This window comes from Stegastes partitus, unplaced genomic scaffold (assembly GCF_000690725.1).
Source record: "Stegastes partitus isolate 25-593 unplaced genomic scaffold, Stegastes_partitus-1.0.2 Scaffold473, whole genome shotgun sequence".
NCBI lineage: Eukaryota > Metazoa > Chordata > Actinopteri > Pomacentridae > Stegastes > Stegastes partitus.
The window spans coordinates 333,308-405,166 of record NW_007578204.1 but is presented as its reverse complement, the minus strand read 5'-3'; the positions used below and the strand labels follow the sequence as shown (position 1 = coordinate 405,166).

The window sequence follows — 71,859 nt, the reverse complement described above, 5'->3', positions numbered from 1 at the left end:
CTCAGTTCATACACCAAACTGTATGTCCTTAGTGCAGGTTTGCATTAAAAAAAAAATGAATGTTTCAGCTTGGCTGGGCTGATGCAGTTTCTCTTCTCAGTTATTGTCTGCCCTGTTTTTGAGAAGACTCTCTCAGAGGGAACAGATGTTGTCTCTCCTCCATCACCTTCACCAGGTGGGGAAGACTGAGGCCTTGGCCTGCCACCAGCTCAGTGGCTCTTCTGCTCTTTGGATGAGGGGCTCCTCAAGATAGCATCACATCTCCATTATAACATCAGCTGTGGTACTAAATCCTCACGTGATTGGCCACAAGGCTGGCATGCTGCCAATCAAAACAAAGTTCTGCCGTGAGCTGAGCTGAACCACTGAGCAGTGAAAAAAAAAAGTCGGGAGCCGGCTCTCACTCGATGGGAATTGGCTCTTCTGATTTACTGTAAAGCATCGCCTTTAACAGCGCATGACACATCACTAGAGCCCATGTCTATTAGTTATGATGAATATAATCCAAAAAGCAAATTCACAACTGACAGTCCTTGAAACGTGGCACAGTGACTGATGAGGTACAGGTACACAGGCAGGTGGTGGAATCAGGTGACTGGCAGAGTGGGAAACTGGCTGAAGGCAGCTGGACTGGAGATGGCAATCCCCTTCGCCATCTGATGTTTCATTGTCTGGCAAGTCAAGTGAACAATGAAAACCACAGGCATGGACAGAAGATTATGAGGCCCTGGACACACACTTGATGTAGTTTCAGTAGGCTTTAGGTGTCTCTAGTTGTTTAGAATTGTTTTCTCTCGATGTAGTTGTCTTGTGTCTATTTGTAATTGTTCTGTTTGTCTGTAATCATCTTGTGTCTTTTACTGCTTTTTGTCTCTTTCAATTAGTTGTCTCTGTAATTGTTCTGTCTATTTTAATTGTTTTGTGTTTCTCTGTAGTCGTCTTTCTGCTTTAAATATTTTGTGTCTCTTTCTTTTTATTGTGTCTTTAGAATTGTTTCCTGTGTCATTGTAGTTTTCTTGTATCTCTTTGCAATTGCTTTGTGTCTCTTTGTAGTTTTCTTATGACTCATTGATATCATCTTATGACTGTAGTTGCTCGGTGTATATGTTTGTAGTTGTCTAATCTCTTTAATTGTTTTGTCTCGCTCTTTAATTGTTTCATGTGTCTTTGTAGTTGTGTTGTTTTGTAGTTATTCTGTGTCTCTTTGTAGCCGTCTTGTGTCTGTAAATGTCACTTTCTAATTGTTTTGTCTGTGTTTGCATTTGCCTTAAGTCTCGTTCTAATAGTTTTGTGTTTCTTTGTAGTCCTGTGTGTAACTGATTTGTGTCTTTCAAATAATTTTGTGCTTCTTTGTAGTCATTTTGTATCTCTTAAAAGTTGTTTCTCTTTGTAATTGTTGTGTCACTTTGTGGTTGTTTGGTGTCTCTTTCTGATGGCTCTAAGTTTCCTTGTAGTTTTCTTGTGTCTTTAATTGTTTTATCTCTTTGTGGTTGTTTTGTGTCTCTTTGTAGGTGTTGAATTTACGTCAGTCACCCGTCACTTGACACTGACCGTCCTGTCTGATAGTTTTCAGTGCGTCTACTCACTTCACGTCCTCTGCTCCCCCTCCCCATCCCTTCGCTCTGCAGCGGCGTGACGTATGTGGCTACGTAAGTGCAGAGCAGAAATGAACGGGGGGGATGTCAAATGATTACTGAAACACACCACGCCTCTTCTACGTAGGAGAACTGGAAATAGATTTAAACAGAGGAGGGGGGGAGCAGGGTACGGAGGAGAGGAGGATGTCACAGCTGTCATAAGTGACTGGATAAAAGAAAATCAAGTTAGTGCCCTACAGGTCTGTTTACTTTCTTTTGAGCTGGTTAATTCAAAGTAAATGTTTGCAACTCACCACCAAAAAGGAAACCTGCGGGGCTGAACGTGATTAACACTCCCAAGGGGTTTTCCTATGCAAAGGGCAACGGCTTTGAAGAATATTAAGAACAATTTTTCTGTGTACATTATTCAGTTTCAATCAGCATCTTCCATTCAGCGTAATGAGTGTCGTTATCTCCCTCACACAGACTTATACCGTGTACACATTATAGGCTGGAGGTCAGAGGTGATCAGGGAGAAGCACCCTGGAAGTGAACACATGGAACACTTAAAGGATAATTGCAGTTTATTAAAACTTGATGTTTCGTTTGGTAATGATCAAATTTTGCTCATTAAAGTTATTGTAAAGTAACACTGCAGAGCAAAAAACACAATGGATAGCTGTTTAGACAGGCTTTAAACAGGTTGATAAGGTGAAGTTTAAATTTAGGGGAAAAAAAAGAAGTCAAAATTCACAGCATGTTGTGTATTTATCAGTCCCCTTTGTTCTGTCTTCCAAATAAATTTGAGTAATCTGGGATTTGGGCTGAAACAGTCTGGTACAATTTTAATTTTCCATCTTTGGTGTGTCAGCATGCCAACCACTGACTGTACATAAGGACAGATGAACCCACTGTGACGTCTCCTGTAGGTTTCAAAAGTTAGTGTAGTGACTACAACTGTCACCATCTTCAAGAAAAGACCAGAGAGGTGGAGAATGAGTGAAGCTGTAAATATCTCTGTCCTGTGATGCTAACACACATTTCTTAAAGACACTCAGGACAAACTACAGCTCAGACCGATGGGAATGAAAACTTTGTGATGGCACTAGTTGGAAAGAAGAAGAACCTATAATGTTGTTACCCATTATGCTGAGGAGAGATATAAAAGTCTGAGCCAGATTTCACAAAAAATAAATAAATGTCAGCTTCATGCTAAACAAGTGTACCAGATGATTGACAGGCCATCATCGAAACGATTCATCTTGACTGTATGGATATCTATTCAAACTTTCATGGCAATCCTTCCAACAGATTTTGACAAATACAGTCTGGACCAGAGCAGTTAACTGAGTGGGATAATGTTTCAGCTACCCCGAGGACTTGATTCATCCAGTGAAAGTAAATTACGAGCGGTGTTATTACATCGGTACCTCTTTTTACGTTGAGCGACCGTGCAGGTGGGGCGTTGTCCAGTTCTGGTTTTATTTCTAGCTGTAGTTCTCTGTGATGAAATTGCCTGACGTTTTTATTTATGCATTCAAATGTAGTGTGAAAGTGATGGTGGACATCTGTGGGAAATGGAGCTTTCTCCCACTCTGTGTTTCTTTGGCTTTGTGTCAGTGTGTTTTTGTGTCCTGGGCGTACGTGATTGTGGTGATGTCAGTGATAAGGGGGGAGGGGAAGATCTTTGCTCTTATCTGTTTCTTTGTTAAGATGACACGATTACAGTAATTGTTCCGGCCACTAATCAGACCAATGTGGGACATGCTGTGTGTGTGGATGTGAATAAGTTTGCTTTGTGTTTGATGATTTGCTGAAAGATTCCTAACAGCTTGCTCCAAACCTTGGGTTGCACAACAGGTAACAATATTTGAGCAACCTGATTGGTCACAGCTGATTTCCAATTGCATGCACAAGTTTTGTATTTTTTTGTGTATTTGTGTGTAAAATCACACTTGAACAGTTGTTAATCCATTCTTACAAATGCATAGATTTGACCCACCTCTTCTTATTAAAAGCAAAAAGTACATGCTTTTTTTTTTTTTTTTTACCACCTTTTAGTATTTATGTTAAAAAGCAGAACATTTTCGGTATTGCTCATCAGCATGGTGACGGTGCAAAGAGACACATTCTTTCTCCCTGTGCAGGACGGGATAATGTGATACATTAAATGGTCCACACACTGTGACATTAAGCAGTTTTTGTTGTTTCCTGGTCTGTCTGCAGCAGACAGTCAGAATAGGTTACAGGAGCCAGCTGGTGATTGGAGTGCTGCTCGCTTGAATTCCCAAAAGACCCACCGAAATCCAGGTGGGATGGAGACATCATTGAGTGATGCTACCCTCCAGCAGTGTGCTACACACACACACACACACAGAAAATGATGTCTCACACTCACACAAAACTCCTTTGTAGTTGTTAGTCCCCTACTTATAGCTTCACCCTCTTTACCCTCAATCAAGAGCAAACACAAGGCAGTGTGACATCCTAGCTGTGTCTGTAATCACTCCGTATAGATGAACTACATTTCATGTCTGCCATTTTATTTCAGTGTCATGAATAAATTTGTCTTAAAAATTCCCTCAACGTACCAAATTAGTTTTCTACTCTCTACAAATGTTCTCACAATTCATACAGCTGTCAGTGAAGATGAATAATGATGATCACTATGTGAAACTTCTCAACTTATTTCCAGTCAACTTTTTTTCAGTGTGTCTTATGTAGGGAGAAGTGAACTGGCTGAAAAAAAAGGATTTTGGATATGGCTATATACGCCGATTTCTGCTAACAACCCAGAATGCAATGCAAACACATTTTCTCAACAGCTGTCAATGATGTTGATTGTCTGAAGTGTCTGAAATCTCAGTTAACTGCTCAGTATTGAGTGAGCTATTGAGTGTCAGCTATATGGAGAGCAGTGAATGAGTGAACAAGTAGGTGATTCCACAGCCTTTAAGAATTGTCTGAAACACTATTAATTTGTAAGACACATATCACTTTTGTCTGAACAGCATTCAGTAACATTTAACATCTGGACATGACTTGAAATTAGTCCACACAAGTACACAGTCTGACCTGAGCTATGTGATGTCAATTACAATAGGTAAAGTGATGCATCAAACCTCCCTCGTCTCCCAAACCTGAACCAAAAAGCCAACCAAACTCTAATGGGATCTCAAATGGTTGCTTAATATAATTGTCTTTATTGCCTATTGGCTCTGTGGAGGGCATGGTGGGGGTGAGGGCTGCAGTTAGTGCTGGGTGTGCACTGGGGGAGTGGGTGGAGGTATGAAGCTAAAAGCCGAGCCCTGGTCAGGAGACAGTGGAGATTGCTCTTTATGGCCTTGGTGGCGGAGGTCCATGCCAGAATATGGCCGTCCATTACAGTGAGCTCTATTAGGTTAATGACTTTAGCAGCTTTATGGGCATGAGCTCATTACTTAGACAGGCCAATCTAATCACCAACCGCACCAGCGGGTTGTGGGTAAAAATGGACCCAAGGGTTTCCCCTGCGCAGCCCGTGAGGTATCAGGGATTCTGTCTTGTGTTGCGTATTTAACGTACAAAAACCGCGAACCCAGAGCAGTCTGTTCACACCTACAAACATAGACATTTTCTCCATTGTATGGAACTACAAAGATTTTTTCATTAGTTACCTCCATTGGGCTTTTCCCCCCTTACCGATGATATGTTCAGGTTGAGATATTTAGAGTTCAACAGATGCCGTGTGTTTTTTATGGCTGTGTCCATGCTGGTAATGGGAACTCTTAACATCAATAGGAAGTCTGCCTCAGGAGTACATTACAGCATGTAATAAGTATGGCTTTGATTCTATTTACATGTTGGAAATATCTGTATCATCTGTGTTCGCCCTTAGATGTGAACGCATACATACATGCTTCTAAGTGTGTTGACTCCCACTAAGGCTGGCTCAGATTGACAGTGATGAAAAACAGCAACAGCAGCATCATCGACTCTTCCTGCATCGACTCATCAGCCTGGTGCTTCCTGGGTCTGCAGTGTTCAATAGGCAGCTGCAGGAGTTTGTTGGGTTCATCTCACACATCAGCCGCTGACAGGGTTATTTTAAACCCAGGGTTTGATGGTACACAGTGGTCCAGAAGCTAAGGAACAGGCTTGGCCTGGTTAAAATGTAATTTGACATTTGTTTTATCGCATGATTTATGTGCCACTTTCCACCCTGTAATATCTATTTCAGATGCTGATTTTCTTTACTTTATGTTTTCAGGAGTGCATTTTGATTCTCTGCTCCAGATAATGTGCTCCACTGTGTTGTATTTACTGTCATGGACTAAATGGAAGAAATGATTGCCACAAGAATTTTGCCCTATAAAGAAACATACTTAATCAACCCAATCAACGGGGAAAATGTCATGATAGGACAATCCTACACGTGATATTGGATCACGTTTATTAACAATGTTGACGAATGTTCCGTGCTAATGTTTTTAAATGAATATGTATCAAATTTAAACTTACCACCAGCTGAATATCTTGTTTTGTTGAACTCTAGTGGTGTTTTTCATCTCCTCGTGCTGAAGTGATGTGGACATGTACACCAGGGTGTGGCCAGTACATCAAGACAGCACTGTCTGCTATAAGAAATACATGCCATCTTCAACTAAACTGGGAAACAGATTTTTAGGTACCTAACAACAACGAAACAGATAAACCAAATAAAACAGGTTCCTTAGAAGCAATGGCTGGTTGCAGTACAAGTCGTAAACTCTGTAAGCAGATGGGACCTGAACCAAATGAAAAAATGTAAGTACACCTTAAATAAATGTTTTCCCCAATATGGTTTCTGTCATATTGAGTACTTCTTACCACAATGATGTGCAGTGAAGAGCTTGTTGTTGTGCTGTTTTGTTTGAGTGCATTTCTAAAATATTCTGACTTCTGCAGTGGGAGGGAGTTGTGACATGTCATCCATCTTTTTTTAAGGGGTGCTACAGTACCTTCCTATCTTAGATTTACAACATTTTTGACATTCATTCAATCAAATAAAATGTGCAGGTCTTAAAAGCTTGGCAGTGTCTAATACTAACAGGGCTAGTTGGTGAACAACTGACCAGCAAACTGTTGCTTTACCAGCTGAGCCACCTTGGCTAGTGTTAGTGTTGACAACTGTTGTAAAGGACTTACTGTTTAGTTTTTACTGCACTGTGTGTCATTCCAAACACTTCCATGTAGTATACTGTGTATATTATGTACATTACTTTTGGACTGTATGAATTTCTGTGGAGTAGTTGTTTCAAATGAAAACACAGTTAGTTAGAAACTTACACAATTACAATATTTGATCATGTTTAATCTCCTGCCAAAACATCTGCCAACATTGTATGCTAACTTAACTGAAAAGTGAATGTGCTGACCTACTGAGCTAATGCTAGATGCCACTTGTAGTGCAGAATCATTAGACACTGCTAAATTACCCCAATATACATACTGATGGGTTCTATACAACAACAGTACAGTGGCACAAAATAAGTGTTTCATTTGCATTTCAGTGATTCGGTGATCACAGTTTGAACCACAACTGCTTTTCACAGGATTGAAAATAGTCTGGTGGTCTCTTCCCTTGATCTCTGCAACCAAGATAGTAAACATTGAGGCAACATGTAGTATCCACATAGTTTGGCTTCATACAATGCGGGTGCTAATGCAGCAATGGGTCGTCTGTTTGAATCCCAGATAGTTGGATCATTTGCTTCATGTCACTCTGTTACTGCCAATTCCGCATTTCCTCTCTCTCCAATGTTCCCTATCAATAAAGGCTCACCATTGCATATCATTCGATTCAATGCAAAGTCAGTGAGGAGTGAAAGTTAGGCTCTCTTGGACAATGCATCAGTTTGTATACTTACTCAAATTCATGAACTTGTTGGACTGTGTAGTTCACAGTGTCCTCACTGATGCCTCCACATCATTAAATGCATACAATACAACCCTAACGCACCAATCTTCTGAGTGTCGTAAACTTGCCACATGTTTACATTAACTCCTTGACTCTCTTTTGTGGAACTGTTTGTACTCAGACATAGGAAAAATGCTCCATCACAGCCATTAAGCTCCCCTCCCCCATTTACAGTTTTTATCCTGAGATCCCTTCACAGTTGGTAAATGGCACTAACTTGCACACCAAAGTTCACCAGAACACATCCATGCAGTGGCATAGATTCATTTTAGCTCCTCAAGACCCAAAGACCTTGCAGTTAGTCAACAGCATGTACAAACAACACAACACATCGCGTCAGCTCTTGGTGCAACAGCAATTTTTGTCCATGAACTCCTCCATTATGTATTTCCATGAAACATGACTTGATGTTGAGCATTTGAAGTGAGGATTTGCACTAGAATTACTCTTGACATTATTTCATCCCTTAAATTCCACTCAGCTCCCTATTTTCAACCATTTTCACACTTTAAAGAGGATTTAACCGTCGATTAAGTGCTCCGTGCCGCTCACCACGTTCAGGCGGCTGCAGCTGTGCGTGTAGGAGTGTGCGCGCCTGCATTCGTGCATGATTGTAAGTCAGTAAATGTTCAGTGTGCATGTGTGAATGTGTGAGACAGAGACATGGCGGCAGAAGTGAAGTGTCCAGGGAACACTGGTAGATAACAGAGTGTTTCTGTTCTCCGCTCTACTGAATACCAATCACTTTCTCTTTCAGATAAAGCCCAGAGGAATGAAAACAGACTAGTCTGTGTGTGTGTGTGTGTGTGTGTGTGTGTGTGTGGGTGTGTGTGTGTGTGTGTGTGTGTGTGTGCGCTTTTACGTCTATGCAGGAGTGTGCAGAAAAGCACCATTTACTGTTTTAAAAGTCTGAAATTCAATATTTCTGCAGTATTGCTGATCCAGCTGTCCTTGAGTCACTTTTCTCATCTTGCTTTGGACTGTTGGACCCCTCTGGCGGAAAAAAACAACACAAAGCATTGGTTTGGGCATCTCTCAGTCCCTGATGCTTTGGCCTGCTGTCCACATCCAGATTTCTTAGCTAATGGTTCTGACCTCTATTAGTGCCCCTTTCCGTCACAGACTCACCTCTTCCATCCTCCTCATATCGCTCTCCTCCTGTTCTGCTCCCAGGCTCCTCCTGCTTCCTGAATGTAGTCTCTTTTTAACTATCTGCCACTCCTCCAAGTCCAAGAAGCAACCTGTTCACCCTCATCAGGACTGGAGCAGGACATTAAGACACTCTAATGGGGCTTAAACCATAAAGGACACATATAGTTGAACACAGGGTTTACAAAAACATAACCTGAAAAATTCTGCAATAATAGCCATAAATGACCCGTATACAGGCAATGTGAGATATGTTGCTTCAGATTCATGTTAAAGTTAATAGAATACACCAGTGAAACCACAAACATAAACATCTTGTGGTACCTGTACTCTGGAGCATCATCAAAAGAGCTGTAAATATACATTTAATGCAGGAATATGTGATGCTTAAATAATATTATGATTCAGAGGGAGAATAATCGCAAATAAATGTACATAACTGGATAGTTCCACTTGCCGGCCAAATGAGAGAGGCCAGAGTCCCGATTCTTATTGTTATTTAAAAGGATTTTTATTTTATGTAAGCCAGTCTTCTTTAACTATGTAATCACTCGTTCAGGTATTTAAATGCAGAAAAGTACTCATTGTGCTCTCTGGTATCATTGTGCCCATCACACTAAAAAGAGACAAGAAAAAGAAAAGCCTCTGCTCGACCTAAGAGGAAAATAATTGCTTGTCATGTACAGGTGAAGGCGACAAGACCATCTCAAAGCAGCTCGATGTTCCTGTGACCACAGCTGGTAATACTAGTAAGTTAGGGTTCATGTAGTCTCACATACCGAGACCTCTCAACAGTGTTGTGTCAGTGCTGGAAAATGGTCTGCTGCATCTCATTATCATTCTGCTATGAGGGAAAAATGCAGCATGTCTTTTGTATATATTTTTTGAACCAGTCACAGTTGTTATGGGCAGCCCAGGATGCAGCAACAGTGTCACTGGAAAGTTCTGTTGGTGGGGAACTTGTTTTGGTGGAACATTTGAAAACAGGAAGGCGAGCGCTGACACTAAAATGGTTAATTCGCTGAAGGAACTGAGCATTACAGCACAAACAAGATATTTGTTAAAACTTGCTATTTTTAACATGTAGACTGCAAACTTTGAGGCTGTTGTTTTCCATAGTGAAAAGGATTTTGAAACCTCCAAGATCAAGGTACCACGTGCAGCTTTCTGAATAAAAGTGGACCCATAGAAGAAGACCTTGAAAGTACTTCTCAGATAGGGTCCTTTGGACACTTGAAGCAAAATGAGAGCTCTTTGTTAAGTAAAATCAGCTCATAGAAGAAAGAAAAAAAAAAGAAAAGAACACTATGCCAACTGTAAAACGTGAAGGGGACTCAGTAATGTCATAGGGTTGCCTTGGTGTGTCCAACACTGGGGGCTTTAAATCTGAGCAGAGCTCAGTGAAATCACAAGACATACTGCCCAGAGCTCTGTCTCAGTCTCAGCTCACAGTGGCAGGATAATGACCAAAAAGGTATTATCTAATGTTAATCCAACTGAATACATATGGAAACAGCTAAAACTGAAACCCATCAAACCTGAGAGAACTGAGGCTGTTTGCTCAAGAAGCATCAAACTGTTGTATCGAAGTCTCATTGTGAGCTACTGTACAAAAAATACTTGATTGCCTATAAGTGTATGCCACAAAGTATTCAGTCATTATTCCAGTTTCAATTTCCTACACACCTTTATTTATTTTTTTTATTTTCTTTTGGTAGAAAGGCACCAATAATGTAGTAATCAGAGGTTAAATTGAGGGTGGAAGGGAGGGAGGTTTAAGTTTTGCCATGAGTGCCTAAGGGTGCACATTAGTGGCCTGAATCACTGGATTTAGAATGTGGTTAAAAGTCTGACACTGTAGCCTCATATTTCACGCATCGTTCTCCTTTCCTTCCGCTATATGCATTACATTTTCAAAATGCCCCTTTGCTGCAGGAATCAACAACCTCCAAGCAGCAGCATACAAGCTAAAAGTGACAAGATTTAGATCATGTAGTAAGGCAGACCTGCTTGGTTCTTTTGGTAAATAACTGGAAAGATTGCCAAGTATATATTTACAAGGTTTGTTGTCTAACAGGGATATTCTTGCTTTTTTTTTTTTTTTTTTTTTTTTGTTTTGTTTTGTTTTGTTTACCAGGTTACAGAAAAGGTTTCATTTTTCAAATATGTTACACTAAAATGAGTGAACAGCAGTTCACAGAATTGGTTGCACAGTTGTGCTGGCGAGGAAACAACCACGGGCTGAAACCTGAAGTATAAAGAAGGTTAAACTGCAAAAAACACAAGAAAGTTATAAGAAAATACCACAAGGACAGTTTAGACCAGTTTTACTACCGTGTGAGGGATCATGCTTTAAATGCTGTAGCAGGGGATTAGCGATTGATTCTCACGTTCCACAGTTTCATTGAACAGACATTTTTATCCAAAGTGATCTCAGGGTGGATACAATACAAGCAAGGCTCTAGTCAGGAGAAAACAACCTGGATGAGTGCCATAGAACAAGTTCCAGTGTGATAGGGCGTTGATGCCAACAGCAGGCAGTGTGGGAGCTGGAAGGTAATAGGAAATGTTTGGCTTTTGTTGCCCGAGCGTAGTGAGGGGGAAGGAGGGTAGACCCGAATGAGAGAGTTCAGGTAGGAGGGAGCTGTTCTCATTGTCGTTTTGTGGGCAAGTGTCAGAGTTTTGAATTCGATGCAGGTAGCAACTGGAAGCCAGCGAAGCGATTTGAATCTGATCAGAGTGGACAAATAAAGAAACACAAGGGAGCCGAAGAAAGGCCCCCTTCTCATTTCACAGATTGTACATCTTTGATTCCTCGCCTGAAATTCTCTTCTCACGTCTTAGTTCCTCCCACCAGACTGTGTGTGCAGAGGAGATGAGGAAGAGGCACAGGAAGAGAGAAGTCAAGGCAACAGGCATTTAACAAAATGAGGCATCCTTGCATCAGAGCTCGTGTTTCAAAGTGACGTCGGTTGAATATGATGTGTGGCACACCTGGATCATCTGTCCACTGTTTTTTTTTACAGCTTACTGCTGTATTTTATGATCTCAGATTAGAGGAGCAGAACAGTGCTTAAGATAACTAACACAATATTATTACCTATAATTCAATGCACAATATACTTGAAAAGTGTATATAGGATACCCACACATTCAAACATCCTGCTCTAGACATGGTTTGTATATTCCAGCTGTGTTACACTTCTTTAATGTCATGGGTGTGGAAAAGACTTCATTGGGAGTACATGAAGGATACGCCTATGCATCCTCGTTCATAGCTCCTCTCTCCAGTCCTCTCTCCTCGAGTTACGTTTTAAGAATAAAGATGTCCTCTGTGATGGTGTGCCTAGACTAATTCCCAGGTCACAGGCAGGAGTACAGAGGACATTAGGATGCTGAAATTAGTGAAATGAGGTGAGCCTAAGACATGGGAAACAGAAAATTAGCACCACAATATAAACCCTCAGGGATTTTACAGTTCAGGGTCGCCAGCTTTAATACTAAGCTGGACGCATTTATACATTTGCATAATAATGAGGGGAAAAAATGATATTTTAGCCCCTGCAATGTTTAAACATAGAGAGTTTACTTTAATTAAAGTCTTCTATTATATTTTCTAGGCATTTATTATCTCTTGGAAACATGGAAGAAAGTTGTGGAGGCGTTTGGTAACATATTACCATCCCATTATTGTCCCTCATGCAAACACAAATGTACTTTTTAAAATGTTTTTCTTTAAAATACGTTTAATATATTGTGTCTAAGTTCACAACGTTTGCTTTAGTTCTTCCTGTTTTGTATGTTACATGTCTGCTCTTTGATGTTGCAATGACTAAATAAATTTCATCGAGTTGTTTTTTAGTTCACTCAGAAGATAACTTATCTCGCTGTTTCCTGGCTGCTTCCAAATTCCTCTAGTGACTCCTGCCAGAGCTGCCTAGCCCCTGGGATGAGAATCATTGCTGCTGGTCAACCTGCCACCCCAAACCTCCACCTCAGCCTATTAATAGAGAGCTTCCGCGCTATCACTGATCTGCCTCCATCCAGATAAGGATCTCTGTGGGCTGGGGAGGAAGCGCATCAGACCATCTGACCGAGAAAACCCAGCAGAAATGCAGCCTGTTGGAACTGAAGTGTGTGTTAAATTCCTTCCCTTCCTCCTCCTCCTCCTCCTTTTATCCATCACTGTTCTATTGAACAACCGATGGCTAGATTATTGACGCTCTGACCATTGACCAGCAGATGACTTCCTGCTATGAATTACAGGCATTGCATTGAATTTACTGCACCACCCCAGCGCTCTGTCATCAGCAAGCTCCTTAGAAGCAACGGGTCATCACGAGACAGTTATGGAGAAATATATTTATTCAATCATTTGCTCATCAGTTCAGGCTGATGGGGCCATCATGGCGTGGCTTTTAGAGGCTGATAAATCAGAGTCTGTTGTGGAGGTGGGATTGAAGCCTAATTGGTTTTAGCCTCAATATTTTCTGCTAAATGAAGCCAGTGATGGCGAAGAGCGCTACAAAAACTAGCTGTGGTCCCCACTGGCGTCACAACCAGCACCAGTCCAGGCCACAAGACAAGGCGCAACATCATGAAATGCTGCTCTGATGTCACTAACTGATCTCCCTAATTAGTCAGGATCACAACATGTAGGCTAATGATAAAGGACTGTACCTTTGAAATGTGATAGATAGATATACTGTAGGAAAAAATAGGATTTCAAAAACACAACGTCCATTCCAAGTCCATCATGGACCTCTGTTTATTCAAATCATCTCCAGCACCAGTGCAACTTGTATCCTTCAATTTAATAACAAGGTAGTAGGAGAGAATGTATAGAGTTTGGAAGATGGTGTCCTCAGGTAACCTTTCAAAAGTCAACACTTAATGTAACAAGAATGGATTTAACAGTGTTTCTAACTGGTCTGATGTAAGTTGGAATTGGTAACATGTCCAGGAAACTAGCTTACATTGTTGCTTGCATAACTTTCTATGCCAAGGATCATAACCGTGAAAATTTTTTTCATTGGAGTTATAAAGGCTTTGTTCATGACTAGCACATCTCCTCAATAGTATTTGAAAAGTCAGATGCTATTTAAATTATAGGAATGTTAGTAGCTATATCCTGCTCTGTATTAGATTGTAAAGAAGTTCACATTGCCTATCAAACTTTTAATAAATATAGAGACATGTTTTCCAATTACACTGGTTGGTCCTTTCTCTTCTTAGCAACACTGCAAAACAACTGCAGAATTTTGAAAGGTACTTTTAAAAGGTACATCTTTTATCTTCTTACTTAGCTACATTGTAATTGAGGTCTACATACCGCAATGCATCCCAAGCTTCCATTAAGGTCAAATGACTAAATGAAGAAATAATTTTTAATTGCATGTGCTGTGTGAGAATTCTAAACTTGACAGATGCATTGACAGCAAGCAAGGGAAAGACAGAGCTCAGCAGACAATTTGACTTGTAAAAGAAAGTGTGCAAGTGTGATTAGTAACTGGTTTGCAATGACGAAAGTCCCTTTAGTTTGACAAATTTACCCAATATCACGATTTACTGTAGCTTGGATGTTGTTTTCTACTAATGAAACTATACCAAAAGAAAGTACAGAGAAGCTTGAGTGTCTGTAGAGAGAGCAAACACTTGATCAGATGGTAGCAGTGGTGGCAGGAGCACCATTAGCCTTAATAGACTGCACCTCAATTAAGTGGGGAAGAATGGCAGCTGTCTGCAGCGGAGCGGAAGGGGGCAGTCACAGTAACCTTTTTGACATCTTGGAGGGGTAGGAAAATGACATGGTCTGACGCGTTAACGAATGAATCACATCTGTGACATTTGGTCAATAGAGAGGTTTTCACCGGCAACTAAACAACAACAACACAGCTCGGAAAGGAAAAGTTCCAGATTGTTGAGGATGGAAGAGTATGAAGCACTCAGAAGCAACAACTGCTTACTGGACTTTGTTCGTTTGATGGTTCATTTGGTTTAGGAAGTTGTGTAATGTTACGTACAACTGAGTGTTGCATGTACGTTGGCAGTCATTTAAAAGTGGGTCAGCGATACACTTTTTGTCAGATTTGGTCAATATGTCATCATAGTTTGCTAGTTGTACATTCTGTGCATGCACGAAAAAAAAAACGACTTAAAGGAACTTTTTTTTACCACCTAATGTGTGCTGCCTCCAAATAAAACCCATAACATGTTGGTGTTGTCTTAATTTGGACAGTTGAAATCTTTTCTGAAATCAGTGAAACTTTGCTCACTCTGCTAATACCCCTCAGACTACCCCCCCTCCTCAAAAAAAAAAAACTAAACAAAAACCCCATCACCTACTTTAATCAGCGCCCTGCTCCTTTAAGACGTGGCATTTAACAAAAAGAGCCCTCTGCACCTGCGTCCCCTCTGAACCTATGTCTTATTGAGGCTTTGGTGTAAAAGTCGATGAATTGTTTTAACCAGGTCTTGATCGGATCAGGTCTCTCAGCGTCTGGCCGGGAGAAGATAAGAGCTCTTATCTCTTTCCGACAAATCTGCAACCTCTCTCCGTCCTCCCCATGACTGGACCGCAGGAAGGGGAAAAGAGAAAGAAAGAGAGAAAAGACTACAACACATGAACACAGAGAACGGTGGTGATGATATTATAGAAGAAAAAAAAATACTGAAACATGACAAAGCAATTGAAAAGAATCTGTAAAGTTCCTAAAAAAATTCTGTGAATGAAATCATGAAAGAAGAAGTACACTTTTGTACGCACACTTTTTGACAGTGTGTGTTTTGTGCTCATTTGCAAAATGCAGCTGCTGTTGAGAACCTCCTTACTCGTGTGCGGTAAATAAGATTAGATTGTGTTTTACGAAGGGAAACGGGCTGCAGCAAATTGAATAGAGCAGAGAATTTAGCACAAGAAGTGGCAAGCTGAACTAACAACTGCTACCAGTGAGCTTCTGACAAAATAATAATCTCAGTAATCGACCGATCAAGCTGTATTGATAGCAGAAACTGTGTGGCATTGCTCTAGAATATTTTTGTTGTTGGAAATAATGCATAAGATATAATATTTTTGGGCCTATGGCATTTGGAAAAATGATCCAAATAAGCACAATAACAGGTCACATGTCAGCAAAGAAGCACAATAATCAGGTACAGCATGCAACACCTAAACTTGAACTAAGTTTTTGGCCAAATATTCAAAAACACTTCATTTTATATCTTTTCCATAAAACTTCTCCTTGACCTTGATAGAAAACATCATGAAGGCAGCAAGAATTCAACAGAATTCATGAGAAAATAAATAAAAGACATTCCCGGTGCTAGAAGAGTCTGACTGCACTAACCTTAGTAGTTGTTGTTGTTGTTGGTGGGAGTCTGTCGTGGATGGTGTACTGCTTTGGATGTGGCTGCCACCAGGAATTCTGGAACAGTCTTGTGTCCCTTCCTTCCATAAAGGATGGTCCAGCGTATCCAGTGTATCCAATGCTAAAATAGTTAAGAAGGGAAGGATTGCAACACCTTTACTTGGCATTTAGAGAATTTAACCAGCTTTTGACTGATTGTTATTGTTGTATATATACGTTATATTGATTAAAAAAAAAACAAAAAACAAAAGTGAGCTATTTACAATATTGAATTTCCCTTCTGGGATAAATAAAGTATTTTTCATTTTCATTCATTTCATTCATTTTATCATGGCTTTTATAGAATAGAATAGAATAGAATAGAATAGAATAGAATAGAATAGAATAGAATAGAAATACTTTATTCAAGCCCAAGGGTAAATTTTGTTGTTACAGCACAAAGATAAAGTTACCACCACCATAAATACAGATAAATAAGCAAAAAATAAACAATAAGAAATATAAAATGCAAAATGTACAATAAGTGTAATGCTGTCAAGTAGCAGTAGAAAAGTCCTGTGTGGAGGGGAGTGCAAATAGTAATGTGCAACAAAAGAGTACAACAGAAGTGTGCAAAGGGCAATTTCATAGACGGAACCAGATGCTACAAAGCAGAGAGGGCTGAGAGCTCTGGACAACAGCTTATTTAAAGTCCTCCTTTCCACCACAGCGTCAAAACAGTCTGGTTTGCAGCCAATCACAGAGTCGGCTTTTCTGATCAGTTTGTTCAGTCTGTTCTTATCTCCGGCTCTGATGCTGCTCCCCCAGCAGACCACTGCAGGGTACAGGGCGCTGGCCACAGCAGACTGGTAGAAGACCTCCAACATCCTGTTGCATATGTTGAAGGATCTCAGTTTCCTCAGAAAATAGTCTGCTCAGTCAGTGTCGGTCCTCCAGCTTAGTCTGCTGTCGAGGTAGACACCCAGGTACTCATAGTCCCCCTTTTGGGTCATTTCACTCAATTAGGGAAACTTCTTAAGTAAAAAAGATTATTCAACCACAACATACTTCTGACTCTCCCAGTGACTCTCTCATTAACAGATTTTCTTTTACCTCTTCTTTTTTCAGGCATAGTTGAAGCAAGAAATCACAGTCTCACAGCAAAATGTATTTAAACTATGGTCCATTTCTTTTCAGTTTCAATTTTTTTTCTTTTCTTTTCTTTTTTTTTAATTTTCAGACTCAGATGCAGGAAAACAGCCCAAATCATGATGCTGAATCCACTGTGCTCTCCCTTCATCATTTACCCAATAGCCACGTGGATTGTCTGGTGCTTTGTAGCAAACTTCTGGCATACGCTGATGTTTTTTGGAAGGAAAGTGGCTTTCATGGACCATAATTTGCATACGGTGGACTCATGAACAGTGATGTCAACCAGACTCAGTGATTCCTTTTAGCCATTAGACACTGGACTTCTTTTTCAGTAAGAGCATCCTGGCTTGTGCTTTTGGAGTCATCTTAGCAGGCTGTCCACCTCCACAGAACTGAACCATTTCTATTTATAGGCATTTCTATAACTTTGGACAGATGAATTGAGATTAATTTGTAACTCTTTCCAGCTTTGCACCAATCAACAATTGTTAAAAGCAAGTCTTCTGACCTCCTCGGATGAGAACCAGGTTTTTAATCCCTTGTTGACGTGTCCATATGGTGTCTTTATGTGTTGGAATACACACCATGAGTGAAATGAGCAGTCAAAGCCATGTCTGAGCATTTCCACCTTGAAATTGCAGTGCACCAATAACAGTTTCAAAAACAAAGATTCAGCCTTTTGGGGCTTCATACATAACAAGCCAGGTCATGTTTGTAAATGAGAACTGGTTCTTAAACATTTTCACCTGGTAAAATTAAGGTCAAATAAATAAAATAAAAAGCTGAAGGAACCAATCCTGGCAGCATGCAAGGTGGGGCTTTCTGTTTAAATATTCCTCCTCAAAATCAGTTTTCAACTCGAGCATGTTTGGATGATTACTCCAATGTTACAACATATGAAGTAGAGTATTTTTACAGTGTTTGAACAGAGTTGTAGGTGAGCTGGTGTGCTTGAGCTGTGGCGAGTGAGTAAGGGTAAAAGGAGAGAGAACAATGTGAAGTCAGTCAGGTGATTCCAGTGCATAGATGGTTGCTCTGGTGCTACTGACAGCAACTGAATACGAAAATTTAGACAGGATTTTGTACGTCAGTGGAATAAAATAGTTATTGCAATTTCAGAAGTGATTGAATAGTGTGTACAGTATAGATTAAATGCCTAAAAGTCTAAGTTTAAGGTTACCCTCTCTAGTGACCTTCCGAACTGAACATGAATGCAATCAGGGAGGCAATGGTGACCTAAAGATGAGTGTTACCATGGCGCCTAACCACCACCGCCCTACTGCGGTACCATGATGACATGTTCCAGTGCACTAATATGGTAAAACAAGCGCTGGCAGTGATAGGTAATTAAAGTCAAACAAAGAACAGCGAGACAGTTTAACTCAAATGTAAGTCACAGTGGGTCTTTAAATGATATTGTGTTCTTTCCTGTTGTTTTGAAGCTGGCTAAAATTAGCATCTGTTGTGGTTCTGTCTAATTTACTGTTTAGCTATCGGCCATTTCCCACAGGAAAAATGTTAACGAGTATTTAATTAATGACATTGATTCATGTGGTGGGGGAAAATCTTCTCCATGGATCAGACTCTGAGATCACACACAGCCAGTACCTCTCATTGTTCCTCTGTCTTTCCTCGTCTCTGTCGCTCACTTTGTGTTTAACACAGCACCTCTCCAGTGTTTCAGACAACTTTCATGTGTATCTTTGTTGGAGGAACATTGTGCAATCTGGCTTATTTAATGATCAACCCAATGCAGTTAGCTCCACAATACAATCTAATTGCTCATTTGCCAGTTTGTGTGTCTTTTCCAATTGCTAAAACTCCAGAGTGTGTAATAATGAGGGGTGGGCACTCTATGAGGCGAGGCAAATAAGTCAGCATTTGAGACCATCATTATTGTGTGGGTGATCATATGATGCTGTTGAGGTTTATTTCCCCCATTTGGTTCGGTCCCTGAAGATGGAAGAGAGAGTAACTTAGAACTGAAGGAGATATGTATCTGATGACTCGGTCTCTGCTCTCATTATTACATACTATCTGCTCTCTGTTAATTTGATTTGTGTGTGAGCTGATTTCACATGATTTGATTTGAGCTAAGCTTGGCAGAGTTAAATCAAGTCAAATTATTTCATTCTTTCTGGCATTTTTGTGACGACCGAGCTACCGCCGCTGCCCGTCAAAGTTAATTACAACACCGCTCATCTCCTTTTTAAGACTAACTGGGGAACATTCATCATTCACTTCATTGTGATTACGTCCAAAAAGTAATTATGCCGGTCCTGACAGGGCACTAAAAAGCATAGTCTTAGCAGTGGAGTCACGTCCCTAAACCACAGTGAACTTTAGGTGATCTCAAATCACATTCATCTGCATAAACAATTTTGCTTTCTTTCAAAAATAAATGGTGAGAGAACGTTTTTTTTTTTCAATGCTTCTGACATTTTCCTAATGTTTGTTAAGTGCTTGGAAGTCCGTCATGACATGATGCATCCTGTGACTACGCTGCAGTGGACAGAGTGGGCAGTGGAGCTGTGACGTCTTGATTACGGGACAGCCTTTTTGATTATTTGACCAAGCTGCTGTCTCTCCTCTGATGGCTATCTACTAATGAAGCACCAAGAAGAAGAGACAAACACAATAATGGCCTATTGACCTCCAGAGGACTGTCTTCGCTGCTGCAGCAACCTCGGTCTGAACAACATTGTGCTGCTTTGGTGGCAGTAACATTTTTGACTATACCGTCAGCAGCGATTCTTTACCTTGTCATTTATTGGCAATTCCCAAAGAACAACTAATCTACGAACCTTTATTTCTGAAACACTGCTATTTCTTTTCTTCCCAAGAGTTAGATGACACTATAATTAGCCCTCTCTTGTCAGTGTTTTTGATATAAAGCTGAAGCTAAGTGTCAGAACTGTCTGTTCGGAACTAACAAAATATCAACAGCTTTAAAAAAAAAAAAAAAAAAAAAAAGTTATCTCACATCTGTTTAATCTAAACAAGACTAACAAGATGTGGGTTTTTAGGGGCTATGAGCCACTATTTCTTGGCCGGCAGCACTGAGTCTTCTCTGGTTGCCTGGTTAGACTTCACAGCAGCTTGATTTTTACTTTTTATAGCTTTGATATTTGACATACTTCTATGATTTGTTTGCCTTCATACAGAGATAATAGCTGATTCCACCTGTTACCATTCTTTATGCTAAGCTAAGCTTACTGCCTCCTGGTTCCAGCTTTATATTTACAGATACAGAAACGATGCTGAGCTCATTCTCATCTAACTCTTCGCAAGAGAGTTTCCCAGAATTTTAAAGTCCTCCCTTTCAAAAACGAGAGATTGCCTGTCCGTCAGAAAGCTGAGCTTGTGTGTTGGTGTGTGTGTACAGAGACTGAAGAGGCAGACTCTCTGCAGTTTTTAGATCCCATCTCACAGAGTCTCTGTTGACTTAAGGGAGCCAAACATGATGGACACCTCCTGCAGCAGGAAATGCTCATAACCCACTAGGTTGACATGATTCCTCATGAGGAATGACCACTTGACAAAACCTATTTTGGGTCGCTTCAGCTTCTCTAAAATTGACTGTAGCCTCCATTTATAAATTCACTCGGCCTTTTGTGCCCGATTCATTGCGCAAAAACATGTTAAGACCCAACTGAGACAGAAATACAGAAATAAAACACTTTTTAAGGGTTACTGCTGATGCCTCACAGGTACAATGTTCTTAGTGAGCAGTGAATACAACACACACCTGTGGACACTGACACACACGCTAGAAAACCTGTGATCAGCGGAACTATCGGACTATACCTGTAATTTTTGTTTAGTCTAATTCCATGAACACAGTTATAAAATGACCCATGAGCACCAGAACTTTTTGTATCTGTATGTCTGCATCAGCTTCACGTGGAAGATATTTGCCATAGGGTTCAAAAAAATCTGATTGTGAGTATTTATGAAGCAAAGAATGGAAAGAAAGAAAATCAACTGACCAAGTAAAAATCAGTGGAAACACAGATGCAGCAGTAATCAGGAGGTATAGAGCGAGGCATAGTACTACTTCACCAGTGGGCTATTTCATTCTAATCTAGCTCAGAAAGATAGACAAGAAGGTGCTTCAGACTTGGAACAGTGGCATTAAATGGAAATCAGAGTTTCTGTGACAGCTCAGACAGTGTGAAGGACATTACATAACACTAACCTCTATGGGCGGCATCTCCATAACAAAACTTTTATAAAGAACGTGAAAAGAAGCCTGATGAATACTTGGGTCCTGTCATTTTGTCAGATGAGACTAACATAAATGTGTTTAGAGATCCACCCTCTTTAGTAAAATGTCACCCATATGTTTCCTGGACAGCAGTTTTGAAGCCCAGTGTGGTGGCTTTGGCTGTTGCCATCACCCCAGCAAATCCAAAAAAGAGCATCATGGCCATACACAAGTCTTATGATACCCACCCTTTAGTCGATAGTCGCTGTATACACATCTGTTTTTTGCTGTAAAGTTGGGCATTTTAACATGGGGTTTATTGAGACTGAGTCACTTTTGAAGTCAGTCTCTAGTGGCCTTTCGAGGAACTGCAGTATGCGGTATTTCATTTTTCAGCATCAGAGGTTGCTGTTTGCAGTGAATGCATGAATCCCAAAGGCATTGGGGAGAAAATATTAGTTGATGACATCATGAATGTCGGTGGACTTACCAAAACACTGGCTGACAAGATGACTCCCAGGCTGCAGAAGCTTGGCAGAAAATAAAACTTCCTGCATGACAATGATCCAAAGCACAATGCCAAAATCATACAAGAGTTTTAAAGAAGATAAAAAGTGAAAACTATGGCAAAGTACATCACCTGACTTGAATCCAGTAAAACACCTTTGGGGTATTTTAAAGAGAAAAGTAGAGCAACACAACCCCAACAAAGAGCAGCAGGAGTCTGAAGAATGACAGAACATCTCTCTGGAAATTTGCTCTGGTGTCCTCCGTGATGAGGAGGATTGAGTCCGTCATTAAAAATACAGGTGGACAACATTAAGTATTGTGAATGTATAAGATTTGACTCTCAGTAATGAAATGTGTTCTGACTTTTGTTGCATTGATCTCCTATTGTGAGACCTGTAGTTTTAATGCAATAAATCTAGAAGCAATGCAGTTAAAGTGATAGAGTTGTGCATCATTTGACATTTAGGTAAAACTGCATATTGTATTTTATATATTGCAGCCATACATATATAAAAATCCTTGATTTCATTCCAGATCTTGTTTCCTTATTTGTTTGTTTTGTATTGTTACAGTCACTGGTGTGCTTCATTTTGTTTCATCCTGCATCCAAAGGCAAACGCATGGCCAAAGTAAAGTAACCCCAATCAGAGACAAACAGTACGCATCCTCCTGATAATGAAAGCCGGACAAACACGTAATAAGAAAGTCTCAGACACACGCTTGTCGTGATTCTTTTGTTTCCAGCTCTGAGTTTTGTTTGTGAGCAGAGTGACAGTAATGCAGTCCTGCCACTGCCTGAAGACAGGTTGGAGGACATCTGACTGTCACTCCCACATCATGGTGGAGGAGTGACAGCCAGATGTCCTCCAACCTTTCCTCAAAAAACATCAATCAACAAATTTACATTTTTTTCTTTATTAGGAGGTAACAGTACATTATGTACCACATGAGTGAACTAGCATGAGGAGTAATAACTACTGGAAGTGTACTGAGGAATAAACAGCTTAAAGCCATGAAACATTCAGCAGGGGTGGTTAGCTTTTTTTTTTATTAATGGGTTTCTCTTCATTTTGAGCAAATGGCTGTAGCCCACTGCAAAACAGACAAACGTCTGTGTGTGGCAAAAGCGTATATATTAGCAGATGATTAAATAATATCACTGAAGACTGTGTACAAACTGTCAATATGGTACATTACAGGACTCCTGCATTATATCGTACAGATGTTTTCAACCAGATATGGAATCAGGTTAAATCAGATTTGTCTACAGAACATTAAGGTCTTCTAAAAATGTGTTTTGCTGTTTGCTACTGGAACACACTGAACTGGTATTTCTGATGGTTCAATAACAATTGAAACCAATATGTTCTGCCTCCAACAACTGGCCACATGCTCACAATCTAAGGCGGGACATGATGAAAGTTCTCGCCTTCTCCCACCTCCTCCGCTTTCACCTGTAACCAATCTATCCGTCAGCCATATAAGTGGAAGCACATACAACCTTAAACGTTGCTGAGAAGTCACTTGAGAACTATGTAACAAAGTTTATCTCTCTTTAGGTGGTGAGGGTCGTGACTGGCTGATAGATGCTTTCCCCTCAGGGCTTACCATCGCTGTATGTGCTCATTGCTGAGACCTTTCACTACTACAAACCCTTATCCTCAGCTCCTGTACATGACAGACAGCAGTCAGTACTCTGGAGGATGCTGAGCAGACGGCTGGGAAGCTACTGGGCTCGTCACATTCTTTGCTGTAATGGAGTGAGACAGAAGTCTTGTTAGTGTGTTAAGCCTGTGGATGTTACTCTTGATCTCTGCTGCTGCTGCTGTGGTTTTGTTAAGTTCCGCCTCCATTCTGTATCCAAATACAGCATTGTAAAAATAATCCACTACAGGTAAAAGCCCTGCATCAAAGTACAGAATGTACAAATGTAGAAGCAGTGAGATGTAGTTACAGTATTAAAGTAAAAGTGCTGGTTTGGTCCCTCTGACTGATGCATTATTGACATTATTATATTATTAAAAGTGAAGCATCATTGAATTTCCCTTCTGGGATGAATAAAGTATTTTTTATTTCATTCATTTCATTTTTCATTTCATTCATCAGTGTGTCAGCAGCATGTTAGGTGGAATTGGTTTGCACTACTTTATATATATAGTTTTATAGGGAAAGGAAATAACTCTGAGGGGTTAAGTGGTGATTAATGGGAGAAGAAATAAAAAACAAGCTCTGATACACAATGTACAAATAAAATGAGTTGTTGAAAAGCTTGTTATATGATCCATTGTTTCCCCATAGAGTAACTAAGATACATGTAGTAAGATGAGCCTTTATTGATCCCTTTACAGAGAAGGGACGAAAGCACAATAAATAAAACAATAAAAGCACAATATTTCTCTCTGAAAATGTAGTCAAGGGAAAAATGAAGTAGGGTGAAATGGAAATACTTAAGTATACAACTGGCTTAAAATGATTTCACTAAATGAATTTTACTTTCTACTATTGGTGAAGCTATTCAGCGTTTAGTGCCTGTCAGTGTTATTAAATGTACATGCTTCATCGTATGCTCCTGTCATGATGCATTTGGCAGAGTTTGGTTTATTTTCTGTAAAAATAATACACTCGTAGTATCAGCACATGTATCTCAGTAACAACAAAAGAAAACAAACGTTTTTTTGTTTGTTTTTTTCAGCTGTATGTGGCCTACAGCTTAATGTTTTAGTTAGATAATAAACTTAATTGTTGTACTAATACTAAATACTGGTGTATCGATGGCCAAAGAGCTATCAGGAAAATGCACTTGTTTGAGAAAACTAAAAAAAAAAGTATTGTTTTCTTGCAGAATGCTATTTGTAAAGGATGTCCAATACATAATAGACTGTTATTAATATTATGTGTTAACAATACTGACTAGGTATTAATACCTCGCACAGTGCACATTGGACGTTAGTCCTCACGCCTCCTATCATTTTGCAAATAGGAGTTTTTGCACTTGGTGCAAGTTGGAAGAGATTCTAGAAAATGGTGCTCTAAATTAAGTTAATAATTCAAATTAAATCAAAAATAAAATTAAGGTTGTTTTCAGGTAAAAAACAAAAAACAAACAAACAAAAAAAAGATGGGCCAGTGTAGTAAATGTAATAGTTATTACATTGTAGTTATACTAGGGTCAAAATTCTTTAAGTGGGAAATTCCTTAAATTCAGTGTATTTGTTTCCTTGTTCACTGGAAATGAATGTGGCCGAGTTTTCCTACAATGTTCAGTGACTGCATAACTAAATAATGACAGTGAGTACTGGCTGTAAATAAACATGAAAAACATGCATTGACGTTGATATAATGACATCATCATGTTGGTGTGACCTGCGCTCTGTCACCTGAAAGCAATACAAAGGTGTTTAAATACTGAAAAAAAACAGCTCTGATGTCCCAGCATGAAACAATATGTGCAAAAGTGAATTTGAAATCTGCGTTTTATTCATACATACAAGCATGATTCCAACTTGAGTATAACACAGAAATATAAAGCCTCCATTTGACCTGCACAGAGGATGGACTTGTTTGTAAAACAGGAGACATAATTTTAAGAATTCTTAACAGGTTGATTGAATAACTTTTTTCTTTTTTTTTTTTTTTTTTTTTTTGTCGTTGTTGTGGAGAACTCGTTATACAACACAAATTGTTAATCAAAGCAACTGTGCTGATGTCAGAAAATATACCTGGAAGGGGAATTTTAAATCATACACCAATTTAAAAGAAAAAGAAAGCAAATCCCACGTCTGCAAAGTTATTAATTTGATTTCCGTGTTGTGTTTTGCCCTGAGAGTTTTATTAATGTTCATGTAACTCGACCAGAAAAAGTGGAAATCTGCATTTTGTGTAGCAGAGCACCCAGATGTCTTCGTCATCCATCGTTTTTTTTTTCCTTTCTCGTGTCTGCACCTCTACTCTTCTTCTCCCACTCTTCCTGTCCCTCTCCCTCCCTCCTTAGTCCAGTTATTTTTCTTCTTATCCTGTCTTCAATCTTTCTCTCCTCCTTACCACCCACCTCCCTCACTCCCTTCCCCCCATCTTCTACCTCCTCCCTCCTTCATTCTGTTTTCCATCCCTCTCTCTGATGAAAGAGGGACTTTTGAAAGAGAGAGAGAGAGAGTGAGAGAGAGAATAAGAGGAGGAGGTTGAAGTGGAGGGGTGGGTCCCTATAAGAGCAGCTGCCTCCAGCCTCCACGTAGCCAGAAAAACCACGCTGAGACCGAGGGAGGGAAACATACGCTGACAAACTGCAACCTGCACGCGAGGGACCCCCTATTGGCGCTCACAGTACCTCAGGTAAGAAGACCCTGTGGAGGAGGAGGAGGGAAGTGGTGGTGGAGGAGGAGAGGAAACTGCTTGACCTCTGACCTTTGATACAGAATTTTTCACCTTTGTGATTTTGTTTTTTATTAATATTCACTGGCATTTTGATTTAACTAGGAGGACACTTTTGCTGAACTAGTTGGCTTTAATGATGCTGCCGTGTCAGTCAGATTATAATAATAAGAGTTTAACAGAAACAATGATACACGAGGAAGGGAAAAGAAAAGCAGCGATATGTTTGGATGCTGTTAGGAGTAACGCTTTATGATCCACAATTAGTCTTCGCCTCGATCACTTTTCCGTCTTCCGCACTTGCTGGAGCATCACGGGGATAATCGTTGCTTTTATTGTTGCAGAGCCGTGACCTTCTGACCTTTGAGCTCTTCAAGACTGAGTGCTCATAATGATTAAAGATTTTAACCTATTGTTGATCTCGTTTGACAGACAAGTGGCTTAATGGCACATAGCGCTCTAACACAGCGTCTCAGGTCGTAGATTCTGCGTTTAATAGATTCCTCTAAAGAGCAACTACAGACCATTGTGTCCCATAATGACCGCAGTTAAATACTACCTGTCTGAGTGGGTTAAAAGGCAGCATTGATGTACAGAGCACGAGGTGAGGAGGTGCGTCACACGACTGCACATGCAGTTTGTTTTGTTTGTGTGTTGGTATTTCACGAAGAGGGAGAGAAAGGTCATAAATTGCTGGTCCTGATTAGTCATTAATCATTAAGGCCTGATTTATTGCTGGGCTATAGTGGGCTCTATGAATGAAAGGGGAGTCTTTAACAGAAAGGTGCTGTTTGCGTTTACACTGTAGCACAGACAGAGTGATGAAAGGTAATTTAGGTGAGTGCACGTTACCTAATCAGGGTAAGATTTGTAGAACTGACTCTGTCACGAGACTATTTTTAGCTGTTAAGAGGCATTTCCCTGAAGGACACTGTTTAAATGATAATTCCCTGCCAATTTATTTATTTATTAGGAAAACTCAGAAAGTTAATACATGTCATTTGAGTTCTTATACAGAATCTCCTGATAGACTGACTTCCAGAAATTGACAGTTTCACGGGCAACAAATGTGAATAAATCTCAGGTTGGCAGGTTTGTTGTTAGCATTTATAACCTGCCACCTATACTGAAAAAGCAATGCCTGGAACATGAAGGGTGGTAAAAGATTAAAGGGAGTAATACAAATGGATTTTATTGATCACATATAAAGCATCTGGACGCATCTGGCTCATAGTTTTGCTGCAGACCCGTATGATCTTTATGAGGCTGAACCATTGGAAAGCTGGAGTAATGGACCAGAGTAAATGGGATTGATTCAAATGGTCAGATCTTTTGTCAAGTGACAGTTTGATGAATCATGCCTTTTACATTATATTTTATTCAAAACACAAACCATTACATTGAAGGTTGACGGTTTTCATTGTTGTTATTAATCACAGTAATAGTGCTTGTTGATGTAGTGGATGTAGGTGTAGCAGCAGCAGCCTACCTCTGATGTATTTCTATTCATATTATTTCTCCTTATGCCTTCAGGCTTTTATGTGTAAAACTCATTACTAAGAGGTGCGTGCTCTTTTTTAAAGCTGTCAAGAAACCTTCATAATAACAAACTTTAAAATGAGGTCTCACTTTTTAAACTTTTTTTTATTTTTACATTGAATAATTAACCTCATGTTTATGTTTAGCCTCAGGCTCACTTTTCATCTGACCTTGATAGAAACTCCATCAGCAAAGGCACCGTTCAAAATGGATTTTCTCCAGTAAACTAATACAGAAAGGCTTTTTTCATCAACTGTTTATGACACCTGATTTTGGAAGTATATATATATATATAAGTATATACATACACACACGTTTCTGGCCTATCTCCAGAGAGACAGGTGTAGATTTACAGATAGTGCTCAGGCTAAATTTTTATCTGATGCAGAGAAAAACTAAAGGGTTTTCTCGCATTTTAGGGAAAATACTTCTTTAGAACTGAGTGTGATATTTACTTCTGAATGTCTTTAAATTATATTCTGGTATTTTTGCATTGGCTCCATAAAATAAGAGGCTGTATGGAGACAACAGGAGCAAAGTAAATAAGCCTAAATCTTAGTGTATGAATGTTTATTTTTGTTTTTGAAACCTGAGGTGATTCATTTCAGAAGAAATTGAACCTCCGATACATAGCTAGATAATTGGACTGCAATATTAACAGAGAACAATGTGTGCAAAATCCAATTGTTCCATATCTTAGCTGAGCTTAGCTCCATCTTGAAACACATTAACTCCTGCTGATGAACATTCTTTGTTTTCTTTTGAGGGTAATTTGACTGTGTTGCTGCAGGTAGCTGGACAAACATCGATGAGGTGGCGATGAAATAGGAGACCGAGAAAGAGGGAGATGAGATTCCAACATAAAATGTTTAACACGATTCTTTTGAACCGTATAGTTGCATGTACCTCAGACACAAAAGGCAATATCTTCTTTCTATTTCACCAAAAGACTTGAAGAATTGATCAGAAGAAACTAAAAAGGCAACAACACAACAAAAGCTGTTGGGAAAAGGTAAGAGTGCCATTTCTCTCATTCTGTTAAAAAAAATAAAAATGTCTCAGCTGTGATGATTCTTAACTGATAGAACTACACTGCATCAAGATGTATCACAGCCTCTGTGCAAACAGTTCTTATTATTTGTTTGCTACAATTTGGCTTGTTTGGGGTAAACTGATTAAGAACTGCTAAGTCTTATGTGTAGTTAGTGTGACGTGCTGTATGAGGAGAGACGAATACAAACCCAGACCGCACAGAAAGACTTTAAACAGTATGTTGTGGTACCTCCAACAGCATCATCCAGCTTAACAACAACAAAAGCCCTGAATGCACCACACATTAGGAACACTTTATTGAGTTGCAGCCCTATTTCCACAGTCTACACCTCATGAGTCTCGTTGCCTAAGAATCCCTTTTAATCCATCTCCCCTCACCTCTTCAGTATCATTTAATTTGTTGGTTTCCTCCACAACGCAGCACACCTCATTAGCTTTATGGATAAACTTCCTTGACCCCTGTAGACTATTCTCATTCAAAGACTAGATGGAGAAAATAGAGGGAGGAAAAGGAGTGCTGGATCCCAGGTCACATGGTGTAGCGCTGGTGTGCACAGCTCTGAAGGCTGTACTGAATTGGCTGCAAACGTGTGGAGTTAATCCAAGGATACAATGTTCCTACCACAGCAGGGTCCCCGTCCAGCCTTTTATGCTGCGAGGATTTCACAGATCCTTAGTCATGTCTTTTTCCTGCCCCCACTGCTCCTCCTTTCCCCTCTGTTAAAACACCAATGAAGAGCTGATTCCTGTCAGATGCAGTTGCTTGAGCAGAAAGGCCCTGACCTTTCTTCGGGCTCCTTCATTTGTTGGCTGGTAATCTTGGGAATCGAGAAACTGAAAAGCAGTGTGTCTTTGAAAGCCAAACTGGAAGTCATGATTGGTGTCATTTAGATAAAATGTTCCAGCTGACTCTATGTCTTTGACACGAGGATGCAGAGCTGGATGTGGTGAGTTGAGCCAGCCTTGCAGCAGTAACCAGCCACAATCCTGCTTCCTAGATATTATGTATCTGTACAACTAAACTGCAACAGCAAACACGCTTTGAAGGAAACTTAACTGCAACTGGGTAACGTTTTCTCCTGACATGTTGGGAAAGCTGCAAATACACTTTTCCTTCATGTATTGGTGATTTGTTGACTGACAATGCTTTTTTTCTGCTAAAATAAGTGATGTTGCAATACAACATACAATTTTTGTGGTAATATTTAGGAACTTGTGCTAGGTTACTTTAATACAGAAAAAGACTTTACCCAGCATTTATTGACATTTTACCAAAACCACGACCTTTTCCTAACCTTGTAATGATTTTCTTGCCTCAACTTAGGAGTGTAGATATGAACCCAAGTCTCTGGCATGAGTTCATAAAATGTGTATAAAGATGGGCAAACCTTCAGTGATGTCACTCACACTGCCTTGTCAATCTAAAAACTGAGCAGAGATGGAGCTGAGGCGTGCCATTGGCTTTCCTGCAATTTTACCAACATGTTACTCATAGCAGCTACACCCTTTATTTTGAATAACTTTAAGCTTAAATACAATTTAAACAATTGAGGTATATAAAAATGCATCCACTATGCAAGAGTCGAGAGCAAGGAAATTAGCTATAAAGACCAAAACTGTTTTTGTATGAGGCTGTAAACATATTTATTTCTGCTGTGAAGTTGGCCAGTTTAACATGGGGGTCTAAGGCGATTGATTCACTTTTGAATTCAGCCTCAAGTGGACATTTAAGGAACTGCAGATTTTGGCACTGGGTCAAGTGCTTTGAAAGCCCGACATCTACCCCAACCACCTCCAATACTGTTCATAAACCACTCTGAATGTAACGAATGCAATCCAGCCAGAGGTTACATTGCCCCAAAGAACATTAGGAAACAGAGTGGCCAAATATTGTGATGTATAAAAGTAAAAAAAATGGGGTAAGATACAGTACATTTGAGCTAAAAGCATTCTCATAAGTGTCCAGGTTGTAATGTAGAGTCAAATATATAATTTCGGACAATGACAATATCTCCATTTTGATAAAGGTTATTACAGAAACATCAACAAAATCCAATACTAACACCAAACCAGTTAATATTAAAGCAGCTATACACAGCCTAGATCTTGTTGAACAGATACTTAAGCATTCCACGACAAAAATGATTTAAGCTCTCTAAATGATATGACTACGCAGCTAGCAGTGAGGGAGGTAACCATCTTGGAATGATGCTTGAACACTACTTTGAAAAATGTTGAAACATAGCTTTTGAAGATTTGCATTTGTGTCATGCAGTGTGGGAGGCATACTAGTCTGGTCCTGGTCTGGACTTAGTCTTGGTTTATGTGGTCTTGACTAAAACACCCCTTTAATTTAATGCAGCCATTACAATGTTATTAGACCAATGGGCATTTTGATTCTGAAAACGTCTGCTCTTGTATTATTAATGATTTTTTTTCTTCTTCTAAATATCACAACACCATATTGCTGATAATATAGTAATAAACACAGAACAAACAAATGAAGGTTGAATTTATGCAGGATAGAAATATGAAATTAATTCCAGTGCATCTACTCATCTAAAATCATAAACAAAAAAAAAATCAATATGAAATGAATCTGGGATGAACCCTCTGTAAGTATGTGTATGTGGGAGCCACCTCTTCACCATCAATCGACCTTAGGTGATTAGATGCATTGAGAAAGGAAATTGATTTAGCTTAGCGTGTCTGCCTGTAATGGCTTCAGCTGCCACATCACATACAGTCTGATTGACTGGGAACATCTTTTAAAAAAAAAACCTCTAAAGGTTTCTTCTAAATGCTTCTTGTGACCGGAGATTTGTCAAAACGCCCCCCCTCTGCAGACACATCTGTGAGCATCTGTGCAGCTCAAATGAACGCTGAACAGGAAACAACGAGTAGGATCATGAGAAAAATGACCTTTTTCTAATAGTTGTGCTGTATGGGCATATTTTTTTATAGTTATTTTTCAAGTCAATCCATATTTTTAATTAACCAACAAGAAAAAATGGGTTTAGATAACACATCTCTCATATTTTCTGGAAAATCATATACATCATATATGTAGCATGTAGGACAGATTATTTTCTTGAGACAAAAATAAGGCACATGTTGCTCTGGTACTAAAGCCGTAAATAAAATTTAAAAAACATATATATATTTTTTTTTAATGAAGTTTATTTTGTGCATAGCCATTGTGACATGAATAGGGGGACATTCCTGCACAAAAACCCTTGAACACAGGTGTTGTTTTGTTCCGAGAGACAAAGAGGAAGAAATAAGAAAGTTTATGATGAAGAAATGGAGGAAGAATAAGCCTGAGCTGTAAGAAGGAGACTTGAAGACACACTGAGAAGGTGTTTGTCTTGGAGAAAAGAATGTGGGTTGACAGATAAATGAATAGGTAGATAGCGTACGTGGGAAGGAAAAATTCATATATTGATTAGATATTTTTATTCAACACGATTGCAGCATAGATTTGCTGTCCTGAAATGTGTCAAATCAATGACCACTCTGCCATTTTGCCAACTAGACATCAATATTACAGCAACGAGCACAATGTATTGTGAGTGGGCCTGAGACAGGCTGTCAGTCAAAGTGACTGTCCTGACAGATGAAGGCTGCAGGCAGAAGACTGAGTAACATTTAATTACCTGTCAAACCAACTCATCTACTAACAATACCACCATCATGAGTACACAGTAATTATCCAGTATTTTACTGTTTTCTTTAATATGCTGTTCCTCTTCTCCTTTAATTATTGGAAGCTTTTCTTCTTCTATTTAAGGTAAAGTAAAAAATTAAATAAAAAATTAAATCCACACTTTATTATTGGTTGTGAACTATATTTTTGCATTAGCACTTAAGGTAATCTTTTACTTATTACAGTTTAGAAGGCTGTAATTACAACAACTGTAAGCATGCATGTTTAAAAAATAGAAGCATAATGTATAGTTTCATTATCAGCATATGTAACACACAAGTACCCCTGATGCAGAGGGTACTTGCAAATCCTATCTGATAAAACACATATTAAAAAAGTATTTTAAAAAACAAAAACCACATGTGTCAATGAAGTAATGCCCAGAAATGCAACACATTCTCACATCCAATTCATCACATATGGATCTGTGGTCTCAGCCATTTCGCATCAGACCAAAAAGGTCCTACTAAGGATGATGACAAACACTTTTTATTTAGGATACTGAGTTTGTGACTCTTCCTAACTCCTGGCTAATCTAAAGATGAGCGATGAAGCTGAGCTGAGGCGGGCCATGCAAACGTCTCCTATGCACCTACCTGTCACTCAAACTGGCCATGCCTTTACTCATGCATAACTTTAAGTCATACGACAATTTAAACAGGTGAGTGATAGAAAAATTCACCTCCTGTACGGTTGAATGTGGAAATTAGCCATCGAGACCAACACTATTCTTGTACAAGGCTATAAACATTTTAACTTCCGCTGTAAAGTTAAGCATTTAAACATGGTGGTTTATGGGGACTGACTCACTTTTGGAGTCAGCCTTCAGTGGCCATTCCAGGAACTGCAGTTTTGTCTTTCACGTCCACATTTGGCTTCATTTTTCAGCCTCAGAGGCTGCCACTAAGTTTAGGCACCAAAACCACTTCGATATTTTTTAAGAATAGACCATGGTGGGTTAAATTATCACGATAAACAAGTTTTATAAAACAAACTTCTCTCTCTTGCAAAGACCCTCTGCTCCATTTTCTTGGTGACGAGTTCTCCCCACATCCACCAACAGTTATCCATCAAAACTACATGACATGCAATTAAAGCCAAATGCAAAAAAAAAAAAAAATGCATTCCAGCAGTGCACCAGCTGACCTGACCTCTGTAAAAAGAAAAATACACACACACAATCTCATTTAGAGGTCGATAATTAAGTTTAATATCCAAACTGAATAAACAAGATAAACAACATTGCCCTCACAATCAGTCTGTATTGCACATATGCTGTACGAGTAAACTAGTTAAGCATATTTAAAAGAATTAAAACAATAGAAATGTGACAGGGCATGTGGAGAGCCTGCATTTTCTTATTCCAGAGGGTTGAAGGTAATTCTCAGAATGTAAAATATGAGAATCATCCCTCAGCAGGTTTTCAGTTCATTCATATATGTATGCCTAAGTACTTTTAGGAGCATGTCTGCACAATTTTACTGTCCTCTGTAATAGTCCCTGTAATACACTGGGAGCAGTTATTACCAGACATAAAGCTTAATGCAATCATATCATCAGATGTTATAATTATTGGGCTGGCTATAGTATTAAACACATGAACTGTCACAGCCCTGCACTACTTAATACATCCATTAGGGATTTCTTTGTGTTCTTGTGTTCATGATGCACAACTGCATCATGTCCAGGATTACAGAGTAAACACAAAGTAGAAAGTTACAGTCGAGCAGAGGCGGCGACATGGCGCGCTGACGTGAATCTAACTATATTGTGGTTATTACGTAAGTCACTCACAAATCTGCAGTTCAGCTTTTAAAAATAAAAATGCACTCCAAGACGGATGCACATGACTTCTCCGTTCAGCCGGGCGTGAATAATCCGGCTTTAAGTCGTGCTTCGGGCTGGAAGTAATTTATTTTATATTTCCTATTCTTGATGAGAAAATGGCAATAATGGAGGAAAATAATGGTGGAGACAGCTGATAACAGTTTGTGTGAGACAGTTTGAGAATTTTTAACGGCTGTGCTCAGTGAGAGTTGTGTGTTACTGCATGACAAGAGCATGAATCAGACAGTAAAGCTCTTCTTTAACGTTTACAGCATTTATTAATGATTGACTAGACATACATTTTAATGAGCAGTTTGAAGATGGTCACCATGTTTACTGCTTTTTCTAGTTCCAGAAAGCTGTCACAGTTACACACCTCTATACATTCAAAGACACACTATAGACTCCGTGCTGCTGTTCCCACAACACATGGATGACTCTGCATAGTCTAACTTTTTGGTGTGAAGCTTGAGAAAATACTGAGACAGGGGTTTCTTTTCATCTGAAAGATGGTCGTAATCATCATGTGCTGGACTGTGAGACCTCCATCAGCAGCGCCTCATTGCAGCGCCACACAGTAATGACTTAATTAACTGGTTTATTTAGTGGTTAATCAGTTAATTAAAAGCAGAGTAATTGGGTTTTAACGGCTCTCAAGAGAACCTGGCAGACTTTAATATAAGACCACAGTGAAGATCAGTTGTCGAGACACTTCATTTTACAGTGCTTTTAACAGCACAGAAAAATAGATAAAGACTTGTTCCAGCCTTCCTGCGCTTGCATACGTATCTGTAATATCCTGAGAGTCACGACAGGAACTTACTTAACTTTGCCACTGAAGTTGGCTGTTCCCTGTGTTAACACTCAGATGTGGCACTGCTCCTTCAACCGCCAGTGACAGCTGTCCAAACATGCTCCGTGGGTCATTTTGAATCAAAGTTAAGATTATTATGAAAACCATTCTGACAGGGTAGACAGTTGTCCTGAACTCTAATTAGCAAACAACTATTATTAACCCTATATGTCTTTCACAACAGACAGTTTGACTCAGTGGTGGTGGCTCATGGTCTCATTCTGATACAGTCGTGGTTCCTAGAGGGTGAACATCACTGACTTGGTGTTGATATTTGTGATATTGATGTATTTGGCCACACCTGAGGAGTGAACAGAAATGTGAAGCTGTGACAGCCGCTTCATGCATTATCCCCCTGTTTTTGGAAGCCAAGTCAACAGAGTCAATGACAAGAAGATGGAGGATGAGCTACGTTGTGGCCAGATGAAGGCACCCAAGCTGTTTGTCTGCCATCTGCCAATCGAGTCCCGCCCTCATATTCCAACCTGAAATGTTCTTCTTTTGTCCTTGACTGATAAACCCATCCTCTTTTCTATCAGACTTTGGAAAAAAAAAAAGAAAAACTGACAGTTATTTTTTTTTCCACACAAATCTGATTAATTCTGATTAATTTTGCAAGGTTGCTGTTTTATGTGTAGGTAGAGATTGGAACGGACTGTAGCGCAGTTACACTTTTATCAGTTTTTAATTACTCTGAAGAAATTCCAAATTCCTAAGACGTTATTAAAGTGTTTGAAAGACAAATTAGTTTTACTTTCTGCCACGTCAGTTTAATGGATATTGACAAGCCGCAGCTGTGTGGTGGTGCATGTGTGTCGGTGTGTTGGACTACGTGCACGGTGTGGACGGAAGGTGTGAGAACGCATGTATGTATGTTTGTGTGAGTGTGTGCGTCTACGTGTGCTGTGCATGTTTTGTGAGTTTGAGTGTGTGTGTTTGTCGGCGAGAAACAATGACTCAGTTTGTTGCCAGAGGCATTAATTGAGGCATCAATTAAAGGAGTTAACGAGTTTGTTTAATGAGATGAAAACTCGGGTTGTGTTTCTGACGTCAGACTCACCAGACTGGGCTGTTCCTACCAAAATAAGGTCAAAACATTTTATTTCCCTCTGTGTTGTAGCTGTGTTATCCATGGTTTCATTTATCCCTGCTGTCTCTTTCACTTCATTCAGTTGTGCCATTTTTTTGTCTTCATTGTTCCATCTTAATTGTGTCTCTGCCTATATGTGTTATGAATGCCTTTATATTGTCTCTATGATATGCCAAAATATTGAGTGACGATACAAGAGTAATTGTACTCATGTAATATAATGATATGTGACCTTTACCTCCGATCACTTTTATTGTGTGAGTAAGAACAAATAATCTGCTAATTAATGTTTGACTGGTAATTGCATGCATGTTTGGGTCACTGACATTACTGAAACAAACTCTGAAGGAACATTTCAGTGTTTTTATGAAATGCATTTGCTTGCTTTCTTATCAAAAGTAAGATGAGATTTCATTTTACGTTTACTTTCGTTACGTTACTTCGTTTATTTACGTTTACATTCTTAGGCTAGTTTTCTACCATAGACTGTATAAAAGATGGACGTAGCTACTGTGACGTCACCCGTTGCTTTCTACACTGAGAAAATGAAGCCAGGGTTTTGCTACTTCCTGGTTGACATCTTGGATTTTTGGAGCCAGTGACGCAAAAATCGTCGGAGGGGGGCGGAGCCATAGGAGCAGCGATTGGTCAGATGGATTAAGAGGCAGGCCCTCTCTGCCCGCCCACATTTACCACCTTCTGCTCGCTTCGTCTGCATCGTCGCTGCCGACTGTCAATCAAGCCAGCCACGCCCCTTGCCCCGCAAAATTTTGACGATTTTTTAAAAATTCAGTATTGACTTATTTTCAGATTGGCCACCTGATCTCTGGATTTGACCATGAAAACTAATAAGAAAAAAATCCTGAGCTGTAGGAATGCAGTATTTCATGATCTGTGATCATGAAATACTGCATTCAAGTCTATGGGAGCCAGGGCTTTTTGGAGCCAGCAGCTAGTGGACGTAATGATATATACGTTTTTGACACTTCCGGGTTGGCTTCATTTTTCAGGGCCGGTTGCTACGTCCATCTTTGATCCAGTCTATGTTTTCTACTTTCCACATTCACGACAATGCATTGTAGTCTGAGTAGGATAAAATGTGTCATCAGTTAGTGTACAAAAGCTCTGTGTATTGTCCCCTGCCACTACGCAACAAAGATACCAACTGCACACGGGAATACATAGACACCGATTTACTGCACATTGTTGGAACACATCCTCCAAGGAGATGCCAAGCAGACTAGAAAGCAGCATAAAAAGAACAACTTGCAACCTGTGGCGTGTGCAGCAGTCTACGTGCACGACCACAAGGGAGTATGATCGAGCTGAAAGTGTCTAATGCATTAAGGCCGATTCATGGTTTCTGCATGACTCATACAGACTTTAAAAGTGGATGGCGGACATGCACACAGCTCTGTTTATACCGCAATGGTTATACATCACTTTGGTGCAGACGGTCGCAGCTCTTTTAATGATACACTATAAAGGTGTGGATGACGGAGAAGCTCCTTGTACAGTCTCTTCATAAAACAAGCATTTGTTTGAAGCTCCATGTGGTCACACATTCATGTCATGTGTCCCTATTGCAGAAACATAGATGCAGAAAGTATGACCCTTAAGATTTAGCAGCAGGAAACAGCTTGCAAAGCTCTGTCACATGTGCCCTCTAAAGTCAAGAAAGATCAATGTAATTTTATAAATCTATTAGTTATCAAAAATCATCTAATGTATGAAATAACAATGACAGTAAGTGGCACAAAACTACTAGTTCATTTTTTTTTTTACCACTTACATGACATAATTTTTGACGTTTTCACAGACAAATCTTTAGAAACACTCTGTACACTTCTTGCTCACCACCAAATGGCAGACAGGAGCAGTTAAGCAACTAGCAGGTGAGCAGAGCACCACATTTAGGAGCCACATATTTCCATCAGGAGTTAGTTGAGAACACAGTGGAGACAAAGATAAAAAGAGAAAGAAGAGTTAATATTAAATGTAAATTTGCCAGAAGTCCAAAAATATGACTCGAAATGAAAGATAATGTTGCTCTATAACACATCAGCTTGAAAGGCGATGATATTTCAGTGCTGTATCCACACACATTGACATACAGACCATCTACCAAGTTCTAGAGATAAACACTCACATGGAACAAAACCCACATCATGTTTGAATCCATTAGTGGATGCCATAAGTAATACGATACAACATATAAAGACACTTTACTTTCATGGGCAAAGAAAAGTCTGAGTTTCATTTCAGTCCGTTTCCACAAGTGTTTTAAATCTACTTTAAGTTGAGCAAACCTCAATAGACTCTCTGTGTTTGACGGACCAGTCATGTGCCAAAATACAAAGTCAGATACGACTGACTTATAGGCAGTTAAAAGATTTTTTTTCAATGGCTGCATCAAACTAAACGTGTGTGTTTTGTGTGTCCTGTGCTGTGCAGCAGACGGTGGGACCATGAAGACCGCGGTGGCTCTGCTGCTGCTCTGCCTGTTTAATCCAGCACAGAGTGACTGTCAGGCTGACTGCCTGTCCTGCAGCAACATCCTGCCCAAACAGCTCAGTTTCAACACCGTGGTGAGGATTCTGCACACACACACACACACACACACACACACACACACACACGGGCCACAGCAAAGACAAATCCAATTAAAAGTTAATGAGACCTGGTGTATTAGATGTAAACATTAAAACTATTTTGTTTGATGGCTGAATTCCATTTAGCTCTTTCAGTTTCAGTGTTGAGGAACTGTTCATGTTGGCTCATTGCTCCAATGTCACGGATTACTGGGACGATGGGAATAAACAGAGCTAGCGCTACATTTATTAGCAACACATTTGCATCATTTGCAACATCAAAAGGGAAAAAGTGACTGTTTGTGTTGTGAATTTACAGTCTCAAAAAGGAACTTGTAGCAAAAGAATTTTTTTTCTTTAACCCCGAGAATAAAGCAAAAATAAATCACGCTCTGAAATATCAAGAAGCCAACATTTCATCCAGACAAAACTATACTGCAGTCACATGAATGATCAAACTCACACAAAACAGTCTCCACTGGGACTCTTTTTGTTTGGTGATAAAACAAGTGTAAACTCCTCACCCCACCCTCCTGCGTTCAGCCCATCCTCTGAACTGCTCCCTCACTGTCTCTGACTCAACAAATTACCCTTTTGGCATTTGAAATTTAATTTGTTGTGGCTAATTGATTCCTGGGGATAAATGTGTGTTTCTCCTCTCTGTGCTGTTGCCTTGTGGTTGTTTCTCTCTGGTTAATGACATGTCTGCTTTGCCGACATTTTTGCACGGAGCACACAAGAAGAAGTGCAGATAAAACATAAAACTATGAACTGGTAGCATTAGGCACTTAGGTCACAGTGGTATTTAAAGGGACCTCAAGTGAGCCTGTTGAATTGGGCTCCTTAAAGACATCCACTGACTTACCGCCCCGTTCTTGGAATGAGTGCCTCCTTTGATTATTTAAATTTTTTCTCCTCTCTTTTATCTCTTCTTCCTCGATGAAAAGCATTTTACATGTAAATCAATAAGGGACGAGAGCTTCCATAATTAGCCTGCGTCATGGAAACAGTAACTGATGCGCTNATGAAAAGCATTTTACATGTAAATCAATAAGGGACGAGAGCTTCCATAATTAGCCTGCGTCATGGAAACAGTAACTCATGCGCCAAAAGCATCGTAGTACTCCATGCACTGTGACCATCCACAGTCTTACTCTGTAATATACACCCCCCCCCCCAAAAAAAAAAAATACAAATTTAGATGTTAGCATTAGAGTATCGCTATATTAACACAAGGATCAAGGTCAGGCAAAGATAAGGTTAGGGTAGGCTTCAATGTCAATGTAATGTGTTCTGAAGTGATGGAAGGATGACTGTACGCACGCACACACACAAATACACACACACACACCACCCATTGAAGCATTGAAGTGAAAGATATAGGAGATCTAATCAATCTCCTTTGTAATATTGATTGATTTTGGTACTTTCTGTCTTAAGAATGAGTGAAGGAGGAACCCTACAGCATGTGTTCTATCCATCCATTCTTTATCTATCCATTCTTTATCTATCCATTATTTATTCCTCATTTGGTTCTGGGTGGGGTGGGGGGTGTGGGCTGTGGTTTATGGCAGCTGCTTTGGGGCCCCTGGAGGGGTCACCCTTGTCTGGTCGGGCTTCCCTTAGAGGGCTACATTCACGTCTACTGACATTTTCGTCTCCGGATTTTTTCTCCATTTGTTTTTGTTTTTTGTGTGTGTGGGCCGGAGCCGGCGCGCTGCCGGTGGAGGGTGTGCACATTCCAAGTCGAAGGATCCAGGTTGCCGTTGCTGTGATGGGGATTTGTGCTGTTGTCGTTGTGGGTGCGCGGTGGTGAGGCTCCCCGCTGCTTGCCGTTGGCGTGTGTTTTTGTTTTTAATAAAAGAAAAGAAAGGGAGAGTAAAAAGCGTTTTCGGGCCTTGCATTTTCAGTCTTTGATTGAGTTCTTTTTGATTCCTTCATTTTTTGCTTTTTTTTCTTTGTGTTGTTGTTTTTCACTTTTGTGTGTTCTAGTTTTTTGAAAAATGGACATTAGACACTGTTCCAATACATTTTGATCTGTGGGCCCAGAAGCATACAAAAAGCAGTTTCCCAACTACTTGAGTTAAGACATGCAACCTAGTTTTCAGAATCAGAATCAGAAAAAATGTATTAATCGCTGTGATTCTGGGTTTCTTGCTACAGCTGTTAGGTCATCCATCTTATTACTGTATCTGCCCTTCTCCATCAGTTTCCTTTGGTTGCTGCTGTAAACATTTGCTGTGAGCAAAATGCTAATATTGGCATGTTAACTCGCTCACATTCATAGGATGTGTATAAAAGGTGAACGTAGTCTTCAGGTCTGATGAGTGAAGTCAACGCTGAAGTGCCTTAAACCTGTATTCTTTCAAACAGCCAGCAGTTGGCTATTCCTATGGTTGAGGGGAAAAGAGATTGTTTCGAAGTCTAAGAGAAAATGATCCTTCTTCTTCTTTGATCTATTAACGTTCTCCTAACGCATTTATGATCACAATCGCTAGTTTCAAGTGTCCTTCAATCCAGGATTGTGTTCACTTTGGAAATTATGGTCCCATTCAAAGTAAAATGATGATAAAGCAGAGTATGTTTAAGGGTGGGGACACCTTGTGATTGACAGGTTGCATAATGTCTCATTCAGATCCACCCCTCGCTCATTACATCTGGTTTCAAAAGACTAAGGTGTCGACGGCCAAACTTGAGGGTGATGTCACAGTTGCTACGTCCATCTTTTAAATGCAGTCTAAGCTCACAGTGAAATTGTTAATGAACAGATATAATTTTCACTATCTTAGGCAAACGTGTTGGCACGCTAATGTCTGCTAATTATTGATTCTGAGAGGAACACAAATATGTGGACAGCATGTCATTGTAATCTGTCTAATCTTCTTAGAGCAACAGTGATCGCAAACTAACAGCTGCCCATCATGAAGTCTATCTTTCTTTCTTTTTTTTAATAATGCAAGTAAATTAATCTGAAAAGATTTTATAAAGAAAATAAAGAGAATCTCTTGTCTCGGTTTCTGTTAGGTGTGTCTCCTTGAGTGTGAAGGCAACGTTTTACCATCCTTCTCCTGGGACTTCTGTCGTAAAGCGCTGTCGTCACCCCTCTCCTCTCTCAGTGGTGCCATGCGGAAAAGATCTCAGGAGGAGGTGGAGGCCTTGTTTCCTGAGCAGGATGAGAACATGGAGGGAGGTCTGTCCCTGCCTGTTGCATTACAGAGGTTCGATCATGTGACCCGGGCACTCGGCGTGGATGAGAGTAACCTAGGTGGCAAGGGCGGTCAGCTGAACACTGCCTACAATTCCCAGAATGCCCTGTCTCTTGAAGACGAGTATGAGGACGACGAGGCAAGGCAGGAAGGGGGGGATTCTGATGCGGTAGCAGGACACGGTGACGTAGGGCTGAGCGTCTCCAAGAGGTTTGGCGGCTTCATCAAAGGAAGGCATGACTACAGGAAACTGATGTCCCCGGGAAGGTCGTACCAGAAGAGGTATGGTGGCTTCATCGGCATTCGAAAGTCAGCCCGCAAGTGGAACAACCAAAAACGTTTCAGTGAATTCCTGAAGCAGTACCTGGGGATGAGCACTCGGGCCACTGAGTTCAACAGCGTGTCAGAAGACCTCACCCAACAGAATGAGGTTTAGCTTAGTGCACCTTTCAACCACTGCCATAAAACTATCTCCTGATGTGTTTTCACTGATCTTGTTTTGTATTCCAATCACTGACACGTCAAAGTAACTCATGTTATCAAAGCTGACTTATTGAATTGAAGAAAATTACCAAAATTTAAGCCTGAAGTCTGAGACTCCCATTGGAGGTCTTGTTGTTCCAAGACATAAGAATGGTGGTTTCTGTTTTTCATCTGATTTATTTGTATTAACTCCCATCCAGCTTGATCCTCCAGTGGAGGGACTAGAAAATTTGCCCCGACCCCGAAACCTGTTGTTCAGACTTCCCAATCTGTGCCCCTTGGTGGGTTTGATGAGTTTCCCAAGTCTTTAGCCGTATGACCTTTAAAAGAAGCTCTTTTTGGTCAATCTTTGCAGTCATATACGGGATACAACAGGATTTATTTTACTCTGAAATGCAATCTACCTGATAAATCAACAATAAAAGAAACAAATGCTTTTCTGATCCCCTAAATGATATTATTATATTTTTGGGGTTCATTTCTGTAAAGGGTTATGTGTGAAGATCCTACATGTCTCCTTCTTTCTTTGGGGAGTCTGTTGAAAATATTTAAGATCTTCTCTCTTTATTATACCACCAACATCATGTGGCAAAGAACACAACTTGGCTTCTGTTAAAGAATATAAGCAGCGTTTTTTCATGTTTTGGCTTTATGGTGAGGGTGATGTCAGCAGTCATGTAAAGTAAACTGTGTGTGATTTGTGGTAAATAAATGAAAACATGTAAAAACACAGCCAACACCTATTGATTGTGCCAAAACACAGCTGACACGGGGCTACTGGGGCAAATTTGAATAAAAGCTGAATTAAAAGATTACAGAGCACTGAACAGTCATGCAAATATGTTACTGATGTGTCTGCCAAACTAATGTTATGCACAAGTGAGCATCATCTATGACTGGCTCTTGTGTCCAGATGCCAGATTCCTGTATGTACAAACAGTATTGGGCCTTTGAACTGTACTGGTGTGAAATGTTTTTTGTTGCCCACTATGAGAAATTGTAAATAGCTTAATTTAAACATTTCAATAAATATAGTTTACTATTTCCTTCGTGGCTTGTCATGCAGCAAATGATTCTGTGTCTTGAGGTGTTTTGTTCTCAGTATTAGTACAGCCAGAAATGGCAGTAGGTTACTTTTAGATTTTATGGAATGACTGCTTTTGTAGATCGGAAGCTGCTGATAAAACCAACACTAGAGTGGATATGTTGGGGAAAATTCCTTTGGCTGGTGTTTGTCCTTTCTCTGAAGCTGTGAGGTGCTTATAAATGTTGATAGTCTATTCATAAATGCTCATACGTTTCTCACTTTCTCAGTAGAAGTGCACTCAAGAGGAGCTCAGGCCTCTACTAAGGCCAATACGCCATCATGCAGTTTTAAAGAACGTGATCTGGATTCTTCCTCCGACCATGCTCCACCTCTCCAAGAAGTTTCATGAAAATTAGCCTGGGTCCTTTTTGCAATCCTGGAGAAGGAGAGACAAACAGTAATGAAAAAATAACATTGTTGGTGAAGTTAACAAAACATAAGGCAACATTTTAGAGGCTGAATAATGAAAACTTAATTCACTATATTCAACCTATAAGTTACGGCAGTTTCTTCAGTCATTACTGATAGCTGGACAGTCAGCGTTTCCTAAACTATTTAAATAATAATAATAACAATATCACTACTACTACTACCAATAATAATAAGAATAACAATGAATACACACAGATTTAGATTGAGAGATCTGACTGTGTTCTCAAATACAGTGGAGATTATTGGTATTAAGATTTAGCGGCAACATATCTTTCCAGAAACAGAGCTCTAGCTGCTCTGGACCATCCACAGAACACAACATGTACAGTTTCTCTGGAACTAGTCCCCCTTCCTCATATATCCCTGTTAAACCTCTGCCTCCAAGTAAAATATCAAGAGGATTGTGCAACCATACATTTAGACGATCTGTTCCCTTCTCAAGTAAATAAATTAGAAATTGGTAGAGAAGGTCCTTGGATAAGTGGAGATAAACTCTATTTAAAATAAAAAATATAACTGTAAAATAAAATGTGTGTCTCCCATCAGAGTTGAATTGCCTGCTTATGGCAGAAAAAGATAATAAATCCTCCATTATAACACACTCAGTTATGTTAACTTCTCAATTTGAGCTTCTTGAAAACACTGCAGGAGGAGTTGGCACGCTCCTTTCTTCATATGAGCTACCTGTCTGAGCAGTTTGGATTTCTTGATTTTGTTGGTAACAATAAGTTGGGGTCCTGTTTGTCTCGCAAAGTTTTAATGAAACACTTCAGCAACTGCAGAAGTAAACAGATAGAGCAGAACCTTAGAACTATAAAGCAGTGACAGCAGGCTTTTGGTGCCCCCTAGTGGTGAGGCCCTGTTATTACAGGAGCTCAAATGCTACTGGACAGTGCTCCATGTTGACCACCAGAGCTGATACATGGTTGTGTTAATAACTGTTTGCTGGACCACTTAACATGAAGAAATTAACAGTACTTCTATGGCATTTTTAAAACCACCTATAGTCACTGTTTTCCCTTTCATGCAGACTCCACAAAACCTATCAGAACACTTTCAGCCATCTGATGCTGCAGACTTCCCTTAAGCACGCATAAACGAGGGAGTGTGATAATCTGAACTTGCAAAATGACTTTGGCAACTCATAAGCTTGCAGGTTTAACTGTGTGTACATATCTTTTATCCTTAACACCTAATACTTTTTTCCACAGTTTAGAGGGACAGACAGCTGTTCTTCAATTAAATGATGAAAGAATATTTTGCATACTTCAAACTGGGGATTTTAACTGTATAACATGGTGCCAGTTACTGAAGCTCAGCCCAGTGCTGCTCAGAGGATAAATCAGACATATTTAGAATTCAGTGGACGTTTCCATGTTTTCAAAGAGGCCTGATTAAAAGATTTTGAGGGAAATATGTTATTGTGACTTTACTGACAGCTGTTGCAATTGTGATTTGGTTTGCAATATTTGCAATATAGTCATGCGTCAGTTGAATATTCACTGAGTAATAGATGTAAAGCATGTGATCAGACAGTTACAAGTGTCTGTCAGGCAAGGAGGAAGGCACGGATTAGAAAAACCACTGACAGGACAGTTTAAATCCAGACCCTCCAGCCACAGTGCCTACTATATTTAAAGAGGAACTGAATCAAAATGAGACAAAATATGAACAACACCACTGAGATGACCCAATGGTGAATACAGCACAGTGCAGCCACATACAGAACAGTTTCCTTAATGTTGTGGAAATGTGAGTAGAAAATTAACGTGCTCGCACAAATAAAGCAGTTTAATAGCTTCATCTTATAAGTAACCAAATCCTTCAAGAATGCTTATTTTAGATAGGCCAGTAAATAATTGACTCTAAATTACCTGCTAGTTGACTTATTGCTGCGTTGGATCCAAACACCGGAAGCTTCATTTTGAAGGTTGAGAGCGGACGCGCCGCTCGTTGTTGAGGCTGGTTTGACTTTGATTGTGACTGCTGCACCCAAACAACACTTTGAGTCATACCGCTGTCACTGCTGTTTACTTATCCAAATATCACTCCGACTGGACCCGGCTGACTGGGTGAGTTTTCGGTAGTTGTGAACAGTCAGTGGAACAGCAGAGAAGCAGGTTGTCAACATGGTTGTCGTTTAGCTACAGAGTTAGCAAAGTAATCAACATTAGCTAGCCCTTCGGTAGCTTAAGCTATGTAGCTACCGTTAACACTCACGCCAACTTTAACCGTACTAACACGAAACACCCTTAATGTCACCAAACTTTTTCGATAACTTGACTACTCTACAGGTCAGTCAATGCTCTTTATTCTCTAAGCTAAATTCTACGGTAAATTTACAAGCTACTAACGTACCGCAAGCTAAAGCTAGCTGTGCTGCTAAGGGTGAACTGTAGCGATGCTTTACAGCTAACAATAGTGTGTAATACAATTGTAATAGCTCAGGGACTTCTGCAAGTTAACCTTGCTGCTTTCCCCGACCTTGTCTGTGTTGTAATGTCTTTAATATTGTTTGTAATGTTGATCTACGCCAGTTGAGCTGAATACAACAACTTGAATAGCATTCAGTCTTCAAAACTGTGCATCTAAATTGGGAGCAGCAGTGCATCTTCATGTAATCCTATAGAAACTAGATGGTGGCAGTTGCAGTGTTGACAAGTTTACGTATTTTAAGTTATCTTTAACCCAGTAATATTTGACGTGTATATAAGGCTGTGTGTTTGTTTGTGTGGTTGCAGAAAACACAGCTATGTGCAGCTGTGTGCGGAGCTCCAGGGCTCTGTCCCCTGTCCTGCTCCCCAGGCTGCTGCTTCCCCAGACGGGGTACAGGTTGGCCAGTAGGGGCCTCTGGACCTCCCCCCAGTGTCTGACTGTCAGCGGAGACTCCCAGCTGCTCCCCCTGCCCAGCCAGGCCCGGGTTGTGATCTGTGGAGGAGGTATTGTGGGAACATCAGTGGCCTACCACCTGGCCAAACTGGGCTGGACTGATATTGTGCTACTTGAACAGGGCAGGTGAGATACAAGTCTTGTTGTTGCAAGGTCTGGGTGAATCAGCCTGGCCTTTCAACTTAATGAGCTAAGGTTAAGCCTGATTTTGTCTTACTAAATTGGTAGAGAGAGTCCCCTGTAGGTTATTCCTGCTGTGATCAGCCTGGGCCGTTGATGTTGCTGTGAGGGGTTGGGGCAGGGTAGAAAATATTAGGAGGTTGTAGTAGATTTTTAAGGAGAACTGTTTGATTACACATTGTTTTGCTAATGCTTCTGTATTCCAATCAGACTTGGTGCAGGAACAACCAGACTGTGTGCCGGCATTGTCAGCGTGGCCAAACCTATTTCCATTGAGTGTCAAATGGCTAACTACTCCAACAGTCTTTACCAGCAGCTGGAAGAGGAGACGGGGGTTAAAACAGGTCAGGCACTTTGACATAACTTTACTCATATTTACTTGGTACCATTCACAAAGTAAAAGGGTTCATTACATAACCTGTGTTATTATCCTTATTACTAATAAATTACTGTACACAGTTCCCAAACACATATGACCACATACTTTTTATTTTATTTATTATATCTATTAATTACCATTTGCAATTTAATCTCCCTAGGGTATGAAATGTGTTTAAAACCCAGCATACTAATCGCACTACATCTCAATGCAGTCATTTTTACAGTAGTGCAGCTAAAACTTTTCCATGTCGCGTACACTACTAACCATTTCCTACTGAAGTCCAAGATCATTTGTTGTTCTTTAGCATAATACTAATTGTATGTTTTTGTGTTTTTCAAAACTAGAATAATCATGACAATGTCCCCTACCTAATTTGAGAACAGAGGAGGCTTGGCTAGTTTGAGTCCTGCTGAGTCAGTAATATGTGTTTTGGTGTATTTGTGGTATGTGTTGCAGGTTATGTGAAGACTGGGTCTTTGTGTCTGGCGCAAAATCAGGATCGCTTCATCTCCCTTAAGCGCTTGGCATCAAGACTCAAGTAAGGCCGCAAGTTAATCTTTAGTAGACGTACCTTTGGCAATGTCTACAGTGTGGCAGAGTCTGTGTGGGTACTGGAAAGAAATGTTGTAAACTTTGTGCCTGAATGATGGCGCCAGTGAGTTGCACAAGCATGTAAACAACAGGAGTGATTTGTATACTTTAACTAGATGGTTTTTCTGTGGTACAAAGTCAAATCTGCACTTGATTGAACTGCGTGGTCCTGTTTCCTGATCAAAAGATGAAACTCTAACATTTCACTTCTTTCTTAGGGTAATGGGGATCAGCTGTAACATCATTAAACCTAAAGAGGTGGCCAAACTTCACCCTCTCATTAACATTCATGATCTGGTGGGGGCGCTCCACCTCCCTGGGGATGCTGTGGTTTCTCCGCCTGAAGTTAACCATGCCCTGGCTGTGGCTGCTGCTGGACAAGGTAACTTAAACTCACGATTCAGCTTTGTAGACCATTAATAGACCATTTCAGACAAAATGTTTGACAGACAGCGCTTTTACTGTTGCTCATTCCCCTCTTCATTGTCATTTCCTCCCTGTGTCGTCCCTTTTCTGCTTGTCTTTCTTGCCCTATTCAGGAGTTCAGATCCTGGAGCGAACCAGTGTTCAGCAGGTTCTGGTACAGAAGGGACAAGTCATGGCTGTGGAGACTGACCGTGGCTCCATTGAGTGTGAATATTTTGTCAACTGTGCTGGACAGGTAAACCCCAGAGTGGAATTATGTGATACAACTTGTGGCAATTCCCAGTACCAGCCTAAGTCTGAGAATTTCTAAGGTAGAAGCTTTATTTCTATGTTGACTTAATGTAAAAGCTGATCTGAGTAAGCAGGCTGAGGACCTGCAGGACAGGCTGCAGTGTTTCTCACAGGAAGTTAGTTGTGTACCATTCCCTATGACTCTAATGGAAACAGCTGTCAGTTTAGTGGGGTTGCACAATAGTAAGTACCTACAATAGCTCATCTTATGTGGTATGTCAGTACAATCAAATGATCTAGGTTCAACAAATAGATGTATTTGCTCTGTCTGTTTCTACTTTAGTGGGCTTACGAGCTGGGCCAAGCTAGTGAGACGAAGGTGTCGGTTCCTCTTCATGGCTGTGAACACTTCTACCTCCTCACCAAACCTCTTCAAGAGCCACTTTCACCCAGCGCTCCAGGTCTCACATGTCAAACACTCAGGGAACAGAGCTTCTTTTCCAATAGATGTTAACTCCAGTCACCTAAAGTATTTTGCCAGCTACAAATCATGTCTATAATTGAGAAGAAGTTACTATTTTTGACACAAAGCATTGAAATAAGCATTGTTTTTTATTATTAAAGTTTCTTCTTCATGGTACATGTTAAATGAGGTCATTAGCTAGCCCAGAGGAGGTGGTCTAATTAGGACTGTGTCTGATCTGTAGTGGTGATCGACATGGACGGCAGGATATATGCACGGCCGTGGCAGGGAGGCCTTCTGTCAGGAGGCTTTGAGAAGAACCCCAAACCCATCTTCACTGAGGGCCGCAACCAGCTCGAGATCCAGAACATGCAGGAGGACTGGGATCACTTTGGTAAAGGAGGGTGGGATGGGAAAGAGGGAGGAGAGGTGGCTTTAAATTATTATTGCTAAAAGAAGCAGTTGTTATGCGTTGGTTGTTTCCTGGGCATTTTGTTGCTGATCAATAATTTCGACATGATGTTAACTGGCCAAATGCCCAGTCAATGAGTTTATACTGTGCCAAATTTTTGAGGCAGCCACATTTGATCAGAGAGAAAAAGATAGTGATCATCAAAACTAATATTAGTCTTGTGTCAGTCTCTCTGAAATGGTCATTTTCTGTGTGTAATCACCATTTTAAACTTCTTGTCAGCCATTGCTCAGAGGAAAACGAGTTGAAAATAAGGCAGACAGATCACTGGATCCACTCAGCTGTCAATAATGTAGCACAAATACAATGTGTGTTTAGTGTCTTAAATAAGTGAAAGTCATTTATTGTAACATTTGCAGTTGCATCCCAAAAAGAAATTCACTTACACTGCAAGCGTATTATTTTTTTTTTTATGGCTGCAGAAATTATAATTGAGGTGTAATATAATGCAGACCTAATAAAATATGTAGCGGCAGTTACAGAGTTCATCTTAAAATGTCATAGTTTTAGTAACACTTTGCATGTCTATTTTTAGGCCACTCTGTTTTTGGCCAACGCAAATGGTATTGCACACCTCTCTGTACATATACACACATGTAAACACATACACACCTGTCTTTTGGCCTTGGAAGTTTCTCATACAGCTTGACAGACTTGTCACCGGCAACCCTGTATGACAGAAACGTACGTGGCCAAGCTAAAGTGTCACAGGTTGCTTTGCAGTTCCAGCTATTTTTCACACGTTCATTATTTTAGATTTCAAAAGTTGTAATTAGAATACAGTGTTCCTCCTCGTGCATATGAAAGAAAATATTTGACTGAACCCTGGTTCACCTCCTAGTTTTAGAGCTGCAAAAGATAGTCAATAAATCAGCCTGAGGATTACTTTTCTCAACAGTCTGACAGAATAATAATCTGTAATTATTAATTTATCATTTATTAAACAAATTAAAAAAAAAAAGAAGAAGAAAAGAAATCCCTTGTTACAGCTTGTCAGACATGAGGATTTGTGGTTTCTCTTTTTCTTATTTATTTAACTGAATTCCTGCAGATTTTTGAGTGTTGTCTGACAAAACAAGACACTCGAAAACGTCGCCTTGGCTTTGGGAAATTAACAATTTATAAAGCAAGCAATTAATTTATTCTTCAAGAAAATAATTTGCAAAATAATTAGTAAAGAAAATAATCTAAATAATTAGAAAGAACTATTTTTTGCAGGCCTGGGGAAGTCTCAACAGTTTGCCCTTTTATCATGTTGAATCACAGGTAAACTGTTGGGTCAAGAAAACCAGTTAAAGCTGCTACGTTTTACATTTCTGTACTAGTAAGTGATCACCAAGAGTAGAGTTCATCACATTTTTACGGTGTTGCTACTGAGTCAGCTTTCATGTTGGAATAACATACTGGTGTGTTGATGGAACAACATAGGAGGAGGGTGCAGCTTTTGCTTCACAAGGCTTTTGGTGAGTGGTGGTTTTGCAAAAGGCAATTAAAAGCTAAGTCCAGCGTTTTTCTTTTTCAGCAATGGAATAGGCTGTAGTGAATGGCAAGAGTCCAAGTCGCAGCATAATTTGTGGAGGAAAGCACTGAGATTAATGGGTTGAATGTGGATTGAAAATTTATTGAATATTAAGACTGACCATGCTTGATCATGGTGTGGTTTGTTTGTAAAAACCTCTAAAAAAAGGGAACACATGGATGGGAGATACTATGTACCTTTTAGAGCATCTCTTTATAGAGAATGTACAGCAACCAGTTGTCTTCTTCTTTCAGAGCCAATGCTCAGTGCCCTGCTGAGGAGAATGCCAGGTCTCGAGTCAGCTGAGATCCATCAGTTGGTCAACTGTCCAGAGTCCTTCACTCCTGACATGCGCTGTCTGATGGGGGAGACGCCGGGTGTGTCAGGCTACTATGTGCTTGCAGGGATGAACTCCTCGGGCCTGGCCTTTGCAGGAGGAGCTGGCAAGTAAGTGTGACTATAAAGTGTATTTTGTAAGAGGATAGTCTGCAGTGTACGTCAGGATAAATGTTAACAAATGTTCTCCACTTGAGTAGATTATTTAGAAGGCTGACAGAAAATCATTTAGCCACAATTCATTGTTTGAATGGATCAGCACTTACCATGCTTTGATTGCATTACAATGAAGCACAAATGGCCTGTTGTGTGGTTTGGTGTTCAGGTACCTGGCGGAGTGGATGTCCTACGGCTACCCCACTGCCAATGTCTGGCCACTGGACATAAAACGCTTTGGCAACCTGCAGAGCAGTCGAACTTTCCTGCGACACAGAGTGATGGAAGTCATGCGTGAGTTGTGAACTCTTTGCAGACTATATGTTCGGTGTTCAGTTAGTACTCATAACCAGACAAATGCTATACAGTCATCTGGGCCTTAGTGTAGTGCGTAAATAGTTAATAAATGGTGAATTGCATTGGAAAGCAAAAATTTAGAGCACGGCTGAAAACTGTTGTTCAAAACCTATGTGCTACAGGTGACAGCTGTTTACAGTGGTGCGTAGTGTCTTTTTAAGTGTTATTCTGGTGTATGTACTGTCAATGTTTGTGTTTCCTTGTCCAGCCTTGCTGTATGAACTGAAGGTTCCACGGTGGGACTTTCAGACCGGGCGTCAGCTGAGGACCAGTCCTCTCTATGACCGTCTGGACACCCAGGGGGCTCGATGGATGGAGAAACATGGCTTTGAAAGGCCCAAATACTTTGTTCCTCCAGGAAAAGGTATGGATCACTGAGCAGCAACACAACATTCTTTTTGTTTGAAGCCATCAGTGAGCCTGAAGAATCAAAAATGTTTCATTAAAATCATTAATAACACAGTTTTCAAGTGCAGTGAAGGTCAGTAGCTGTAGCTGTGATTCATTGTAGGCTCGGGTCATACTTCTGTGTAGTGTCGTCGATTTAAATCATTTGCAATCGTAGCTTATGAGAAATCGGGTTTTCATAATACATCATCCAGACATGACAGTATGTTATTCCACTGTTATGATAAATTGCTTCCCCTGACAGAAAACCTACACATCAGTGAAATGCTGTTATGTTCAAACACTAAATGTTTTGGCACTTTTGTCACACAATATTAGTTACTTGATTCTCTCTGATTTCCCCCCCAAAAAGTATGAATAAGCTGGCTTTTATGACTTTTGTCAAGCAGGTGATTTCACTGATAAGTTGTGCTCTATTTTGTTATTGTTGAATATCAGAAATTTCAAGTGTAAAATGATGTATACAGGCAAGGTTCCAAGGGATTTCCAGATGTATTTCCAGATTTGACAGAAGAAAGGGGAGAAATATCCAATGAGTGAAATCAGCTGACCTGGTTTAATTGGTTTATCTTTGCAGATCTGCTGTCTCTGGACCAGAGTAAGACCTTTTACAAGCCAGACTGGTTCGACATTGTTGGAGCAGAAGTGAAATGCTGCAAAGAGGCAGTCTGCGTCATCGACATGTCCTCCTTCACCAAGTTTGAACTGACTGTGAGTCGTAAGGCATTATGAACAGCTTATAATTAACACTGCCCTCTGTGGATTCAGACTTAAAAGCTTGGGAGGTTCATCTGGTCACACCCAGTCAGTGATGACATCAATTGTTTGTCTGTTTGGACTTAAACATGGAAAAACGATCTGATTTTATGCATTTCTTTGTCATCTGGCAGCCACTGATCCAGCAGTAATTTATTCCTTCATTTTAAAGGAATAATTAGTAAATAATCCACTGTGTTTAAGTGATTTAAATTTAATATTCTGGTCTGTCCTGATGCCTCAGTCAACAGGGGACCAGTCTTTGGAAGTGCTGCAACACCTGTGTGCCAATGACCTGGATGTTCCTGTTGGACACATCGTCCACACCGGCATGCTGAATGAGAGGGGAGGCTATGAGAACGACTGCAGTGTGGTCCGCCTCAGCAAGAACAGGTTTGAAACAGCTGTACAATATTACTGTCAACATTTAGTTTATAACGACTATTTAAAATAACGCACATTTTTATTGGCTCCCCAGCTTCTTCATCGTCTCTCCGACAGACCAGCAGGTCCACTGTTGGTCCTGGATAAAGAAACACATGCCCAATGACCCACACCTCCATCTAGAGGATGTCAGCTGGAAGTACACGGGTAAGCACACAGAGCCACTACTGAGCTCCTGCACTGATGTCACCATCTAGTGTCCACACAGTATTAAAGAATGGAAGCAATTCACTGAAGATACACCCAGTCTGCTATTAACCCAGTTATTTAGGTACCCTGGTTTTTGTGTTTGCAAAATCAGGCACCGGGGGACCAAATGGGTGGATGGGAGTCTATTAATTACATGTCCAAAGTGTGATTTATGTGAGTGTAATGTTAGTAACACTGGGCCTACATTCTTTTTACATCCAAAATAAAACATCAACTAAGGATGTCCCAGGCCTATTATTTAGGATATCTACAGGGTGAAAATACTTAAATATTATCTTGGTTATGACTGTGATCTTTTACCCATAGCTTTAAATCTGATTGGACCACGTGCAATGGATGTTCTGGCTGAGCTGTCCTATGTTTCCATGACCCCTGACCACTTCCCCTCCATGTTCTGTAAGGTAGGAAAGGCTAGTTGCAACAAAGTTGACGGCTGATTTTTGTTCTTTGTGTGTCCTTCTCCTCACATTGCCAAGAGCAGTAACTGACCACGTTTGTGTGCATTTACAGGAGATGAGTGTGGGCTATGCCAATGGGATCAGAGTGATGAGTATGACCCACACTGGAGAACCAGGCTTCATGCTCTACATCCCAATAGAGGTACAGCCTGCACATACACTATTGTACTGGATGGTTGGTAATATCAAACCTAACCCTAGAATGCATACCTCAGGTTGTTAACAACTCTGGGCTATGGAACACACTGTGTAATGCATTAATTCATATTTCACATTCATTAACGATTTGCCTTTAACAATATTTAGGTGTCAAAGTATCACATTATAAAATATGTATTTGAAGAGCACCTAAGTGTGAGATAATCTTTATTTTTATTAGCAGTATGCTGAATTGAAAAAAAAAAAAAAAATAGGGACTTTTTGGCATTTTCAGGGTGTCTCACTGTTCCAGAGCTTAAACGTCGACACAGTGATGCAGAACAATGTCTTTTTGTATTATTGTCACTGTGACATGATCCTGCCGCAGCTTAGTTTATTTCAGAACAGCATTGTCTTTAATATTGGAGGCTTGTGGTGACTGCGTAACTCAAAAACAGCTGCTCTGCAAATAAAGGTGTAACTGAGGTTCCTTGTTATGAAGAATCAATTTTTGTATCGTTCACAAATCCAGTAATTTAGAAGCAGAAACAGAGCATGAGAATGGTTAAGCCATTCATGGCACAACAGTCTGAGAGAAGTCAAGGCTAATGAAGGAGTAACATACAGTTGCCTTAACTACCTCTACTCCGCTAAGTGCGGAAGTATGTAGTTTTCAGGAGATACAATTTAGGAAGCCAGAGAATGTCGAGCAAATGAAAAGAGGTCCCTAAAGGTTATTCAGATAATTCAGAATCAAAACCACTTTCACAAAAAAAAAAAAACTTCCCACAAAAACACTGGAGCTGCTCCATCTGTCCATCTCACCCAACTGCATGACAGTGGAGCTTTGTGCAGTAACTAATTACTCTACTAATGTAGGTTTAATAGATGTTGCTCTTTAAGCAGACTGCGTGCAAGATAAGACCATGTAAACACTCAGATATTATTATCAATATGAAAAAAAGTACAAGTAAAGAGAAAGACAGATTTTGGTGGGTTATTGTTGTAGACTACGAACAATATGATTTTAATATCATACTTGAGGGTTAAGAAAGTGTTATGTAATGTACAACACATGAAGTCTAACAGGAGTATGTTCCTTATCCCATACAGTACGCGTTGCACGTGTACAATGAAGTGATGTCGGTGGGTCAGAAGTACGGCATTCGTAACGCAGGGTACTACGCACTGAGGAGCCTACGCATAGAGAAGTTCTTTGCCTTCTGGGGGCAGGACCTCGACGCCTTCACAACCCCGCTGGAATGTGGACGAGAGTTCAGGGTCAAATTTGACAAGGTGTGTTGCCTGTTCAGCTTTGCCACCATATAAAATCTGACCTCAGACCGGGTGGAGACTTAGCACGATGATTTTGGTGAAGCAACACTTTAACAGTATTGTTGCATCATATTCCAGTCAGTTACGTTTTCATGCTTTATGCTTTGTCTAAATGTATACTTTACCTTTTTTGCTTTAAATTGGTTTGAGGATGAGAGCGGAATAGTAGGATAATAATATCTACCACACCATCTGCTTTGACAAAACCTTCAGCATCTGGCTTGTAGTCTCTGCCAGCATGTGGAGAAGTCACCAGGCTGCACCTGCAGGCAGAACAGGTGCCACTGTAAACCAGCCGTGGTAAACTTTACTTTGAGAACATTGGAACATCAGGTGTGCTGCTGCTTCTGGCCATAATGTCAGCACAGTATTAATGAGCAAACAGTTTAACACTAGCTTCACAGATTGTTTTTCGATTAGCTCTATTGAGTTAGTAGAAAAATGTGTGAAATTAAGAAGCACTGGTTTCCTGTTGCTTCAGTATTCAGCCTCATAAAGCTGTCCAGTGGAAGCCCAGGCTCCACAGCTGGTGCTTCTTGTTACTCCTCATCTTTGACTTCTCATCCTCCCTCCATCAGGACACCGATTTTCTTGGTCGTGAGTCATTGCTGCAGCAGCGCCAGGACGGTGTGTCTCGACGCTTCGTCATGCTGGTGCTAGAAGACCACGACACTGAGCTGGACCTGTGGCCGTGGTGGGGTGAGCCCATCTACCGTAACGGTCTGCTGGCTGGGACGACCACCAGCAGCGCCTACAGCTACACTCTGGAGCGCCACGTCTGCCTGGGCTTCGTGTCTCCACCTCCAGGCCCCGAGGGGCTTCCCACACCCATCACTCCTGACTTTATCAACCGTGGGGACTACGAGGTGGACATTGCTGGACAGCGCTACCCGGCCAAAGCCAAACTCTACCCCTTCAGCTCCCTCTTCACCCAACAAAAGCGCCGCAAGGACGACATGGAGCTCAGCAACCTCCAGGGGAAGTGATGCAGAGTAATAGAAAACCTTCCTCGTGACACTCCTTCAGTTCACCAAATCCACTCCTGCTCTTACCTCGCAGTGCCAACATTTCCTCCCCTGTTATCGCTCCTAATGAGAGGGCTGTATGCACAATCACTCCTTGTCTCGCTAATATTTAATTTCCATGTTGCATCTCCCTCTTTCAAAGTGCAATATTTAAGAGGCACCAAATGCTTGAGTTGTATCAGAAACAAGCTCCTTTCTCATCAGATTCTGCAGTTGTTTTTCAGCTCCGCCCTGCTTCACCCTAAAACACAGTCCACACAGTCTCATGGCTGCTGTACTGACAGTCCATGGTCAAGTGCCTTTGTCAAGGCAAAATCAACACTAGCTGTTGAGGACTTCTCACTTTGTTCACTTTAACGATGGGATTTTTGACCGACAATCTTCTCCATTAGTGTTCCAGACATTGTACAGCTTCCACACTGCACTGCACACTCCGCTGTCTGGATGAGTGTCAAAGAACTGTCATCGCTGATGTGCAAATGCTTACACAGTCAGTGTAGTTGTTGGCTCTGTTGTCATTCTACAAACTCTAAGTTTGCTGCTGTAAAGGATATGAGCAATGTGATGTAAAGAGTGATGTGGTCTAATTCAGACACTTTATACTTCGCACTACATTATATCTGACCATGAAGGAAAACATCCTTTTCAGACAAGACAGAAAGGTCCAGAAAGCATTAAGGAGCCTGGATTAATAATTAGTAAGCCTGTGTTGTGTGTGCCGCCAGTCACTCCTCTTTCAGTCGTGTTTAAAAGGCTTCCCAGGCTTTCCCAAAAGCCCCAAAGTAAAGCAAAACAGCTTGTTTTCCCTTGATAGTGTCTTTATCATCAGCTGTAAGCTGCTCTTGTGTTTTTGCCGTGTGTGGAGCTCGTGGTAATGTATTTACCGTAATATAACCTGACCTGTTATTTATGTTTTTGTGGTCGTTTTGAAGCATCGTTGCACTTTTGATGCTCCAGTTTAGTTTCACTGATGTTTTGTTGAATGTGTGGCTCATGGTAGGTGAACTATAGATGAGGGAAACTAAGATAGGAGAGAAGATCTGCGACTAGACCTGTAATCCCAGACTTGTTTGGAGTCCGTGATATCTTACATTGGTGATTTGAGCTTGTCTGATCCAGAGTTTAGATGTTTGTGTAAAGAAAGAACTTCACTCCGATTTCAAATAAAACTATGTATTTTTGTATAGCTAGTGTGTATAAAATCTCTATTTTCAGTACTGCACTTTTTTATATCAGTTCTGAGTTGCATCAGCTACATGAATTACGAGTTAATTCTCGTAGCTATCTTCTGATTGTGCATCATTTCAAACGCTTTCCAGATTTTTTCTTCTCTGCACATGTAAAAAAAACACCAATTATCAGCAGCAACAGGTGCATTTATATACATCTTAGAGTCATTTCTCTCTCCTGGCCTCTTCTGAGGTTAAAGCAGCAGGTCTGGAGCTGGGAGGGATTTAGTTTGTCATTCAAAGACACAGCAGCAGTGCAGGTATGAAAAGTAAAGCTCAGTTAAGAGAAAGATGAAAGTTAAGTTCCTCACACTCTCAAATCAAATCAGGTTTGTTGTCATTTTGCTGTTCATACACAGTAGTCCAGGCAAGATGAGAGAGCGTTTCTTAAGGATCATATAAGTTTTGCGGAATGCACGTCTGGGATAGGCAAGACAATAAGCAATCACTCTCGCTGTCTCCTGAAGTAGTGATGAAGTCCACACCTATTTATTCAGCGTGTTTCTAGTAACACTTTCTAATGTGTGTGAAATCAGGGTGGTCCCATACACTGAGCACCTCATAGATCTGGAGGTGTACAGAAATCTAAAACAAGTTATTGGATTAGAGGACATCATCTAGTAGCATTGCACGATGTCGTCATACTCTGTGGTTATAATAGTAGATTTTAATAAATTGCACTACATGATCACTTTAGTCAATCTTCCTCCCAGTTGTAATTAAAAATGTTTGTAGTGATTACGTTTGGAGAGGAGTCGGAAATCTAATGCGATTTATTTTGTTCTCAAGTTGTCTGTAATTTATGTTGTTGGAAAATAAGAGATTTTGTTCTTTTAATTATTTGCTTAGTTCATATGCAAGATGTATTCATCTGCTTTTTGGAAATTTCTTTTGAACTCAATGCCAGTAGCAGATGAATTTATGATGGCGTTGTCTGAAGCACTTTTACCTCTGAGAGCGAAATGACTGTCTTTCAGTGTGGATATTGCAGCTGCCTTGTTAACGCAGCAAAGCGATAGAAAGCCTCATCGACATCTCTGGCTTGTACTGCGTTAAATGGACTACGTCAGATGTTTAGTGTGCTGATTGCGTTGTTGAGCTCTTACGTGGTAGACCTCTGGGAGGAGCCAGTCTTAACAGCAGGACAATAAAAGTGCAATTGTGTTTTACAACATGGCTGCTACTGTTTAGATGCAGTACAGCGGCTATGAGTAAAGGGCTAACTTTCTTCATGTGTTTGTAAAAAGGCGCTAATATCAAATCATCAACTGTATTGTGAGAGACGTCATTTGCAGTCTTTGCATCACAGCACTGTGTGGATTCAGTCCGTTTCAGTTGTGTTACTGTGGTGCTCATGATCTCTAAACTAAAGTACCCAGTTTATGTGGGGCCACATTTAAATGAAAAAACATTTTAGACTTATCATTTCTACAATTTAAGTTCCGTTTTCTCATATCATTGCTGTGTCAATATGCCATGTTAAAGCAGTTATAATACATTTCTAAAAGAGCCGTGATTTCTGTGTAGAGAAGACTTCAAACACGCGATCACGTGGCCCTGTTAGTCATTTCAGCTGTTAGTTTATTTTGCCACTGACTGCATAGAAAAAAAAAAAGGGAAGTGGTGGCAAACATTTGCACTAAAACGAGTGCCCCCTTATGGGGTGATAGGGTTTCTATACAAGTCTGAAACTGGAATTTCACTGTTTATCAGCATTTCAAGGGTTAAAAACCTAGAGCGTCAATGATTTAATTAGATCATCCAAAAGGTTTTAAAATGCACAAGAAATTCTACAAAATGGAAGTCTGTCCGTCTCAGTGTTCAACACAAAGGTACTCCACAGACTGGATGGTGGTTTAGTGCATGCTTGTTTCCATGTTAACACTTCTTATACTGGACTGATCTGTCTATGCCAGCTTTTTCTGCAGAGCTTTACAATGATGTATTTATATGTTAAGGAGATGTTTGGCTGTCTGATGTGCTGAAATATATAAAGAGAAGTTTGTTCATACAAGAAGTTGAATTTGCTTTTATGTGTTCACTCCAGATATGTTCGGGGCGCTCATGCAAGTTCAGTGGTGACGTAAAGCCACGATCAAGGGTTCAAACCCCGTAGCTACCAGCTGAGAACAGCTGTTTTTCTTTCTTCCCATGCAGAGCTGTTTCTGCGCTGTGTGCAAACATCAGTCTACTAATGAACATCTGAGTGCCGGCAGTGAGACTGAAGGTTTCTTCATGTGTCAACAGTGGCAGCAGAGGACTGAGACACCTGTTCTCTGCTCATTAATAACCCCGTCTGTAATTATTTCCCCCAAAATGCTTGATGTAAGGTCACCGAAGTTACACAAGAAAACACTTTATTAGCATATTACAACACAACAGCATTCTCCTGTTGCAGCGCGCGCTCTGGCACTCGGAGATCACGTCCTTCTGGCTTTGCGAGGGCGGCATCCATTGTGCGGCACAGGGGTGTTGTCAGTGATCGATACCACCTCCAGGCCGCCCATCGTCAAGCCTTTGATTGCAGACTGCACAACAGACAAAAACACATTAATTCATTAAGAAAGCTAATGGGAACGCATCAAGATGTCTCTGGCTCCTTAAACAGCCTTAAATTATCCTCATTATGAAAAGTGAAATTAATTAGAGGCTGTTTCTTCAAGCAGTGACGGGTCTACTGGTGCTGAACGCCCACTATTAGATCAATACAGAACAAGGTCAGCGTTACAAGATACACGACAAGTTTCACTTTCATCATATCCACTGATCCTTTCACACAGTCGTGTGGAAAAATAATTGCATCCCATGGAAATTAACTTCTTCCAACGTATTTAAACAGGCAAATATTTGATCCTCTTTCAGTCACTATTTATGAAGGTGGTATACTCATGCCATAAAACTGTAGTCATTGTCACATTTTAAATTTTAAAAAATGATCAGTTACATGGAAAAACTAGGTATGTGCTTACAATGATTGATCTTCAAACGCATCAGATTAGAATCAGGGGTTCCAGAAACGGTGTCATGATGCCGAGAACTAAAGAGCTCTCTTAGACCTTCAGAAGAAAAGGTTGTGGATGTCAAATAGTCTGGCCAAGAATTTAAAAAGAATATCTGAATTAATGATTCCACTGCAGGAAAATCCTCTGTAGGTGGTGACTGACTGCCCCAGGAAATCTGGCCCTAGAGCATTAAAAAAAAAAAGAAGCAGCTCTTCAACAAACTCTTCAACTGTTGATGTCAAAGTGCTGCGTCTACAGTCAGATAAAGGTTCTGACCAGCAGGCATGCCAGGAAAAAGCCTTTACTATCCAACAGAGACATTGGAGCAAAACTACAGTTTGCCAGTGAACATACAGGCAAAGAGCTGCTCTTTGGGCATAATTTGATCTGGACAGACACATCAGAGTTGTTTGAGCACAGCAACAGTAGACAAGTTTGGAGCAGAACATGGTGATGGAAATGTTATGGTTTGCAGTTGCTTTGCTGCCTCAGGGACTGGACTTGCTTACAGTCATCGGTTCAACTCTCAGTTCTGATTCAAGCATATTTGGAGATGAAATGAGGCCATCTGTCCAGAAGTTGAAGTGTTTTGAAGACATTTTAACAGGATAATGGTCCTTTGCACACAAGTAAATTCACCAAGGAGTGACTCATAAAGAAGAAATGGAAGGTGATGGAAGGGCTTCTTCAAACCCCAGGTTTGGGTACCACTGAAATGTTGTTGGGGGATTTTAAATGGGCAGAATACACAAGAAAAGCCTCAAAAATGTTGCAACGGATGCAAGTTTGGTTAAAAAAAAACAAAGCAAGCCAACATAAGAGACTGATGGACAATAATGCCAAACATCTAGAACAAGTTATTTCTGCTACGGGGGAAATATTAGCTTCTGAAGTGTACTTACTTCATCCACACAAGACTATTACATGTATTTTGTACATTCGTTGAATAAATAGCTGGAAATGCTAATTTTCCTTGTGGTGTAGCTCAAGTGTATCGCCTTTATCTATAGGCGCTGTTTCAAAGAAGACCAAATGTTTGCCCATTTGCATACGTTGAAAAAGTCAATTTCCAGTTCCACTCAATTTATATTGATGTACTTATTTTTTAATGGCTGTATGCTTGCCTGTAAATCAAATACAGGAGCAATTTTGCAAATGAAATAACCAAGAAAAAGTAAGTGTAGTGTTATCAATAAATGGGCATTTTTAAGTGGAGCTGAAACATTCGATTTATTACTGTGCAATCAATCCTCAAGTCATTTATCAAGCAAAAACTGCCAAGAACTTGCTGGATCCAGATTTTCAAATGTAGTACTTTAATCTCTCGAGTCAATGTTAATTAAATCTCTCTGGATTTTAGGCAGAACAAGTAATTGGAAAACGGGGAACCCCCGATGGACTTAATAGTAAGCTGCAGAAATAAACAAGAAATATAAAACACTGGAGTGGTAACAGCAACGACAATACAGACTTGTGGAGATTAGATACACTAACTACTCACCAGACGTCCAGGACCGAGACCTTTGACCATAACACGGACAAACGTGACTCCCTTCCCTGTGGCTTTCTGTTCAGGAAATTAAACACACAAAAGATAAAGTTCAGAAAAATCTGACATAATCAAAAATTTATAAGCAGTTGTTAAAAAAGAAAAGCATCTGATGACTAGATAATTCAATCAATTGCTAGCTGCAGCCTTCTTATTTATCAGATGTTTAGACCTTCTCGACCGAGAATTTAACCAGCAATAACAATTGAACTTTTTAATTTAATTCTAACAATTTCCCTGAGGTTTACACCAAAGGGATCAATAAAGTTTTATTCTATTCTATTCTAGCATCACTTTTACAGATTTCCAGTCTTCAACCACCAACAAAACAAGAGATAAAGCTCCTATTAAGGTTGTTGCCACCTTTGATTTTCAGCTGCAGCCAAAACTACAACATCTGAAAACAGATCATTGGTCAGAATCTCACTGTCAGCGTGTCTAGTATACAAGACCAGTGTAGCGCTGTGATAAAACTTGATTTCTCTGCTGTGTTTACTGCTAAGAAAACAACTGTGTGACCTTAACTCTGTTAGCCAGCAGCCTACAAAGTCTAAATTAGCTTTTTAATGCCAACTGCTCCACTCGGTCAAAGTCCTTAGAGAAGGCAGTTTATTTACAACAAACATTTAATATTCATGAATTAAGTGTTACTACACAGCGGCTGTAGAGTCTTGACAAATTTTACTTTAATTGCAACAACACTCTGCAGAGATAACAAGGCCTGGCTGTTAGGGAGACCTTTAGTTGCAGTCGTCCTGTGTTGCTGAACAAGACAGTGGCCCTGCTATCTGACAGGAAGCGTCACAGTAACGTGTTGTGGAGAACTTACCACTGCAGCAGAGATGCCTGCAGTCTGAGCAGCGACGGGCGTCGACTTCTTGATATTCTTGAAGCCTTCTGTGCCGCAGGACGTCCTTACCATCGTCTGACCCGCGTGGTCTGTTAGCTGGATGTGTGTGCTGTTACAGGAAAGAGCAGTGTACTGGGTTACTGCCCATAATGCCCATAACTGGTTGGCGTTTTCAACAGTTACACAAATGTTTCACTTTGAGGACAAATGCAATTCTGCTACCTAGCTAAAGAAAATCTGACAGACTCTGTTATTTGTGCCAGCTTCCCACAAATCAGTTACTGTCCAACTCTGCAGCCACAGAACTCCATCAGCCGAATGTATTCATATGAAAAATGTGTCGTTTAGCTGCAGCTATTTATTTTTTCATGGTTAATTAATAACAACTATAAACGATGGCAGAAAATTAAATTTCACTTTCTGTCCTCTGTTTGATTACTTTCATCTGTCCCTACTTGAAATAACAGATGGAAGTTCCAATCTGCTCTCCCAGAGCAGGTTTCACAGCTCCTTAATACAACCAGAACCATATGACATGTGACTAAAATTAGACATAGGTATAACCATAATAATAACAGAACATGAACAGATCTTGAATGATCTTGTACTTGACAAAAATATAAAGGAAGCATGTAATATTTAATTAAATGATATCCATTCTGTTTAACATGGAGGAATAGCAATTTGCTCTTCCAACACACGGAATCTTTATTACAGCATCGGTGTTATGAAACAATCAAGTATACACTTTATTGGAAATGGTAACGGGATGATCAGGAGTGTGGTCATAAACTACACTGCTCAAAAAAATAAAGGGAACACCTAAACAACACAATGTAACTCCAAGTCAATCACACTTCTGAGAAATCAACCTGTCCAGTTAGGAAGCAACACTGATTGTCAATCAATTTCACCTGCTGTTGTGCAAATGGAGCAGACAACAGATGGAAATGAGAGGCAGTTAGCAGGACAACCCCTATAAAGGAGTGGTTCTGTAAGTGGTGACCACAGACCATGTCTCTGTTCTCATCCTTTGTGGCTGATGTTTTGGTCACTTTTGCATTTTGTCAGTGCTCTCAGCCCTAGAGGTAGCATGAGGCGTGTCTACAACCCACACAAGTTGCTCAGGTAGTGCAGCTCATCCAGGATGGCACATCAATAAAAGCTGTGGCAAGAAGGTTTGCTGTGTCTCTCAGCACAGTGTCCAGAGCATGGAGGAGATACCAGGAGACAGGCCAGTACACCAGGAGACGTGGAGGGGGCTGTAGGAGGGCAACAACCCAGCAGCAGGACTGCTACCTCCTCCTTTGTGCAGGAGGACCAGGAGGAGCACTGCCAGAGCTGCAGAATGACCTCCAGCAGGCCACTAATATGCATGTTTCTGCTCAAACTGTCAGAAACAGACTCCATGAGGTGGTATGGGGGCCTGACATCCACAAGTGGGGCTTGTACTTACAGCTCAACACCATGCAGGGAGATTGGCATTTGCCAGAGAACACCAAGATTGGCAGACTGGCCATTGGCGCCCTGTGCTCTTCATGGATGAGAGCAGGTTCACACTGAGCACATGTGACAGTCTGGAGACGCCGTGGAGAACGGTCTGCTGCCTGCAACATCCTCCAGTATGACCGGTTTGGTGGTGGGTCAGTGATGGTGTGGGGAGGCATTTCTTTGGAGAGCCGTAAAGCCCTCCATGGGCACACGACTGAGGCTCATCTTGACTTGTCTTGAGGAATTTCCACTGAAGTTGGATCAGCCTGTAATGTGATTTTCCACTTATATTTTGAGTATGATTCCAAATCCAGACCTAATGGGATTATAACTTGGATTTCCATTGATCATTTTTATTTTATTTTGTTCTCAACGCATTCCACTATGTAATGAATAAAGTTTTTCAACTGGAATATTTCATTCATTGAGATCTCGGATGTGTTATTTTAATGTTCCCTTTATTTTTTTGAGTGTCAAAATAACAAGTCACACCTCTGTGACGTGTAGAATTAATGGGGCTGCCACTGCTGCTTGTGGAATGTTTTTCAGTCTTTCTAATATATTTCTCTTTTTGGAGAAAAGGATCACATTGTTGGACAAGTCCATCCACAGCACCATGTGGGGATCGTACCATATGATCTCAAACGATTTCTCAGGGGACAAGTGATTGACTTGTGGACATTCAAGTGCCTGGCTACAGCCCTAACTAACATGCTGCATCCAGCTGACAACTCGTTCTTATCTTTCCCGTGTCATGTTTAGCACCGTGTCAGAAGGTCGTTGGCATGCTGTGTTTACATTTCTGTTGTATGAAGCATAACTGTAACCAAGTAACACTCACAGATGTTGTCATAATAATCACATTTAAGAGTTTGCTTTATCCTCACCTGTGCAGTTTACACTTACTTGTTGTACGTGGCTTTAATGTGAAGGATGGGTAACTCTTCATACTTCTTCCCACCCCATCTCAGAGCACTGTCCTGACCAGGCAGGGGAGGGAAAATGCTGAAGGATTAAAACCAAGATTAATAATGCATCTTGTAAGTGGATGAAAGCAACAATAGAAATAAAACAGATACACACTCACTCTATCAGTGGATAGTAAAATATGATATGTACAAGTAGGTGAGTGGTGCTGTCTGACCTGAAGCGCTTCCCATCCTGTTTGGATGCTGCTCTCTCTTGATCTCTGACAGCACTGCTACATAATGTTCTTTGCAGCCCACTGCTTCCACTTGCAAACACACGAACACATTTATCAGCAGACATTTCATAAACCAGCCTGGTTTGTCTATTAGCTAATACGATATTCTAGCTTTTTAATATTGTTTTATCTGGACATTAAGTAGCATAACAGCGAGCTTCACGTTACAACAGATGAATTAGCCGTTAGCTAACAAGAACGTCAGTAAACCGTAACACACTTACAGAGAGATTCCGTTCGTATTCAGAGAGGCAGGCAGTTGTCGACATACAGCACTTACTGAACTAACTAACATAAAACTGAGTTTATACATGTTACATATAATTATTTACACACTTGCAGTCAGAAACTGAACAAGTTTACACACAGCAAGCGTGACATTGAAGGTGTTGCTTGTCAGGAACAGACCAATAATGCGTTAAGGGGTAGCAAGGTCGAATCAACATTATTATTACTGTAACATACACAAACTCCAACTGTAAATTAAAAGAAAATTTAAGTTTTAGATTTTAAAAAGTGCAATTAATTTTTATGATGTGAAAACTGTTGCATTTATGTCCGATGTTTTAAAGTGTATTAATATTACACCCCCCGACTTTTACCAGAATAGGTCGGTCGTTTTCTTGCACAGGATTGTGGGTAGATGTTGCTAAATGCTGCTTTCAAATACCGCCCAACCCCTCGAATATATGACAATTCCACTGTGAATGCTTGCTTAAGAATCATCATTTAATAACATATCTCCTTCATGCTTCATAGGAATTAAAAAGAACATTTTCCTAATTTCCTAGATGTAATCTTCCTGTTTTATATTTGAGTTGGGAATGGCGTTGAAAATCCCCGTTCCATGCTGTGTCATGTGAAGCGGCTGGTGTAACAATTTTTCGCATGTACGTTAATGTAGCACAAGAAAATGGCTGCGCCCTGCAGAAGGATGGCGAGTCGGCCTCTCTTCCAGTTTCTGACTTGTTTTAGCAGGACAGCAGTCGGGAACACGGGGTTCCGTCAGTTTTCTACTGCTTCTGTTTGTCGAGCGACTTTGCAGGTCAAGAATGTGACGGAAAGAGCGAGTTCTCCGTGGACTCTGATGGCCGCGGTGTGTCTGCAGAGGCTGCCGGTGATTACAGCGGACGGCAGTCCGATTGAGCAGGAGTTCAAAAACATGCTGCTCCAGGTGGGTTTGTATGGCATGAAACTTGTGTCGTGGAGAGCTGCAAACCATGGTGATCATTTTAAAGGAAAGGATGAAATACAAACAGAAATCTGTGACCTGACAGAATATTGGAATACATATTCTCACCTGTGCTGGACACCAGTGATGGAGCCAGGGTTGACATGTAGGAGAACATGAGGCTCTTCACAGTACCTCTTTATGCAACTGTTATTACAGTTGTGTTTTTTAATTGGTGATGAAGCTCATCAAGACAATTACAATTTAAATTATATTACAACAGCACATGTACAGTTCTGAAGGCAGAAGTGTCCATGTTCTGCTCAGAACATCCACCCAGTTGAGCATCAAACTGTGTCCATCCACCCTTTTCTTTTTCTTTTTCTTTTTCTTTTGCCTGCAGGTTCTGGGTTGGTCTCGACTTTATTCAGCAGTTTGATCTCTGCAGCCTTTAAAAGTCTGTACAAGGGCTAGACATACATTTTTAAATATATTAATTAGTAAACACATAAACAATCCCTATTTTACATATAAAAACAGATACATGTTATACAGGCTGCACACCTGTAAATAATAATACCAGAACTGTGAGTTGCTACAAAGTCAGTGTAAACATTTTCTGCTTGGTCAGTACTACCTGGTTGAGTGGATGGTGTCTGTGTTGGTTAAATGCTTACGTATAGCAACAGTGACCAATAGACAAATGGTTCTGAAAAAAAGGTTCTACCACAAAAACTAGTAGTTACTGGATGTCACTCTGGTTCTGTGTACTTGTGTAGCCCTCTAATGAGCTTCCCTATTGATAGTGTGGGTGGGTAGACTTCAGTGTGGCGGCCACCCCAGACCACTGCTTGGCTCCGTTGTTATCAGTGCACCCTTCCTATGAACGAGGCACACATTTCAAAGATCACCCGACAAAGTTGAGGCAAAAAGGGTGGCAGCTCTTAGCCAAAATGGAAAACATATAAGGTGTAAACTTTTTCTTTTTAGGATGGCACTTTAATTTTAAAGCGTCAAATGTGTGCAGGGGAAAAAAAAAACATGCATTACTCACAAACAAATTCTATTCTTGTTTCTTCTTCTTTTTGTCCATTTGTACCAATGAGATAGTTTATTAAATTATTGATTGATTAATTAATAAAAGTATGTGATGTAGAGGCAACATAACCTCACTGGAGTCAGAAACTGCTCATTTGAACTAGGCTAGTTAGCTTTTAGCTAGTTACCTTTGAAAATGACTAATTTTGGTACTTTTATTCATACATTAAAGAAGTAGTATTTAGTTTTTGACTTGTTTATGTGTTGTTGCAAAGATAACAGAGCAGCAAACAGATTTTTTTAATTCCAAAGAAGAAGACAAAGGAGGTAAACTAGGTTTAGCTAAATCTACCTTCCCAGGTTTAGCTCGCTGGAGAGCAGTCGCTGCAGTTTGGTTTTGACCTGATTGCTAGTTTTTGTCAATGTTTCCAGTCAGTTTTTTTTTTCTCTTTGAAAAATCCAGATGTTGTGGTATGGTATCTGCAGAGGTCTAAGTGCTGTAGTATTTATGGTACCATAACAAATCTGACCGCCACATTGCTGTCTTAAATCAATTTAAACCAAACGTGTACTGACTGCATCTTTGGCCTTTCTCAGACAGTGTAGCTTACAGTGTGTCAGGTGTAATACGGGGCCATTTGCTGCAGCAGTACTGTTGAAACTGCCAATAAGGTGACAGTATTCAGTGTTACACCTGAAAAAATGAAGAGAATTTCCATCAATTGGCAGAGCACTTTGAGCACACAGCTTGTTTAAACAGTGGTATAATGTCTTTAGGCAGTTCAATTGTGCTAAAATAATTCATTGTTGTAATTGAGACACCAGCTCTAGTAAAATGTTCCACTGGGTTTGCTGAGAGATAAGTGGTTGCTGTCAGCCATATTGCTGCGCCACAACAACCAGATGACACTTAACAGCAATTTTCAGATTGAAAAATGTCCTTTGAGACAGAAAGCCTCTCTGAATTGATTTCAGATGGAGATGGAGAAAAGCGTGATGTCGGACCACGAGCTGCGGCTGCTGGATGACGCAGAGAGATTGAGGCGGAAGCAGTCAGCGGACTATGATTCAGACGAAGAGGAGGACCACGGCAAGCAGGACATCCTGTTGGGTCAGGACTTGGAAGATGCTTGGGAGCAGAAGCTGCACCGCTTCCAACCAGCGCCAAGGGCCAGAGGTCAGTTTAGGAAGTGGACAAGGTTTTTGGATGAATTGGAAAAACTGCAATTTGAAGACAATATGAAACAATCTGAACAATATGAAAACACACTCAAGTAATCCAATATGCCCAATGAAACGTGTGGGATTATATGTGTATGTTGTAATATTCAACCTTTTGTCTTGCTTCAATGATCAATCAAGTAAAAAAAAATGGAAAAGAAAACCAGATTATCTCAAGGAGTCTGATAGAGCTGTGTTTAAATGAGATTTCTTGGAAGAGAAGAGACTTCAATGCATTTGCTTTTCTTTTTTATGTTCAGATAATCTATTTGCTCCAGAACTCTCAATTTGCATTTTACTCCCTGTGACATTTTAAAGGTTTGTGTAAATTTTGCAGACACAGAAAGTGCTGTTGTGAAGCAGCTGACAGTTGTGTGTCGTGTCTCCGGTTTAGCCGACGTAGATGAGGACTTGACCTCAGCACAGCGCTGCCTGGCCGACTTGCTGGTTCTCTTGGCTGAGCAGCAGGTGGGTGACGAGAAGCTGTGGCTGCTGCCTCAGACTCAGTGGCAGGAGGGAGAAACCCTGCGTCAGACGGCTGAGAGAGCCCTCGCCTCCCTGCCAGGTAACGTCACTTTTTAAAGGCAAACACACTTTCCAAAAATGAACTCAGGCAAACTGCATGTTAAACTTGAACAACACAGCGTTGACCATCTATGATGGCAGTTTTGCTTAATAAAAGACAAAAACAACAGTTAAAATCATTGACAGGTAGTTTTCTAACCGATTAGTGGTTACAGCTTTAAATGTAATGTTTGAATTACTTCATGGAAAGTTAGAAAACGCATATAAAATAGTGCTATTTTTCAGTAACTGTGGTTTAGTGGAAGTATTTAAAGTATTTATGTTTAGAATTTTCTAAACTTATACTTTGGCAGTATAAAGTCACATTTTCTTTTTTGATAGCATCAATCGGAGTCAGTATTGGAATCCTGTAACAAAAGCATGGCATTGATATGTAAAGAGATTGATCTTGCAGTTTATTAATTTAAAAGCATAGCAGGGAGTCAAGATCAAAGACACCAACTAAGGCAGAGATTCTTCTTCTTCTTCTCAATATTATTATTATCATCATCACTGTGGTTAATATTAACTGTCTATGATTATTAAATATTAGAATAAATAAGATGTATATTTCCGGTTCTTTAGTTTATGGCCAGTTGTTGCATGTTTTAGTGATAATATTAACTATTCAATATTACCTTCTGGCTTCATATGACACAATCCAATCAGTGTGTCCAAACACCCACACTTCGACCCTAATACATGCATTTTCTTCTTTTTTTTTAAACACAGGTACAAAATCCTTAAACTATTTGTATTTTTTTCTTGTGTCAAAATGTTAAAAATAATGGAAATCATTGTTTAAAAAACAAAAATGCATGGATGGATGGATGGATGGATGGATGGATGGGACACACACGTTTCCTAACTGGCAGTGGGTGAACATACAGGGCTACAAATGTGGGTACTTTGACCATCTCTAGGCTGAGGGCAGCCTGTATGTAGCCTGAGTGGCAAAAAAAACAAGCATTTGCTGCTGTTTGCAAATCATTTTTTATCAGCTCAGAACTTCTGAAATCATGGCCTCTGACAGCTGGATAGGAAGATGGTGTGAACGGAGATTTAACAGAGTAAACAAAAGAGCGAGTGGGGCTGTCAAAACCACTGGTCAGTATTTAAGGCACTATTCATATCTCGAATCTCAACTTGCTACAGGTTTCATTATCGTCCACACGCTCCATTTGCTGGATCCTTACTGTATCCATATGCTAATCTCTGTTGTTGAAATGACCCAGTTTTATCCTAAGGATCATTAAAGTTTGATGTGATCATCTCTAAAATAGCACCGTAGCACTTAAAGTACAATCATCTATATTATGCACAACAAGAGGGTTAAATACCCTCTTTAACCACCGTCTACCAACTCATTTACAGCATTTTAGACCAATCATTTTCCAGTAGTTGGCCCGAAGCTGTCATTTCCACTTAAACCTTCACTTATATCAGCTGATTAGGCTCAATTTCATAGACTGGAAATAACACGCAGATGGTTGGAAAAAAGTTGAGGGTCAGAGGTCGAAGCTGGCATTTGATGGCACAAATGTTTCCGGTGACCCAGAAATGATCCCTCACATTAAAGATATTAACTGTGGAGCTGAGAAGATTCTTCGCATGCAGCTGAATGAAGCGTCGAAGTCTTAAAGCATTAAA

The 71,859-nt window shown here is 40.3% G+C and overlaps 4 protein-coding genes across 4 annotated transcripts in view; 3 read left to right on the top strand and 1 right to left on the bottom strand.

The window, feature by feature from the left end:
• Positions 1-38,783: 38,783 nt before the first annotated feature.
• On the top strand, positions 38,784-42,548 carry pnoca (prepronociceptin a). Its single transcript, XM_008286850.1, has 2 exons — positions 38,784-38,903; positions 41,931-42,548. Exons 1-2 carry the CDS (start codon positions 38,784-38,786, stop codon positions 42,546-42,548), a joined length of 738 nt encoding a protein of 245 aa, XP_008285072.1.
• A 3,528-nt stretch (positions 42,549-46,076) lies between these two features.
• Positions 46,077-58,076, top strand: pdpr (pyruvate dehydrogenase phosphatase regulatory subunit). Its single transcript, XM_008286849.1, has 18 exons — positions 46,077-46,186; positions 46,856-47,129; positions 47,394-47,527; positions 48,022-48,103; positions 48,375-48,538; positions 48,696-48,817; positions 49,157-49,274; positions 49,521-49,670; positions 51,522-51,714; positions 51,929-52,053; positions 52,325-52,480; positions 53,102-53,235; positions 53,525-53,673; positions 53,759-53,871; positions 54,241-54,335; positions 54,445-54,534; positions 55,644-55,826; positions 56,444-58,076. Exons 2-18 carry the CDS (start codon positions 46,867-46,869, stop codon positions 56,849-56,851), a joined length of 2,679 nt encoding a protein of 892 aa, XP_008285071.1. The 5' UTR covers positions 46,077-46,186; positions 46,856-46,866; the 3' UTR covers positions 56,852-58,076.
• A 2,383-nt stretch (positions 58,077-60,459) lies between these two features.
• On the bottom strand, positions 60,460-66,625 carry mrps11 (mitochondrial ribosomal protein S11). The gene is made up of 6 exons (XM_008286847.1): positions 66,440-66,625; positions 66,156-66,245; positions 65,918-66,016; positions 63,500-63,629; positions 62,623-62,688; positions 60,460-60,647 (listed from the first exon to the last, which is right to left on the bottom strand). The coding sequence occupies exons 1-6, from the start codon at positions 66,526-66,528 to the stop codon at positions 60,540-60,542; spliced, it is 582 nt and encodes a 193-aa protein (XP_008285069.1). The 5' UTR covers positions 66,529-66,625; the 3' UTR covers positions 60,460-60,539.
• A 498-nt stretch (positions 66,626-67,123) lies between these two features.
• The window catches only part of mrpl46 (mitochondrial ribosomal protein L46), a 5,636-nt gene continuing 900 nt past the window's right edge, over positions 67,124-71,859 (top strand). The window contains exons 1-3 of the mRNA XM_008286846.1: positions 67,124-67,389; positions 69,400-69,601; positions 70,040-70,210. Of these exons, the coding sequence (XP_008285068.1) occupies positions 67,129-67,389; positions 69,400-69,601; positions 70,040-70,210 (634 nt within the window). The 5' untranslated portion in view covers positions 67,124-67,128. The remainder of the gene's footprint in view (positions 67,390-69,399; positions 69,602-70,039; positions 70,211-71,859) is intronic.

Bases quoted from the DNA above. Each gene is read 5' to 3' on its own strand.
- mrps11 (XM_008286847.1), bottom strand. From the start codon at position 66,528: ATGTATAAACTCAGTTTTATGTTAGTTAGTTCAGTAAGTGCTGTATGT. The intron at 62,689-63,499 runs GTAAGTTCTCCA...TTTCCTGAACAG, and splicing joins CAGGCATCTCTGCTGCAGTG to AAAGCCACAGGGAAGGGAGT. The intron at 60,648-62,622 runs GTGAGTAGTTAG...TCTGTTGTGCAG, and splicing joins GTCTCGGTCCTGGACGTCTG to TCTGCAATCAAAGGCTTGAC.
- pnoca (XM_008286850.1), top strand. From the start codon at position 38,784: ATGAAGACCGCGGTGGCTCTGCTGCTGCTCTGCCTGTTTAATCCAGCA. The intron at 38,904-41,930 runs GTGAGGATTCTG...GGTTTCTGTTAG, and splicing joins AGCTCAGTTTCAACACCGTG to GTGTGTCTCCTTGAGTGTGA.
- pdpr (XM_008286849.1), top strand. From the start codon at position 46,867: ATGTGCAGCTGTGTGCGGAGCTCCAGGGCTCTGTCCCCTGTCCTGCTC. The intron at 53,236-53,524 runs GTGAGTCGTAAG...CTGATGCCTCAG, and splicing joins TCACCAAGTTTGAACTGACT to TCAACAGGGGACCAGTCTTT. The intron at 53,872-54,240 runs GTAAGCACACAG...TTTTACCCATAG, and splicing joins TGTCAGCTGGAAGTACACGG to CTTTAAATCTGATTGGACCA.